General features: G+C 36.4%; 3 protein-coding genes, 1 long non-coding RNA gene and 1 pseudogene across 6 annotated transcripts; 3 read left to right on the forward strand and 2 right to left on the reverse strand.

The window, feature by feature from the left end:
* Window positions 1-24,421: 24,421 nt before the first annotated feature.
* On the reverse strand, window positions 24,422-30,155 carry LOC113290186. Its single transcript, XR_003331452.1, has 5 exons — window positions 30,113-30,155; window positions 25,370-25,647; window positions 25,134-25,271; window positions 24,987-25,035; window positions 24,422-24,872 (listed from the first exon to the last, which is right to left on the reverse strand). It is a non-coding gene; the product is annotated as an uncharacterized LOC113290186 (long non-coding RNA).
* Window positions 30,156-43,607: 13,452 nt separating this feature from the next.
* LOC113291855 lies at window positions 43,608-44,729 on the forward strand. Its single transcript, XM_026541342.1, has one exon. It carries the CDS (start codon window positions 43,608-43,610, stop codon window positions 44,727-44,729), a length of 1,122 nt encoding a protein of 373 aa, XP_026397127.1.
* Window positions 44,730-44,981: 252 nt separating this feature from the next.
* LOC113290187 (actin-related protein 2/3 complex subunit 3) lies at window positions 44,982-47,670 on the forward strand. Of its 3 annotated transcripts, XR_003331453.1 has the most exons (6): window positions 44,982-45,094; window positions 45,947-46,123; window positions 46,346-46,408; window positions 46,488-46,596; window positions 46,749-47,015; window positions 47,328-47,670. XR_003331453.1 is itself a non-coding variant. In XM_026539740.1 (5 exons), exons 2-5 carry the CDS (start codon window positions 46,121-46,123, stop codon window positions 47,474-47,476), a joined length of 528 nt encoding a protein of 175 aa, XP_026395525.1. In that variant the 5' UTR covers window positions 44,982-45,094; window positions 45,947-46,120; the 3' UTR covers window positions 47,477-47,670. The 3 variants fall into 3 exon arrangements, 2 of the variants coding, with proteins under 2 accessions (XP_026395525.1, XP_026395526.1); XM_026539740.1 differs by lacking the exon at window positions 46,346-46,408; XM_026539741.1 differs by lacking the exon at window positions 46,346-46,408 and having other exon boundaries at window positions 45,969-46,123.
* Window positions 47,671-48,531: 861 nt separating this feature from the next.
* Window positions 48,532-50,148, forward strand: LOC113291856 (annotated as a pseudogene).
* A 2,913-nt stretch (window positions 50,149-53,061) lies between these two features.
* LOC113291857 lies at window positions 53,062-53,991 on the reverse strand. Its single transcript, XM_026541344.1, has one exon. The coding sequence runs from the start codon at window positions 53,989-53,991 to the stop codon at window positions 53,062-53,064; it is 930 nt and encodes a 309-aa protein (XP_026397129.1).
* Between the last annotated feature and the right edge of the window lie 18,098 nt (window positions 53,992-72,089).

Raw genomic sequence — 72,089 nt, forward strand, 5'->3', positions numbered from 1 at the left:
CGGTCGTGTGTCCGTGCTCCCAGCATCCTGGTCAATATTTTTAATTATTTATTATTTTCTTCCCTATTTTGCATAGGTTCATCGTTTCGTTGTATTTTGAAATACTCGTTCGTGCGGTGACTTTTAGTGTATCGTCGTTGAATACACCTTCACCATTTGAATCGGGGCTTTCTTAGAGGTAGCTCAGACGCCCGGTTGTTGATTATTTATTACTAATTGTGGAATTCAGTGGAGAATAATTCACAAAACTGAGTAATAAGATGTTTATTATTAATTCATAGGATCAGCTGAGGATTCGACTACGAATTCAGAATAATAAAGTGAGCATTACCATTCCATGGGATCGTAGATTCGACCATAGAATCGGAGTAATTAAGATTTATCTATTACCATTTATGAGACCAGTTGTGGATTCGATCATGAAATCGGAGTAATGAGATAATATAGTTATTGCTATTTTATGGGATCAAGCCGTGGATTCGATCATAGAGTCAGAACAATTGTTATTGCCATTCCGTGGGATCAGTCGTGGATTCAACCATGGAATAGTTGCAATTGTTATTGCCATTCCGTGGGACCAGTCGTGGATTCGGCCATGGAATATGATCAATTGTTATTGCCATTTCATGGGACCAGTCGTGGATTCGACCACGGAATAGGATCAATTGTTATTTCCATTCCATGGGACCAGTCGTGGACTCGACCATGAAATAGGAGCAATTGTTATTGCCATTCCATGGGACCAGTCGTGGATTCAACCATGGAATAGGAGAAATTGTAATTAAGAATATTTAACTTTGTGGCTCTATACTAGCAGAGCAAGCTATCTAGGAGCATTAATTATCCCGATATGAGCTTGTCGGTAAGTCATATCCTTTATATAGTCAGGGTAAACTCGTTGTTTGTTCCTGAAGACGTTATCGCTCTATACTAGCAGAGCAAGCTGTCTAGGAGCCGTTCATCTCGTGATACTATATAGAAATAATCACTGAAAGTATTCAGTATTCATGAGATATGTCGTTGTCCAGTCGTGAGACTACATATCTACATGTACTCTGAGAGAAAGTACTCTTCGTTGAGAATTTGATGAGAGACCCATGTATCAATACTCACGTCTGATTGCTGGATCAGAGCTTCGTATAATTATGAGTTTACGATTTTATCCCTTGTCGAAAATCCACCATCTACATGAATTCCCCTGCTTACTGAGGAAAGATGTGTTCCTCAGTCAGCATTAAATGGTGATTTTCCGGCCATAAATAATAATACCAGTATTTGAAATTAATCGTAAGTTGAGACGTTACCGTATTTAGAGAGCATGATCAAACCACGACTTGATGAAGGCTTCAATGTCATGATAGAGCATCATCGTCTGATGAGCATAGATTGGCGTTGAACCGCTGATTTGGACCACAGGACCTTGGTCGTTTTAGGATTCGTGGGATGGGCCCATGAAAACAAATCCTTGTTTTATGAATAGACGTTCGTTCATTTGTTAGTTTAAGGAACAAACAAAATAGACCTGAGTCTAATAATATAAAATTCGTCTATGAGCTTTCACGAAAACCGGAATTTTATATTTTAAATATGTGAGATTTCACAAAGTAGAATAAACTCCCGTTCCAAAGGTGAATGCTCGCACGAGAGAAAAGTTTTTTTTTTTTTTTTTTTGAAAAGACGTGCGCCTGTTAATAAAAATTTTGTCTATGAGCTTTCATGAAAAATTTTATTTTCGATATGTGAGCATTCACAAATTTTTGAAAATATACTCTCGCTTCAAAGACAGATGCTCGCGCGAAGGAGAAAAATTATGTAGATATATTTTTCAAATTTACATGGGTTTCACGTTAAATATTTACATATTTTGTAAAATCATGTTTTGATTTTGAACAACTGTTGAAAGTAGACAATTATACATGGTGAAATAATGTCTGTGAGTCTTCACAACTGTAGAATGGACGTCTGTCCAATTTTCGAAAAACCAGTGGATGTTCACTCAGTAAAAACTTTACGTGGGTTGTCCACGGTTTCATGAAAATCAATTTATGATTTTTGAGCAATTGCTGGAAGCAAGCAATTGTATACATGATGAAATAATGTATGTATGAGTTTGGCGATATTATAGTGTATGGACACACGTAGAAAACCAGCGAATGTTCATATGAAAGGTTATGTGAATTATTCATAGTTTCATGAAAAATCAGGTGCTGGTTTTAAATAATGAATTTTGCTCATCTTGGCAAGTTTGAAGAGGCGAGCAAGTTTTTCGAGGGTTTTACGTTATTATCACTAAGTTCGTGAAACGTAAATAGGTAAGAGTGGAGGATTACCATTTTTGTAGACGCTGTTGTGAGCACCTTTAATCCATGATTCATTGTTCTGTCGAATCCTGCGCTTTGTATGAACGATGTTCTCTGAGTGGTGAGAGATCCTTCATACTGAGTTGTATTCCCGGTTATTCCGTTAGCTTTACCATAGGATGATCGTGTAGTGAGATCCCGGATCAATGTAGACTCCATGGAAATGGAGGAAAATCTACGGGAGCGGAGAGCCCAGAAGTAAGGACTATAGGGTGTTAGCAAATGACGTGCAGTCCCCAGCCGCTCCTTGTGTCATGATTTTACCCGTGTAATTAGGATCATGAGATCAAGTTTTGTTACTTCTTTTCAGACTTTTGCTCCATCGATTGAAGGTCTTCAACTTGTTCCCAGGTAAACAATTCATGAATCCAGCACTGATGAAGAAGTCGATGTAAGTACCCTTTTTCGTGCACGTGATCGTGGCATCTCCTTGAATGACATAATAATAATTGTTGTTGACGAAACCAGGAATAAATCATGGTATATAAGCATTATGTTGATGAAGCGTGCTCTTCTTTGGGATATGAGAATATGGAGAGTTCCCAAAATCCCGAACTGAATGAAGATAATGGAGTTGCCAACATTCCAACATTGTCGAACCCTCAAATGGTTTAGAGACTACCATAGTAAGTATATCTCCTGTGACCTCTTCATAGAAGTATGAAATTTCTGATTTGTGATTGAATGAATGAGAACCCATGTGAATACACGATTAATTTTGCCGAAATACGTCACCAAGAAATTTCAGACTTCAGCCTTTAGTAAAAACGCTGTAGAATCTTCGTTTGGGGTCGTATTTTCGACATATGCATATGTATCCTCAAGCCCAGGAAATTTCCAAGCTTTGGCGCAGAAGATTTTTGATTTTAGATCTTGTTTAGGATCCGAAATCGACGAAACACTAAACTTCCAGGAAACCTTCAGAAAATTTACAGCTGGCATGGGGTCCAATGTTTTGGCCACAACTCTTCGCTCGTTTCTCCAATTATTGTGAATTTTGGATATGTTGTAGAGGACATCCATACTAAGAAAATGGTTTATGACCCATACCTAGATTCTTCACCAATTGTTCCAAGCTCGTCGGTTTGTACAGGACAGCATAGAATTATCTCAGACGGGCTTGTTGTAAAACACTCATGTTGCATCTTTAGACCATTCGCTTGTGTCTTGAACGGTTGGTGAAGGATTGATGCCATTGATTCAATTGATATCAGGACTACTTTATTGGCACATGAGAATGGTGCTTGATTACCACCTTGTTTCTGTCAGTCGTAGAAACATTACTTCTGAAACCCTGGTCATGGGACCATAACTGAGGTTGCTCTCAAGAGGGGATGATGTAATGACCATGGTTTCATGTCCCGGTGGTATCATTCCCTTTATGATGAATGATTAGCACTGGAGAGCTCGGCACCACGAGTGTTGGGCTGTGAAATTGATCGTCATGATCGGTGGACCGACAGTCCCCAGTTTATTGTTGAATCTCCCTCTTTCGTTTTCCCTTCTTCTGTCAAGACCTAGATAGAGGACCCGGGTAGAAAAATCGATGTAAATACCTAGGTGGTCAAAGTTGGAGGTAACTTGATGAAGGACTTAGCGAAAAGACCTGGTGGACACCGATCGACTGTGGAAGTTATGAATCCCGTCCACGAATCTCTGGTTGCGCGTTGTATGCTCTGGAAGTTGTAGAAACCTCATACTACGTCGGAATTCGATGCTTGACCCCAACTTTTGAATCTAAGATATTGAGTTATCACATGAGAAAAGAATCCTTCAATTTGGAGTTGTAGAAGTCAGTCAACGAGGCGTGCACATTTGTAATTTGTAATCCCGTACAGATTTTTCAGATCTCGTAGACCTGACAGTAAAGGCCATATCTTTTAGCTCGTATGTCCGATTGATGCACCCTTTTGGTATCTTGTAGAAGAGACATAGACGAACATCTTTTGTTGAGGAAGTATTATCCTATTCCTCACTCATTGGTACGTTTTTGTAAACCCATGGGCTGAAGTATGTTGTACTTTATCTGTAGAACATCTTGGAAAAGACTTTGGCTTGTGACCGTCCACCATGCAAGCTTTAGGAATATGCTCATGCTAACATGTTTTCACGTCTAGATACCTTGATATGAATCATTAGTGCTTGGAGAAGCCCGCTTCATGTGTTACACTTCAGAGAACGGTTAGTTGATGAAGCCATGTCATGAGGATGTTTCTCCCGTTGTTGATGCTGAGATCACGATTGAGTTTTCTCCATATATTCTTATTGATGCTGAGACCATGGAAGGATTTCCACTAGATATCCTTGCTGATGTCGATGCTATGGTTAGAGCTGATCCATAGAACGAAAAAGGCTGGAACCATGATTATTCGTTGCTCCTCCATTCAGTGAGCATTTATATTGACAAACTAGTTAGTGAGTTGAGAATCCGGTATACTGGGAGTTCAACCTGAGTGCTCTTGAAAGCATGACTGTATCATGAAGCGTCTTTGTAAGTGAATCTACATTGTTGTGGAAGATAGCAGCATAAATCTCCATTCTGGATCAGTGAAGGGAAGAAGTTCCTCAATCATGCAGGGTTTTGTGATGTATAGAAGTCCCCGTTGATGAAGTTTCACGGAATCACCTCAGGTTGTCCAGTGTATGTTGAAGGAGTTAATGCCATCCATGTATGAATGATGTTGCATCTGCTTCTTAAGTATTATCATGGGATAATGAAGACTTATCGATTGTAGTTTAGTAATACTTTGATCGTGTTGGTGTTGAATCGGTGTAGAGAATTTGTGTTGAAGCCAGAGGCGCCATTATCGAAGGTGTACTCTTTGATTGGGAGTACAATTTGAAGGCTCCTTAGATGCTTGATTGTTGAAGCATCATATCCCTTAAGCATCAAATGTCGCATCTTTGATCATCTCGGCCCTGAGTATCTTATGTTGATGCAGCATTCTTCTCGTTGCGGTAGTCAGATTCAACACTTGTGCAGCCATCAGAGTTTTCTGATTTTGTGGCACACATGGACGTTCCTGCAAAGCTATGGAGAAACGGCCAAAGTATTCTTTGCCATGCTTGGACATCATCTCGGTAATGAATGTTCGGTGCTCGATTTGGAGAGGATACCATTCACAACGTCTTGCAGAGTTTCTAGCAGAATTGAGTCCCCATGCTAGGATAGCATGTGAAGAAATAAATGACGTAGACACGGGAGGAATGAGACTTTCCTGAGTGTGGAATCCCTTGATGAATGTCTATGCATCTTTTGCGGGTTCTTGCTTCAATCTCGTCAAAGTTAGAAATTCCTTCAAGTGCTCTGATGATGGTATGTCCGTAAAATCTTCTGGATCAGAAATTTCTTCGTTGGAGAGATGTGTAACCAGAGGCGCTTTGTAGGTACCCATCTTTTCAGCGTGGATCCACGTTCTTCTAAAGGACATGTCATGTCCTGGATCTTCCTGGTTATGTGAAACATGGTTTCTGCCCGGTTTGGATTTATGTTCATTTTGAGACTGATGTAGCCAGAAGTATTTCCGAGCGCTCCTTCAAGGTCTCTGAGACGGGAGCATGAGCGGATTCTTGTAGAGTGATTCCTGCGGATCTGATGGTTTTCAGTGGAATGTTGTTGATGGCGGTGCCAGCATCGATCAACGTTCTTGCAAATTCGTTTCTTCTGAGATTGACTGTGGTAAGCAGTCCCCGGTCGTGCATCTCCTTGTCTGTGGATGAAGGTTTCAAGGAGTTTTCCAGGATGGAAAGACGTCTGACACAATATGATTCGGTATTGTGAACATGTATTTCCTTTGTGCCTTTGATGAATAGAGCAATTCACAGATATGCTCGATCAACGATTGAACTGCTTCTTCGACTGGTTGTTCGGAGAGTGTAAAGGTTCCGATTGAGAGAGGATTCTTGTGTACTCCTTCAGTCCCCAGTTGAATCCATGGTGGATCCACCTTATATGTTGCAGTTACTTGTTAGATGATTGATGAGTCTATGAAGACGGCGGTACCTGGGATTCTCCATTTTTCCTCCATTTGGCCCTCTATGATGAACAGTAGAGTGCATCATCTTAAACCCAGAATTCCAGTAACTCGATCACTTCTTCAGTTGGAAGATGGCAGTTTGAGTCCCCGATCATTTCCCCGTTCTTTGATGTCGGGTCGAGGTTTGTGCATTTCAAGGTTGTTTATCTTTTGCGCCTTTAGAGGAGTCTGGGATGTTGGAGAAGCGATCTGATGTCGTGTCTAGGATTTCCTTTCACTTCTTTCAGCAACAATGTTTGTCGAAGACTGGAGATTGCACTGATTGCTGACTAGGCGTCGGCTGATTCGAGGTTCTTCAATCTTGCAGACTTTGCTTTTCAGGAAAGCAGGTGCAGTAGTCGCGGATCGTTTGGCTGCTTCATAAAACTCTGAGAAAGCATGGAACCGGAGGTTTTCCAGTAAGGCTATGTATACCGGGATCGTTATGTTGATGCACAAGTCTACTAGTTTCTGCGATGTGACGTTGGGTCGTGGAAGTCCAAGGCTTGAACTCTGAACCTTTTCACATAATCATCAAGATGTTCGTTGCTCCTCTGAAACATCCTTCCTAGATCAGAGAGAGTGACTTGCTCTGACACGAAGAAGTATTTTCTGTAGAAACCATTAATCATCTCTCCTAAATTGGTGATACTTCTTGGTGCGATGTTGTTGTACCAGGTGTATGCTCTGTCTGTCAGAGACTTTGAAAATTCCTTCAGACGGACGACATGGTTGTGCTCGTTTTCGCCCAATAATTCCAGAAATCGAGAAATATGTTTTTGAGTATTGCCGGTTCCGTCGTACAAAGTAAAGGTTGGAGAGATATAACCTTTTGGAAGAGGAATCCTCTGCGTAGCAGCATGGTATGGAGACTGGTGATGATGGACATGGGGGTCTTGTCCTTTCCACGGTTCTCCATAAGGCGTTGCAAATCCTCCGAGTGATGAAGTTTGATGACTCCTTCGCTGATGGATCGTCTGAAGCTTTGCGGACTTCATCATCATCTACTGTATGAATCGAAATTACCTCATGATCAGCGTATGAGGATTTTTCCTTCTCTTTTCCTTTTCCTTGGGTATTCCATGACATTGTATCAGTGAGATCTTTCAGTTGATTAAATAGCTCCTTCTGTGTTGTAGCCATATCGGTTTGATTCTTTGCAAGAGTCTCTTGCACTTTGATGAGATCAGCAATGGTAGGTGGGTTTTCTCTGATTTCCTCAGGGGAACGACCAAACAGGGGATGTGCTCCAGTCTGATGAGGAGTGACGCCACCGCCATTGTTGGAAGCAGGAATGGTTTCTGTAATATCATCATTAGTGTCGTTACTAGTGTTAGCATCATTTATGTTAGGATCTGCGATCGTGCGTGACCTAAGATCAACCATCTTGTGAAAGCTTGAGATTGCAACCGAGAGATTAATCTCCCAATGTGGTCGCTAATCTGTAGATGGGGAAAAACGATTTGCTGGTTTTTAAGGAATTGAGGAGACGACTGTACGGAGGAGACTCCTCGAACCGAGCGAAATGTTAAACCTCACACAGATGCACCGCTGCAAAGGGGGTGCTATAGATTCGAGAGATCAATCTGTAGTACTCCGGCCTAAATCAAGACAATGACCGTTCCAGAGTAAATTCGGTCACAAGAGAGGATGGGTTGATTTGTAGGAGGGAAGCTGAGAAATGCGTGGAATCAATGGTAATCAAAGATTTTGGGTGTGTAAATTCTTAATATGATAAGCTCTGAATGATTTAAATTGCTCAATTGAGAGTAGTTGCTCAATAGATGAGTTGATGATCTCGTGTTGTTAGTTTGACTTGAGATTGATGATAATGTTGATGCCGATGATGCTGATGATTCAATCATGATTCAGAGACTAATTTATATTGCTGGAATTTTAGACACCATGATCCCATGAAGTGTGACAGTTGATGGAATCAAGGAGTGGGGAAGTGGAGATCGTGTTTGAAACCAGTTGCTCAACGTGTGGAGACTTGGTCGATTTTCCACCCACTACCTCGTTAATTCCTTCAACTTATTGCATGAATTGCTCACATTCCATCGTTTTTTTGAACACACGTGCCGTAGACCGCCGACCAAAACCCTAAGTGATATCCCCCAAAGTGACATGATTGACGTCTCGTGGTATGTTAGTCAATTGATGACTTCGTGGTTTGATGGGACGATGATTCCATGTAGTTGCTGAGTTGAACATGATGTTCTTAAACTCATGAGTTGAACATGTCATGAGACAGAGGTATAGTTCTTACGATGAAGTGAGCAAGTATTGCTCATTCGATGGATCGTTAAATATTGATTGTTGAACCAATATCCCTTGGTTTGAGCAAATATTTATCATCTGAGAAAGTGTTGCTCATGTGATGAATTGTTGAATATTTGATCGTCTGAGCATATGTTGCTCATCTGATGGATTATTGGCAGCGTACCAAAAATATTAATTAGAATACTGGTCGTTGAACCGAGCATAATTAATAAAATTAATGACCATGAGGTTGTCGTAAAATTATTAAGGTTGGAATCTGGAATGATGATCCTTGGATTCAGAAATCCTAATTTGATCAATTGATGATCAATTCATGGTTCGTCAGAATTTCGACCATGGGACGAAGGAGGGAGCGACTACATGGGACCGTGGATCAACCATGTAGTGTCCATATGCTCACGTGAGAAAATACGAAGAACTCCTGAAGAGTTAACGATTTGTTGGTGAAAGAATGATTAAATGTTGGTTTAACATTTATTTCAACAAGGGAAAAAGATTGCAGAAAACTCAGTAAAACAACTTTTTCAACATTTATTTCAATCTAATTCTCAAATGAAAAACATCCATACTTAAGTACTTTCAAATGTCAGTAAAGGAACTTCTAATAAAGTAAAAATATGCTCAAGTCTCCAACATCTATCTCAGGTGAAACATCCAAGCAAGTACATAGGGAAATAAGTCAAGGATAATGCACTCTTTAAAATATGAAACTTCTACTTGCTTCGTCCCTCGATGAAATCTGCAAAACGTCAATTGGGGTGAGATGACGGCTCAATAGGTTACGCTCCCATCCTCAAAGAGATATGGAAAATCTCAGAAAGCACTAGAAAACATATGGATTAAATACAAATAAGCGACGATCGAACTTCAAATCATAAACGGTGCATTCAACAAATAAGTTCACAAAACCAATGAAGTTTTCGACAAATCAAGTCATTTAGATTTCGACACATTGAGTCCACGGCACGAAAACCTTGGTTCGTACACCACCTATCGTTTTTCGGCACGGACTGCCGCCATTGATGGTCGGGAATCTACGTTCCCATGGGGGTCATTACCCATTTCTCTATATCGGGGATCATTACCCGGCGCAAGATGGAACTATGTTCCAACTAACGGAAGACATGAACTCAAGCAGTTTTCTTTTTAAAATCTCATTTGCATTCACATCGAGTATCGTTCATTCACAAAGAGACTCAACTGATTTATTTATCAAAAGACACGGACAAGAAAAGAATTTGTCGACAAGAGCAATGTTTACGCATATGGAGTTCATTTCCATTTTCATAATCATCAAACTTTAATAATTGAAATCAATATTCACAGGCATAAAATAAGTAATCTATTCATCATTATAAACTGAAATATAAAAGGGTTAAGTTAATAAGGAACTCTACAAACTCAAGATAAGGAATTGAAGTCCTCATAAACATTTTTACAAACACCTTAAGTTCCAAAACAAACGATAAGAACAATCATTTAAAATTAGGCATTTCTTTCTCAAAACAAATCATACCCATGCCATAATTCAGGATAACAAAACAACTAATTCAAATTGTAAGGAGCAATTCAATAACAACACAAAGTAAATCAGTGAGTTCAAACCTTAATTGGGTATGAATAAAGAGTAAGGAAAATCCCAAAGAAGATGAGTAGTAAACCTACCTCAAATTGGCATGCACTATATATCTTTCTCCTTAGAATTCTTCTCATGCCCTAGCTTCAACTCTTAAGAAATCTCTGATATATAGTTCCTATGTTTTAAGTTCAATTCTCATCTTTTCATTTTCCAAAAGTAATAAAACTCATTTTTCTCCCATTAATGAAATCCTAAATTACTTTCATGTTCTAGAATTCTCTTCTAAGAGTATATGCAAGTGATGGATATTTACACCCCATCTTATTAACACCAGGTGGTGGATCTCAATTAGTCACATTTATAAGTTTTACCTATGTATTATGGGCTTGCAGAAACTTTACTGGGCTAGTATCGCAACACTAAACAGAGGAAATTCCAAGCATATGGTAAGAACAAACTTCCATTTGGTCTAAACGAAAAACATGTTATCGAATACGGATGATACCCGGCCCAAAACACATAAAAAATGGGTAACGAAAATGGAGGGTATCACAATAAATATTAAAATTGCAAAAATCATCTTCCAAAAAACTTAGAATTTAAATAAATAAATCTAAAAACATTGAAGATGAAAACGTGGGAAATAGATGTGTACTCACAATAATGGATATTCCAAACCCTAGTAATCCTTCTAAAAACACAAGAAATAAATTCTCATAAGAAGTTTCCTAGACATTGTAGAGATTTCTCGGGGTATCTACAGAGAATTCCTTCTCATTATTGAGGAATCCATTGATAATCGGATCATTCAATTCCTCCAAATCTTCAGAAATACCAGTTAATTCACTAAGTTCTCTTTTCAGTTCACGCAGAGTGTTCTTTGTTAAAGAAAACATTTGTTCATAGTGAGAAATATCTTCTAAAGATGAAACGATTCGAGATTTTAAATCATTTATTTTCCCGATGAATTCCTTCGCCATAATCTTAAAGTTATTATCAGAATAACAAACAGATAATAGGTAGTTGGAGGAAGAACCTGGATCACTAGTCGTATCCTTTACCTTTTTTTTCCTTGAGGACTGAATTCCTTCACACAGATATATACACATTGACTGCTTCTAAAGCATATCTTTTTGTGGTACCTCTTGTTATGAAGCCATGAGACTGTATCTTTTGAAGAGAGAGAAGGTAAAGGACAATGATGTTCAAAAATGAACATAAATAGACTTCTAGGATAATGAAACTCTAAAGGACTTTGAAAAAACTCCACGGTTCATGATCCATTATCTATTTCAACAATAAAATATTTACTTGATCAAAATAGAACAAAAAATCAACAAAAGATTTACAAGACTTGAACAATCTTGAAGTAATCCTTATTTTTCAAGTACAAAATAAGGATACAGTTTGCTAGAGCATAGCTCGGTTGAACCTACCAAGCGTTGGTATGTCAAGTTTGGTTGTCACATTTTAGTGAATAAAAACTCATTTAAAGAGTCGCTTGATTATTACTAGAGTCATCTTCGTATAGGTTAGCTAGAAAGTTACTAGGATATGAGACTTACAAGTATTACGTGAAGACTTGAAGAATGTGAAGAAGTAAAGAGCTACATTGACGACATCATCCTTCCTCTTGAGGTTAGTAATATTTGACTTCAACTGTTCATTCCTAACGTATCTTTCAAGTCGTGCATATTGAAAACATAACTGCGAAGCTGTGAACGATTATACTCTAGTTAGACATAGTATTAAGGAATTACAATACGAAGTATAACGTATATCTTTTGAACTTCGTGTATAAGACATCGACATAATCTTATGAATTCTATTGTGATTATGTATGGGTATGGGTGACGATTTCGTCCTAGGAAACAATGTTTTACATTCGTTTAAAAGAAGTAGAATTCATAAACTTGTTTTGTGAATCGAAATGGAAATCGCTAGGCTTATTGGTATTGTTATTCATAGCAAATATTTGGATTACCAATATGTGTGTTTAGTATAACCTCTCATAAATTGTTTATGTATCTTGGTAAAACTATTCACAATGCCTGACTTTTGTATTGGTATGACTTTTATTAGTGAAACCGATCTTAAGTAATCACCTGAGATGGTATGATCGATATATTGTAATTGGTATGACCAACTCTAGACATTGGGGAACCGATCCTAGTAATAGGTGCAACCGATCACAAGTATATGGTAACCGATCCTAGTGAGAGGTGTACTCGGTTATAACACAAAAAACTTAACCAAAATTAACTTTTCGGGTTTCCTAGAGTTCTTAGAGATACCGAAAAATATATTTGGTTAAAGGGGATTTTGCGTTTCCCCCTCAAAATAAATGGCTATTTTACATTTCCCCCTTTTTAAATTATTAATTGGTGAAACCCCCTTTAACGTGGATGCACCGTAACTGGCCAGTTAAATCCAACACGTGCAGTTCACCCGTGTGATACTAAATGATGACAATGCAAGTAGAGATAGTTACCTTATACTTGGCGTCTTCTGAGCCTAGCTTTCACATTAAAAAAAAAAGAAAAACAAAGAACACACCATCGTCGTTGTACCTCACTCCTATAATTTTACTTGGTCATCGGATTCCACATTGCTGGAACCTTAAAAAATCACTCCTAATTTTTCACAATACTCAAACGCCCTTCACGCAACCACCAAATCTTTATCCAAATCAAAGCATATCCAAAGAAGGTTTTCCTATTGGATTATATAGTGACGTCATTAATGGAGAGTTCAAAAGGTTGTTGTAGTTAAGTAACCATGGTGAAAATCTTAATTCAAGAACTTATATATCATGTGATAACTCATCATATGCACTATCCCATCAATAAACTCATGATCAATTAGTAAATCCTATAAGCAAATGTTGTTGTTTCCCATATCAATTTTATTGTTGATCCCTTGAGAACATGAATTATAATATATCAAAATACATGCCTGCATCAATTTTATTGTTGCTTCTGTTATGGGTGGTGATGTTGGATTGAATTTATCTCTCAAATCCAATTAGGGCTTAGTTTTGGGTATTTTTCATCTTGGTTTTGTTCATCTGATTTAGGAATTAAACGATGACAGGGAAGAGAAACTGAGGGAGATTAATTTGTGTTTTTTTGTTTTCCCTGGAGAATTAGTTGCAGAGAAATATTGGCGAAGACGAAGGAGATGACGAAGAAGAAAGAGATCTGATATCTGTCCGTTCATCCATTTCAGTTGATTGCAACCGCAAGATATCAAATCGTTGTTCTTCAAACATGTGTAACTAATTTTGGATTTTCCATTATGTTATTTTATTATAGTCACACATGCACTACACGTGCAGAATTTAACTGCCAGTTACGGCACATCCACATTAAAGGAGTTTCACCAATTAGTAATTAAAAAAGGGGGAAATGCAAAATAGCCATTTTTTTTTTGGGTGGGGGGACGCAAAATCCCCCTTTGGTTAATATGAAAATATAAATATGTCACATACTTTGAACATGTGCAGTAATTCTTATCTTTTATTGTTCAAAGATATTCCTTTATAGCTAAAGGAGAATCCCGGATCGAAATAAATTGAGAATCTTTTAATTAAAGTTTTTGGTTTTTATATGCTTTTAATTTCCAGCAATTAAATGCATATCTTTAGAAAATTAAAATTAGTAATGTGCATTTACTGATTGGAGATTTTCTACTGAGATTTCGATCAATATTTGGACAGAGTATTTCCAAGAATTATGAAAACCGGTTTTTCCTATATTGCATATCTTTGAGAATATTCGGTTTTGGAAATTCCTTAGTGTCCAAATTTCATTGGTCTATAAATATTGAAGTTCACATTTCAAGCAAACTAATCCTCAGAGCCAGCAAAACTACCTAGTCGTGTTGTTACTGGTGGAGCCATCTATTCGGAGAGGAAAGTACCCCCATTAGGCGAAATCTCTTACGACCGCTCGTTTTAAAGACTTCTTTGGGATTGGGAAGCTCTACGAGTACCGTTGGTGGGAAACTAGATAATTACAGTTTATTATTAGTTTTTGATTGATTTGATTGACTAATGGTTGTTGAACTTTGGTTGCACCTAGTTTGTTTATGCTTGAGAATCTTCTCTTCTGATACAAGATTCACTCAAACTAGATCGAAGTATCGACGGGGATCTTTAGAAATGTTAGATCTAAAGACGTCTTGTGATAATCCATTGTTAACATACTCCATTCTGTGTGTGATTGATCACAAGAGATTCAAGTTGTTTGTGTGCAGGTATTTATTGAAGATCTAAGAATATTTTAAGACAAAAAAAGATTTCTTACTTGAGTTCATAATCTTTGGTGTGCACAAAACTTGATCGGTTGGGGATCCAACTATAATCGGTTTATCTTTGTGATAACCTTGATTGATTAGTTGAGTAGATCGGTATCAATACAATTCTTTGTGATTCAAAGTATTGATTGCATAGTCTAGACAATTACTTTGGTAGTTGTTAAAGAGATTGATCTAAGAACCTGACAAAGGAGTTTATTGGGATAAACGGAAGAGCCTTTTGTAAAACTCATATCACGTTGTTTGAAAAGAGTTGTTACCGAACAGATTTGTTGTTCCTTTACTGTTTGGAATACGAACCAAAGGAATTGTTCCAAGTGCGGGACTTATTACAAGTTGGAGGCGCAGGGATACTGGGGGAACTAGGTGAACTATAGGTTTAGTTGCTTGGTCTCAACTATACGAAGTTGGTTCAGATTTTGTATAGCGGATTAATCCTGAGATCATTCAATTCGGGACAAGGTCCCGGGGTTTTTCTGCATTTGTGGTTTCCTCGTTAAAAAATCTTGTTGTGTCTTTTACTTTTCTATTTCCGTAATTATAATTGTTTATTATTATAATTAGAAGTAAAATACACAAACGTTAATTCTTATTTACTTGATAGCAATGCTATTGTGTTTGGTTAAGTCCGAACCTATTATCAAGTAATCATACTTCGTTGTTGTATTGTCTCGATCTTGTATCCATAGTCAATTACGCAAGTTATCTCGTTGTCGTATTGTCTCGATCTCGTATCCATATACGATCACATGAAGTGTGTACCGATTAGTTGTATTCTCTCGACTCAGTCCATAGACAATCACTTTCGGAGAAAGGACTTATAGGTGGAAAAGTTTTAGATTGAGGTATATTTGGGTACCCTCGTCTTTTCACAGTTCATTACTATGATTTAGATAGTAATGGAGTGAACAAAATGTTCACTTCTTGTGTCACAAGGTGACATTTCAAGGTTTGTTGAATAAACAGACTTACCTTGTCTGACTCTGAATCTTTTGGAATTCTTCTTGTAACCAGACGTCACTGACTGCTTCTCCAGAGTCAGATTCATCTTTTGCATGTCATTTTGAAGTTTGGTAATTCTTTTGTTGTTCCTCTTGAATCTCCAACACTTACTTCGGACATGACTTGTATTTCCACAAAAAGAGCAAAGCAAGGAAGGTTTGCTTTGTAGAGATGGCTCATGTTTATCACAACACACATGATCGATTGATCTAAAGACGGATGGAACAAAAGAGTTCTTTGTGCTCACTGTCTTATTTTTGAACCCTAAACCTTTTGTGTTTCCAAAAGCCTTTTGACCAAATAACATTGTTGAAATTTTGTTTGAGCTTCCTGACAACCTTTGCAGGTCGCACTTGAGAGAATTGATCTCTTTTTCTTTTAGAAATAGGGTTCTGGTGAGTTTATCATTAAGACAGTCAATCTCAAGAGTTTTCACCTGTAGTGATGATTCAAGTTTATTCAACAACTCTTTCAGTTGAATATTTTCCTGGTGAACTTCTTCATACTTATCCAGAAATTCTAAGATCTCAGACTCACACTCGTATTCAGAACTGGAATTTGAGTTACATGGAACTTTTGTCGAGAAGGCTGAAACTTCCGTACACACTTCAGCAGTATGTAAGATGTTGGGACACTGAGATATTTTTTCTTGAATTGAAACATCAAAAGCAATAGAGAGAGAAGATGATCTCTCGGATCTTTTGCTTTTCTTTATCATATCCTTGATCTTTTGTGTAATCAATGATCTATTAGGATCGAGATGATTAGAAAAATATTCATCAGGCCATGACAAGCTAGAAGCTTCGCTTGCAATGGTCACAACATTGAACGCAGAAGTTCTGACTGTATTCTGATCAAGATCAAGTAATTTAATCTTTCCCATAAGAGTACTTCTGGAAAGAGTATCAAGGTTATTTCCCTCAACGATGACATGCTTCTTAGAGTCGTACCTAGATGGCAATGATCTGAGAATTTTCATCACAATGTCCTTTTCAGTCTTACCCAATGCAAAGGATGCATTAACAATTTCAGACACTTTGTGATTAAGGCTTAGTTTGGTATTGCTGCGACTTTTATAAAAGCACTTTTCTGTTGTGCGTTGTTGTGCTGTGCTGTGAGAAAAAAACAGTTAGACGTTTGGTAAAATATCAATTAAAGCTAAAGCTGATTAAAAAAGCAATCAAAGTGCGTTTGGTAAGATATCAAATTAAACCATTGTTATTATGGAAAATGACAAAAACAGACGTATCTCTTAAAATAGATTTATTCAATTTTATTGAGTTTAAAAATAATTAAATTTTTTTACTTTAATTATGAATATATTAAATATTAAATTTACTAATTGCTACTATTATTATAAGAAGCAAATCCCATGCATTCCCTGGCAGTGACTTATTTTGATGCAGTTAAGAAGAAAACTCCAGACCAATTATCTATGTCTGCAAGAGATTCCATTTTGTGGCAGTGTAACCAAGTTAAGCATGCACAAGACTATTTATTGGGTATACCTATCAGCGGGCTTAATCAATGCATCGGGCCTAGACAGTTCAGGGCTGTTCTTTGCTATCGCCTGGGTATCCCATTGTTTGTTGAGAATGGTTTATGCTCAAGTTGTAACAAATCTATGGATATTTTTGGAGATCACACACTTCATTGTGCAAAGGATGTTGGGATTAAGTTTCGACACGACTTTGTATGTGATATAGTCTTTGACATTTGTTACAAAGTTGATGTGCCTGCGCGTAAGGAAGTATCACTTGGGTTTCTGTCAGATGATGGTAAGGATTTACGACCTGCTGATATCCTCGTTTTTAACTGGGATAATGGGAAAGATGTTTGTATGGATGTTACAGGGGTCTCTCATTTCACAGGTGAAGGCGTTCGCTCTTTCATTCCAGGAAAAGCTATTTCTAGTGTTGTTTCACGGAAACGTACTAAATACTTGGACAAGTGTGTTTCACATGGCTATGGTCTGGGTGTTTCAGCTTTCTCTGCCTTAGGGGAACTTGGTGAGGGTACTTTATGTTTTTTCAAACGTCTGAAGAATTGTTTAGTTAGTAATGACGCTAGTAGTGGTTTTGGTAGTTTTATTTTTCATAGATTAGGCATTGCTATTCAAAAAGGAGTTGCAGCCCAACTTGTTGCTAGGTTGCCAACCACAAGTCTGTAATTTTTATTTTTATCAGAGTTATTATAATTGTTAAAAACAAATTTTTTACTTAACCACTTTTTAATGTATATATAATTTTCAAACAAAAAATCAAACTAAAATTAACTAATTATTTTATTTATTTTAATGACGCTAGTAGTGGTTTTGGTACCTTTATTTTTCATAGATTAGGCGTTGCTATTCAAAAAGGTGTTGGAGCCCAGCTTGTTGCTAGGTTACCAACCAAAAGCTTTGTATAATGATTAATTTATAAAAATTGTATGCCTCCTTATTTCTGGTATATTATTATATATATTTTATTTTTGAAAAATTAAATGAAATGGGTATCATAAAATAGTTTTGAAAATAAAATATAATAATATTTAAAGAATAAAATATAAGAAATAAAAAATTAATTGTATATATATTTAAAGGTAATTTTTGTCATTTACAAAATAAAATAGGGAAAAAAAGAATAAATCAAGCATTAAATTTTGGTGGGACCAAAGCTTATGCTTTTGTAGCTTTTAAAAGCTCCTCCTCCCCTACTTTTGAAAATTGAGGAATTTGGGAAGTGCTTTGGGTGAAAAGCACTTTGATTTTTTTAACCAAACACCAATTTCAAAAATTATTGACATATATAGGTTTTGAAAGTGCTTTTGAAAAAATAAAAGCATTACCAAACTCAGCCTAAACTCATCAAATGAATCTTCATCTTCCATACGAAGGTTTTCCCAATCGGAATTTAGGTTTTGAAGCCTAGCTTCCTTCTCACTGGTATTCCCTTCGAATAGGTTTCTAAGATATCCCAAGCATCTTTAGACCGAGTGCACGTAGTCACATGGTGCTGAAGATCTGGGGTAATGGCATGTATGGTGGCATTCAAATCATCGGAGTTTTGCTTTAAAACAAGTATCTTAGCAGCGTCATATGCACCAATATCCTTTGGAACGGTCGCATTTCCTACTACCACAACGGGAGCATCGTAGCCATTAACTACATAAACCCATAATTGAAAATCACGCGCTTGAAGAAAGGTACGCATAACAATTTTCCATCACAAGTAATTTGAGCCATCGAAGACTGGTGGTACGTTTATTGAGATATCACTTATGTCCATATCTGATCGCTGCAAACACAGATTTATGAGGTCTTTAATGTGTTTACCTGCTCTGATACCAATTGAAAATGTGGGGGTCTAACAACCACACCCAACAATTCGTTTGACAATCTGAGAGGACTTACTCCAATATACTTTCTAGAGAATCAACTAGACAGTCAGACTCAATCTAGAGGAAAGTATATCAAAATTTTTATATCTCTAACTCTTAATTCAATCTGCAATCAGCAAATAGAAATCTGCGAGCCCGATTGAATATAAGAGGAGTAACTTGAACGGTACCAAAGACCAATATTCAAGTGTCAATCAATTTAAGTCAAAAACCAAAGGTTGGATTATCTAATTAATTGATCTTAACACAAAACCTGTGATATTTCAATTATATAAAAAAATATAATGCGGAAAAGAAATAACACAAACACCAGAATTTTGTTAACGAGGAAAACCGCAAATGCAGAAAAACACCGACACCTAGTCCAGTTTGAACACCACACTGTATTATGCCGCTACAGATACTATCCTACTACCAATGAACTTCGAACTGGACTGTAGTTGAACCCTAATCAATCTCACACTGATTCAAGGTACAGTTGCGTTCCTTACGTCTCTGATCCCAGTAGGATACTACGCACTTGATTCCCTTAGCTGATCTCACCCACAACTAAGAGTTGCTATGACCCAAAGTCGAAGACTTGATAAACAAATCTGTCTCACACAGAAAAGTCTTTAGATTGAATAAATCTGCGTCCCATAGAAATACTCAAAATTTTTTGTTCCGTCCTTTGATAAATCAAGGTGAACAGGAACCAATTGATAACCCCGACTTATATTCCCGAAGAACAACCTAGTATTATCAATCACCTCACAATAATCTAAATCGTATGATGGCGAAACTAGATATTGTGGAATCACAAACGATGAGACGAAGGTGTTTGTGATTACTTTTTATCTTGCCTATCGGAGATTAAATCTTGAGCAAATCTTAGAGAAGATAGTACTCAAACGATAGAATCGGGCAAGATCAGAACACGCAACTACAAAGAAAATAGTTGGGCCTGGCTTTACATTCCCAATGAAGTCTTTGAAGTCGTTAACCTATAGGGTCTCGATAAAAACTGTAGCGCCCCCAAAGCTAGCAGCTAACAAATCCAAGAGATTAACTAAATAAAGAGGCACTAAGAATCTAATCATTTACTTAAACATTCAATTAATAAAATATGCTACAGAACTTAACCCAAAAATTAGCCCCGCTCAGAATTATATATACAAGAACTCCTCTCAAATGATACATATTCAATAGTCATTTGGTTTACAAATAGAATCCACAACATAATAAACGACAGAAGTTAACTAATTAACGGAGTCAACTACTCGAAGATTTCGCTGCGCAACTCTGATCTGTGTCTAAAACTGAAAGTGGGAATGGGTGAGCACATCATCCCTAAAAGGGGTACCCCGTAGGAATAACATTTAACTTTAAAGAAATCATGAGCAAAATTCAGAAAACAGTACATATTTTCCAAAACATCAATGTGAGTAAGTCACCGGAATGCACAAATATGTATATGGACAAACTCCTTCGTCAAACAATGTATAATATTGACGCCAATTCCACACCGAATACTAATATTGATGCCAGTTCCACACCGAATAAACTTATAATAGGTACAAATGTGAAGGAGCGCATCCTATATACCACATGTGGAAATTCTCATTTCCCATAACAGTTCTTGATGACAACAAACATACAAGTCCTTTCCAAATCGTGGAAAGATTCAAAGAATCAACAGAAAATCATAATGCAAACTAACAATGCATGGAATGCACAAACGGACAATGCATGAGTTTGTTAAATATAAAATTTAATAAAATGAACACCAGTGGTTTCAAAAGAGTAAAATGTATTCCCACCTCTTTTGATGACAAGCCACGCTTACCTCGAGATCCACGATCCACTGGTTCGTCCTTTGATTCGATCGTTGTTAATACAGACTAACTGTTAATCACAAGAACTCTAAGAATCTATCCAAAATGGCTCACACAAGAATCATACAAGTGTATCTAATGGTTCTAAGCCCATTATGGTATCTCATTCTCTACCTTTAGAAAAACTAAGAGTTTACTAATCCAATTAGGTTGATTTTATAGTCCATTAGCTAAGTCTTATGAATATCTACAACTTTGTAGAAGAAAGCAATGTCTAATTCGGACCACAAGAGGTCCAAAACATCTAATTAATAAAACTTCCCTAAGCCCAAGTCCACTAAACAAATCCATTACTCTAAATCCCAGTCCACCAGAGTCTAACTAACGGTCAATAACTGTCAATCTAACAGTCAACAGGTCTCTAAAAGTCAACATCTAAGGTCAGGTCAATAGTCAAGGTCAGAGTCAAATAGGAATCGGTCAACTGAGTCAATCCGGGTCAAGCTAGGGAAAACTCAGTGAGTTAAAATGATTCAACTCAGTCAGATAGGTCAAGGGTTCTCCTCACACAATTGTACTCTCTAACTCTACAAGCTAAACCCAAGTGGAACTTGAATCTAATAAAGCATTAATTCAATCATTCAAATACTTCAAATTTCAATTACAATTATAAACTCTAATTACCTGTAACTGCAGCTTTAAGCTTTTCATAGCAACACTAATTGCAATTCTGTAATCACTATCAATTCAGATTACTTGCAACTCAAAACATTTAACTACAACTGCAAATCCTTAACAACTATCCATTGCAGACATCCATTCATATAACTCTCACAGCTGCAATACTAACTCAACCTTCGATTGCAACTATTCAAATCCATATCATGCACATGCTGCCTTCATTCCTGTAACAATCTTAGCTTCCGACTTGCATTCTAGTTCAATGCTTCAACATTCAACAACTACAGAACCAACACCATTACTAACTCAATCTCCACAGCTTGCGACATCATTAGTTCCAAACCTTAACCATTTCATCTTTAACAACAATTCCACTTCAAACAGATTTTATATGCCATTCAACACATCTTCTCCATGTCAGTAACTCCCATTACTATCTGAGACTTTCAAATTCACCACCACCAACATTACAGCATCGCCAACATCTCCAATTAATTATACCTAGTTATCCAATCTCATGACCTGCAATCACTCATTCATCTAGATTATGTTCTTCACCAAATCAGTACCATATACAATATATCATCCACTTATATTAACTCATAATACCTACAACTCGTATACACACAACCATACTAACTTAAATTCCATTTGCAGTTCCATCAAACACAAATCATCTCAGATAATAATCCAAACTCAACAACTCCAATACCCTGAAATCAACAAAACAACAACCACATCTCTATACTATACTCGATTCAACCTCAGCTTCATCCACAAACACAGAAGTTCAATAAACTAAATAATTAAAAGTAAAATACCAAACTTAAATGAAATCGAAGTCTTACCCAAGCATCAACATCCTCTATTTCAAATTCGAGTTCAAAACACAACTCTAGCTTCTCATATCAACCAAACCCATCTCTATTCCTTTCTTTAAAACCTCAATTTCATCTTCCATATCATTAACTGAAATCTTCCATTGAATTCCAAATCTCAGAAACCCTCACTACACCATTTTTTCCGATTCGAAACGGTTTTTGAGCGTTGCGAATCGGGGTGGTAACGGTTCCTGACCGTTACGAAAAAGGGTGCTACAATTTTTTCGCAACGGCCCACTAGCCGTTACGAATTTTTTTCGTAGCGGCCCTGTAACAGCTTAGAGCCTTTACTACGTGGCACCGTCGTAACATGCTCAAGCCGTTACGAATTTATTTAGTAACAGGACGTTGTAACAAGTTAAAGCCGTTACGAATTTTTTTGTAACTGTAAAAATATTACTGTCGGTCAACCTTGATCTGGTCAAATCAGTCAGCAATGACCAATTTTGACCGGATCAAGGTTGACCGGCAGCTCATTCTCGACCGGGATATGCCGGAATTCCAAATAAATACACATTTCATTCTACTGATCATCCATATCTAACAATAGTTTCAATCAATTCATACTATAATCAATCAATTCATATCTACACATTCATATAAAAAACACAAGTTTTTCTAAGTACCAATTTTTTTTTGTTAAGTATCAAATTCCGAGGGAATACATAGATAGAAATTTACTAACTTCCAAAGTTCAGTTCATAGAAACTTAAAAAAACTTTCTAAGTTCATAACTTATATCTAAGTTTTCCCATGTCACATGGTAACAGGAACAGAAACACGACTCACATAAAAGCCTTCTCATGCCGCAGACTGCTGCATCTGAAGTAGGATTCACAAAGCTGATGGAATCCAACGCCACAACAGCTATGCATCTTCAATCCAATGTCCATTTCTCTTACAGGATCTCTTTAACAAGAAAGAAGCAGCTACGCAGTACTTCACCTGCAGACACAAAACACTGTTAACAACGGTTTAACAGCAACGTTGTTAGACAAGAAAATTAGGCAAATGCAAGAGTGTAAACCAAATTTAGTTGGTTAGAGATAACACATAAAATCACACATAGGACAATACAAAAACGATAACATAATCAAAAAGCAAAGATTGGTGGAATAGGAAATCATGAAAACATGTATAAAGAGCTCGAGGGATTACCAAGCTTACAAAGAGGGGAACTAAAGCTATCCAGAAATATGTATGCCAACCTGCATATTGAAAGAAAAAAAAGAGGCTTTTAAGACAGTTTGTAAGATCAACATGCCAGGAAAATAATTAGCAGGTTGAATTTTAAAATCAAAGACTTTGAGTTGTTTGTAACTTACTAATACAGATTTATCTTCTTGGCGATTTCGTACTAGATTGCTTTGTTCTTATTGTTGTTTGATCACATATCCTTGCTGATACAAAACACAGTAGAAATTTAGTAAAGAAACTCGTAGCCAAGACTTCATCATGTCGTACGCCTTGAATACAATAGTTAGTGAAGGAAAAATATGCACAGAAAAAAGACCAAAGAAAGCAAGTTTAAGTTGAGTAATAAATAAAGCAAGTTTAAACTGAATGCCTTTACGAATACTTAAGATAGAATATGCGGACACAAAAAACCAAGAGGTACCTGCATCTGCCTCCTAACAACATCTAGCCGGTATGTAAATGTCTGACCAAACAACCCAGCTACAGCCCCACAAGATAGACGCAAGATATACTGAGAATGTAAACTACACAAACCATGACATATACTCTTTTTAGGACTTGTAACCTACAAATCTACACAAACATGACTCACATAACATCGCGAGATCCAATTTCAATTCTTAAAGGAACACCCTGATGACAGTAAAATTCATTTCTAAATATTATGAGAAGAAAATACTAGGAATATGAAGGAGAAACAACTGGCATGTTCAGCCAAACTACGCAAAGAAAGCAAACATTTGAAGACTGAAACTCAGACACAACAAACATTGGAAGATTACAATACCTTTAATTTTTTTTGCACAAAAGCATTTTGTAATTACAAAAGTAAGAATAAAAAAAAACTACTATGAAAAAGCATTCAACATATAAGTTATCTTTGATTGATCATCTGAAATGTATATGGAACTGCATTCATATACTTTGGCAATGTGCGACTTGAGAGATCGAGTACCTTTTTAATATTTATCAGCACCTTCATCAAACACACCAGAACTTCCAACTCTGAAATCCAGTTGCTTTTGATGCTTTAATCTACGATGCTCATCAAAAATTTCCCACCCTTCAAACCGCTTGTGTGACATAATACTTGGATACATAAGACTATCACCTCTTGCACAAGTTTTAGATAAAAAAAAGAATCAAAAGTCAATACCTGACTGAGAATATCAATTGTGATTTCTGTATTATGAAGATCAAGAGTCGAGAGCTGGGTGCACAGTTTGAATAGCATTGAATGAAGGGATTTGAGGCCATTATTACTCAGATGCAGAGCCCACACAAACATGGAGTACCTCAAGATTCCGTAAACTCCCAACTGTGTCAGGCAAGTCTACCAAGAGATTTGATGCAAGATCAACCTGCACCAAGAAATTTTTTCAGATCAAAAATCCAAGTTATATATGTATATATATATATATATTACTTGTAACAAATACGAATTTTTGGAAAATAAAGTAAGATCAGAATACCACCTCGACAAGGGAGACACAATTCCCTATATTCGACGGAACTGAGCTTATCCTGCCACCAAAGAAATAACATGAATAATTTAGAGAGAGAAATTACTTTAACTACGGTAAAATTCACAAAGTGAAAATGGTTATAAACGTGAGTATTACCTGTTGTTATTTACTTTCAAGATTTCCAGACGAGTTAGAAGTCCAATTTGAACTGGAAAATTAGTCAGCTTGTTGTTTGCAACATGAAGTTGCATTAGAGAGACCAAACCACCCAATCAAGACGGCAATGAAGTTAAACTGCACAAGATACATATATCACAACAAATTACAAACATAATAAAATTACAATCCCCTTCAAATCGAATAAAACCAATAGTATATACTAAAGCGTATACCTGGATTGAGTTTAAAGAACCAATCTGAGAAGGAATTTCATGAATAGAATTTCTACTTATATCCAACACTCTTAAGGAAGACCCACAACCCCATACTTTTTCAGGTATGACCTTCAATTTAAGAGATCTCCTCAGCAGCAAACTGCTGCTCCTCACCCTTGTATGAGACCTCAATCATGGGTTGTCAGCTGGACCGGATAGAACCTTGAATGGCCAGTGCTTCATATCACCCTAGACAGTGGTGTTACTGAATCTCCTACCAATCAAAAGCTTGACATCTGTAAATCCAAACAATGACATTAGCAACAACTCTTTGACAGCACGCATATTTGCAAACTACCATCAAAACAAATATAACTAAACTCCTATACTATCATATCAGTGCAACTGACTGGATTTATGAATACATGTGCAAAAAAGATTGATACTTGATTCATACACTTAAAGATGAGTTACATGAAAAAATTTGAACTTATTTAAGCAATGAACCCTACCTATCATGTATAATTATTAAAGAGACATAAACTTAACACTAAACCCTATTTATGCAATGAACAGTACATACCACAACTAAAATCGTAAATCAGAATCATAAATCTAATATGCTCTCAGTTCAGATTGACTAATCATAAATAATAACTATGTACATAATATTGAGAAGGTTTATACTCTGTTTACAACGATTCAAATCAAACCCTAATTAAATATGGCTTCGTCTGCAGAGAATCAAACCCAACCCTAAATACCAAATCAAACGAGTAATAAGAAACCCTAAAATCGATTGAAATACTAAAACCTTAAAATCTAATTTACAAACTGAAATCCTACAAATGATAAATATTTACAGAGATCTATGAAATCAAAAACCTAAACTCGCGTAACAGATGATTGAAGATCAATTCTTCAAATATCAGATGATTTGATAAAAGAATAGATAAAACCCTAAAACTGATGATGAGAAACTGAAATAGAAACCCTAAACTGATGATGATGACGATGATGATGATTAACAGATGATTGAAGAACTGAAATCTTCAGTTGAGAAGACTTAAAATCAGATGTGGAGCACATCTGAATATCCAGGGGGAAGATAAGAGATGGGTTTACTCGATGAGAAGGGGGAGAAAAAAAGAGAGAGAATGGGAAAAGAGAAATGGGGTTTACTCGATGGGAATGGGAGAAAAATCATTTCTTCAAGGGTAAAATTATCCTCTAGCGTAATCCATGTTGGGTGGAAAAAAATGGCACACGACTGAATGGCACACGCGCAAATACACCTGCTACCCGACTCTAGTGTGACCAAGCGTGTGAGAAGCACGCGTAAATAATTAGCCTGTTACGATTCGTAACAGCTGACACTTGTTACGAATCACAAAAAAAAAATTTGTAACGGCTTCAAGCTGTTACAATTAGGTGGTAACGACATTTTGTAACTGTCAATTTTGTAACGGTTGCTGGGCCGTTACGAATTTTAGTTACTGTTCGGGAAAAATGGTGTAGTGCCTAACTCTTCAATTCTTCATGAACAGATCCATAAACATCCAGTTAACTTCACCATGTTCATCAATCAACAAATTCATTCCTTAATTCATGTTATTCATCTCCAATCGAAATTCCAGTTCATCTTGAATAACCCTAGATCATAGATTCATCATCGAATCAACTTCAGAACTTCGATTAAACACCAACCCATTTCGTTCTGCATCACCAATTACTCAAATCCCCCTTTTAATTAATCAATTCCATCATCTCTTAAACTCAAATAGAGCCCTAACTGAGTTCATCTTTTCTTTCTCTTTCAGTACGTATCAATTCAACTCTCAAACTGTCACCTCATCTTCTGTTCACCAAGTTAACAGGCGTACTATGAAACAATCACGAAAATAAACTCAATTCTTCGGAATTGAATCGACAGAATGAAAAAGAAGGACATGAGAGAAGAAACGGAAGAAAGAAGAAGATAAAAAGAAAATAAGAGAAATAAGAGAGTTATCTTCACGATATGGAGATAAGGCCGACCCAATTTGCTGAGACACCCACTCGCTTTGACACGTGCAACCACAGGGGTAAAATCCAAAATTACTATTTTACCCTCTGAAAACAACTTGATAAATCTTCTTCACCCAGTGTCTGAATAACGCGTGCGAGCAGTCCATCTCGTATAACTTTTCGAGATAAATCCAATGGTACTAGTTTCGTATCCAAATCGTTGTTAGATTAATTTCTATTAATTAACGTTCGCGTTAAACTAATCGAGTTATTATCGGCTAATTCGTCACTTGACTAGTCTAATAGCGTTGACGAGATCGAGGGTCTTTACATTCTCCCCACCTTATATATTTTCGTCCTCGAAAATCAAACCATCCTTCTGGTCTTCCAAAAACTCCCCACCTTATAGAATAAACTTATCTCTTGTCTAAGTGCAAATAACAGAAACAAAGCACAAACCTACATGGCTCTACAACTTAAAATCTAAAATTTGAAACTCTAAGTTTAATTACGTTGAGTCAAGTTATATCAAATAGGGAAGTCCAAGTTCTTAACCTAATTTATACAATGGAAAACTATAAGTTTTAGTCTCTAAGATCCTTACACTAATTTCTATTTTATAAAAATACCAGTGTCTAATTATAAGGGAGATTCCTACGAATCTTTCTAAGTGAATCTATAGTTATTGGTTTCCTAAATGATTTTACTAAACTTCTGTGATCGGTCATCTCTGAATGCAGTTGCCCTGTCAAGGTTGGCCAAGCCCAATAATGCCTTCATACGAACAGAGAAAACACAACCTTTACTATTCCCCAGTGCTGGATTAACTAAGTATAATTTTGTTAAGATTAATTAGTCTTTAACTTTTATATCAACGGGTGTAAGTCTGATAAATTTAATTCGTAAAATATATAAATAGTTCACATCATTTTAAGTAATTTAATCATCAAAAAATTTATTTCATTTTTTATTCATCATTATTACTATTTTTTTATTTTATCAATATAAATAATTCAAATCCGATTTCACGTCAATTTATAATATCTGATATTTTTAACTTTACTGTGATACCATATATAAATTTTCCATATATTATCTATTATAAATTTACTACCAATTTAATTACTCAAATATTATTATCAACTGTGTTATTATTCTCATTATTCTCAAGTTGATAGTCTGGTTGGTACGTTAAGTCTTAATCTTCTAAATATAATTCTACATTCACATAAAAATTCTTATAATATATCTTATTTATTCGTATTGAATCTATATATTATATCTTGTTAAATATTGACGTTGGTAATTTAATATGCTTTAAAAGTATGCATAAAATTATAATATATCCTAACAGTCTTTAGATTTTGCTATTAGTGTGAAGTATCCTATTAATATAAAAATTTATTTTCTTTTAATTATAATATTACACTAAATATCCGAATATTATTATTACTTTTATTATCATCTATAATTACTATTTTAATGTTCTTATTATTAACATTGATGGTTGAACTATTATTATAACTACACTTACAAATATTATTAAGTCCAAAAAATATTATTAAGATTTATGTAATTATAATTTGTTTACCTTTCATGTAAGTCAATGTATTCAGTAAGTTTGTATGTGATTTACAAGATTTATCAATAATTTTGATCTCACTATTTTTATAGTATTAGATTGTCTATGTGTTCACACTTTTTAGATTAATTATTCTCAAATCCTTATTAGCTAAAGCTATTGGTGTACCCTACAATTTTTTTTACTTCATTACAAGTACAAACAATCAAACAAACAAATCAATCAATCAAATAAATCTTTTAATTATTGATAGATTTTAGTTATTAAGATTTATCTCACAACCCAACCCAGTTCTAAACTAATCTAGTTCACTAACTGGCACTGGCTATTCCTATCATTTCCCATGTAAGATAGTGAGCTCTGATACCGACACTGTAGCGCCCCCAAAGCTAGCATCTAACTAATCCAAGAGATTAACTAAATAAAGAGGCACTAAGAATCTAATCATTTACTTAAACATTCAATTAATAAAATCTTCTACAAAACTTAACCCAAAAACTAGCCCCTCTCAGAAATATATATACAAGAACTCCTCTCAAATGATACATATACAATAGTCATTTGGTTTACAAATAGAATACACAACATAATAAACGTAACAAAAGTTAACTAATTAACAGAGTCAACTACTCGAAGCTTTCGCTGCACAACTCTGATCTATCTCTGAAACTGAAAGTGGGAATGGGTGAGCACATCATCCCTAAAAGGGGTTCCCCGTAGGAATAACATTTAACTTTAAAGAAATCATGAGAAAAATTCGGAAAACAATACATGTTTTCCCAAACATCAAAGTGACTAAGTCACCGGAATGCACAAATATGTATATGGACAAACTCCTTCGTCAAACAATGTATAATATTGATGCCACTTCCACACCGAATACTAATATTGATGCCAATTCCACATCGAATAAACTTATAATAGGTATAAATGTGAAGGAGCACATCCTATATACCACATGTGGAAATTCTCATTTCCCATAACAGTTCTTGATGACAACAAACATACAAGTCCTTTCCAAATCGTGGAAAGATTCAAAGAATCCAACAGAACAATCATAATGCAAACTAACAATGCATGGAATGCACAAACGGACAATGCATGAGTTTGTTAAATATAAACTTTTATAAAAGGAACAACAATGGTTTCAAAAGAGTAAAATGTATTCCCACCTCTTTTGATGAGAAGCCACGCCTACCTCGAGATCCACGATCCACTGGTTCGTCATTTGATTCGATCATTGTTAATACAGACTAACTGTTAATCACACAAGAACTATAAGAATCTAGCAAAAATGGCTCACACAAGAATCATACAAGTTTATCTAATGGTTCTAAGCCCATTATGGTATCTCATTCTCTACCTTTAATAAAACTAAGAGTTTACTAATCCAATTACGTTGATTTTACAGTCCATTAGCTAAGTCTTATGAATATCTACAACTTTGTATAAGAAACCAATGTCTAATTCGGACCACAAGAGGTCCAAAACATCTAATTAAGAAAATTGCCCAAAGCCCAAGTCCACTAAACAAATCCATTACTCTAAAGCCCAGTCCACCAGAGTCTAACTAACGGTCAATAACTGTCAATCTAACAGCCAACAGGTCTCTAACAGTCAACGTCTAAGGTCAGGTCAACAGTCAAGGTCAGAGTCAAAAAGGAATCGGTCAACTGAGTCAATTCGGGTCAAGCTAGGGAAAACTCAGTGAGTTAAGACGATTCAACTCAGTCAGACAGGTCAATGGTTCTCCTTACACAATTGTACTCTCTAACTCTACAAGCTAACCCCAAGAGGAACTTCAATCTAATAAAGCATCAATTCAATCATTCAAATACTTCAAATTTCAATTACAATTATAAACTCTAATTACCTGCAACTGCAGCTTTAAGCTTTTCACAACAACACTAATTGCAATTCTATAATCACTATCAATTCAGATTACTTGCAACTCAAAACATTTAACTACAACTGCAAATCCTTAACAACTATCGATTGCAGAAATCCATTCATATAACTCCCACAGCTGCAAGACTAACTCAACGTTCGATTGCAACTATTCAAATCCATATCCTGCACATGCTGCCTTCATTCCTGTAACAATATTTGCTTCCGACTTGCATTCTAGTTCAATGCTTCAACATTCAACAACTACAGAACCAACACCATTGCTAACTCAATCTACACAGCCCGCGACATCATTAGTTCCAAACCTTAACTATTTCATCTTCAACAACAATTCCATTTCAAACAGATTTTATATGCCATTCAACACATCTTCTCCATGCCAGTAACTCCCATTACTATTTGAGACTTTCAAATCCACCACCACCAACATTACAGCATCGCCAACAACTCTAATTCATTATCCTTAGTTATCCAATCTCATGACCTGCAATCACTCATTCATCTAGATTATGTTCTTCACCAAATCAGTACCATATAAAATATCATCCTCCACTTAGATTAATTCATAATACCTACAACTCATATACATACAACCATACTAACTTAAATTCCATGTAGTTCCATCAAACACAAATCATCTCAGATAATAATCCAAACTCAACAACTCCAATACCTTTAAATCAACAAAACAACATCCACAACTCTATACTATACTTGATTCAACCTCAGCTTCATCCACAAACACAGAAGTTCAATAAACTAAACAATTAAAACTAAATACCAAACTTAAATGAAATCGAAGTCTTACCCAAGCATCAGCATCCTCTATTTCAAATTCGAGTTCAAAACACAACTCTAGTTTCTCATATCAACCAAACCCATCTCTAATCCTTTCTTTAAAACCTCAATTTCATCTTCCCTATCATAAATTCAAATCTTCCATTGAATTCCAAATCTCAGAAACCCTAACTCTTCAATTCTTCATGAACAGCTCCATAAACATCCAGTTAACTTCACCATGTTTATCAATCAACAAATCCATCCTTAATTCATGTTATTCATCTCCAATCGAAATTCAAGTTCATCTTGAAAAACCCTAGCTCATCGATTCATCACCGAATCAACTTCAAAACTTCGATTAAACACCAACCCATTTTGTTCTGCATCACCAATTACTCAAATCCCCCTTTTAATTAATCAATTTCATCATCTCTTAAACTCAAATAGAACCCTAAATCAGTTCATCTTTTCTTTCTCTTTCAGTACGTATCAATTCAATTCTCAAACTGTCACCTCCTCTTATATTCACCAAGTTAACAGGCGTACTATGAAACAATCATGAAAATAAACTCAATTCTTCGGAATTGAATCGACAGAAAGAAAAAAAAAGGACATGAGAGAAGAAATAAAAGAAAGAAGAAGATAAGAAGAAAAGAAGAGAAATAAGATAGTAATCTTCACGATATGGAGATAAGGCCGACCCAATTTGCTGAGACACCCACTCGCTTCAACACATGCAGCCACAGGGGTAAAAATCCAAAATTACTATTTTACCTTCTGAATACAACTTGATAAATCTTCTTCACCCAGTGTCCGAATGACGCGTGCGAGCAGTCCATCTCGTATAACTTTTCGAGATAAATCCAATGGTACTGGTTTCGTATCTAAATGGTTGTTAGATTAATTTCTATTAATTAACGTTCGCGTTAAATTAATCGAGTTATTATCGGCTAATTCGTCACTTGACTAGTCTAATAGCGTTGACGAGCTCGAGGGTCTTTACAGAAACCTAAGGTTAAAGGAGAATCTACTCTAGTTGATGCAACTAGTAACACACAGGAGGTGTGGGGATTAGGTTTCCCAGTTGCTAGAGTTCTCCTTTATTAGTTTTCAAATCAGGGTTTGGAATCCAAGTTACCTTGGTAACAAAGCATTCAATATTCACCGTTAGATGAAAAACCTTATTCAACCAAGCTAATATATTTCGACTGTTAGATCAAACTTAGCTTGTTACACACAAATGAAATGTACCCTCATTTAGGTTTATGTAACCACACCCAAACATGTACACCATGTTAGCTCAACAATAGTTAACCGAAGTTAACCATATGATTACTCTCATATCAACCTTATTCATCTTAACCATAAATAGTTCAAATGACTCAAATGAAACTAGTTAAAGAGCCGTTCAATTGCTTTATTCTCATAGAAGTATACAAGAACATAATTGAAGCAAAATCGGTTTGATTCACTCGAATCAATATATGAACATTATAGCCACGATTGGCAAAGATTGCATTCCTTATTTTATAAATGTATAAGTTCATGTACACAACCGATTTTAGAAAGTAACCAACTCAAGTATGCAAACGAGTACGCATACTTAAGTAGTCGAACCGAGTTTGGTTATGCCAGTATGCGTACGGGTACACATACCAATTTACATTCCAAAATCCAGCAGAAATTCACGTACGTGAGACTTCCGCCAATATGCATACGTGTACGCATACTTTCACAGACATCCAACAACCACCAGTACGCGTACGAGTACGCATACTCCAGGTTCCTTGTTGTGGACTTACACACAAATGTGATAACACACTATGTTTATATCCAAACACGGTTACATTATTCTGCACTCTTTATTTCAATCATTGAAACTTTCTTAGAGGATGACAATAGCCGTTTTCACACACTATTAGCATCAAAGCAATTTTCAAGATATTGAAATAATCATAACGAAACATTCCAAGTCTACACCAAATGATTGTATCACACAAACCATGTAAGGTGTTACTCGAAAATTTTCACATGATAAAAGATGAACTTGGTCGAAGCGAAAGCTTGCCAACACATATTTCGAGAAATATGTAAGCGAGATAAACTCAGCTCGAAATCTCAAATGTGTATATAGAAAACTATATCGTAATACGACTTATGTCTCAATATAGGAGATAAAGTAGAAATAAACTTTCCAAGTGATAGATGAGTTTCAGTCTCCACATACCTTTTGTTCATGAAGTTCCACAAGTTCCCCTTAGTATTTCTTCGTCTTCAAATGATAAACGTCGTGAAGTCTAAGCTCAACTACACAATCTGTGTTCTAGTCCGAGACATCTATACATAGGCTAGAAATCAAGACTTATAGTTTTGATCACTAACATTGACAAACATGCTTGAGATAGCAACGCATGCGAGTTCGACCGAGCAGTGCTCTAACAAACTCAAAATTTTAGGGTGCACAAACTGGGCACGTACCTACCAATTTTCGGAACTCAGATCACTAGGGTACGCGTACTGGGTATGCGTACCTACCTTATGTCCAGAATTTCAGTATTAATGAAAACTCTCTTTAAACAATTTATAACGTTCCCAATTACCATAGATAATGAATATCATTGCTTGGGGAATTTCCAAATGATCAACTTGAAACAAAAATAGTTCATGAATAATAAATTATTTTTAACCAAGATTATTAAGGATATATGAATATCCATTGCTTGGATCATATTTCGAGAGATTTATCAAGACAAGCTTGACTCAAAATTTCTTATTTATAATATAAAATTTAATAAAATTACACGACATAGTCTCTTAAAGATAAAATGGTAAATGTCGTGAGCAAATAGGATGGTCTAGTCTTCACATACCTTTTTGTTGAAATTCTTCAAATGTCTTTGTTTGATCATCAATCTTTAATCTTTAAGGGTTATTTAATGATGTCTGATACTCAACTACCATAACCTAATCCTAGTATAAGACTTGACTTTAATATACTAGAAATCAAGATATAGTTTTGTGCATCTAACATTGACAACAAGCTTGAGATAACAAAACTTGCGAGTTGGACCGAGCAATGCTCTAACGCCAAGAATAAATTAAATCATATATACATATATATATATGTGTGTGTTAAAACAAGTTTAAACGGCTCTATCCTTCTGGTACATGACATATCTTCCTCACTTCAATGTGTAGAATGTTTAGGCTTTAGATTGTCGTAATAAACAGATTTCTCATTCCTTACTGTAGTATAAAAATATCTACAGGACGGAGAGCCTGTATATCCTATTAAAATAGAACCATCTATAAAATATTTAAACTATCATTTGTTTTTTTCCATACTAGTCAACCCTAAAGGCATAAAAGTAACTCAATGTACATCACATTCTCTATAATAGAGAAGGTGTAACAGGTTAGAAGAGATCTTCTTATCTTCTCCTCTAGAATAAACTAGTCATAAATCTCACTTTTGTATTTATTAATGGAGTCACTTGTAACCCTAGAGGATAAAAAGATCATATTAACAACCCATGGATGTAGGTATTCATACTAAACTACGTAAATCATGGTGTTATGAATAGTTACTTTCCTTAGAATGATTACTTTCATACTCTTTGAAAGACGGGGGTACCCAAATATACCACAATCTTTTAATTTCAACCTATAAGTCTTATATCTTAAGTGATTGTCTATGGACAAAGTCGAGATAATACAACTTCAAGATATTCGCTTGATAATAGTTACGGTCCAAAACCAATTTACTATAGGATCAATACCAAGTGAAGGATTAACTTACAAGTGTAATTTACTTTATTATATAACACAATTATAAAGAAAAAGTAAAGTAAATGGCACATGAACATTTTGTTAGCGAGGAAACCGCAAATGCCGGGATCTAGTCCAGTTTCGAATACTTTCATAATTAAGTCGTTATACAAAGAACAAAAGCCGAATTCGTATAGTTGAGACCAAGTAAACTGCCCCTAGTTACTTAGTTAACTCAGTATCCTACGTCTTTGACCTTTTGGTAACGCACGTGAATCTCAAGACTATCTCAAGTTGCTTTACCAAGTAAAGTATGTACTCAACTCCTTAAGATCGTATTCCAAATTGTAAAGGAACAAATCTGTTTGGTAACCACTTCAATAATCTTTATAATAAATATTTGTTGAGTTGTTGACGATAGCTCTTATGTTTAACATAATAAACTCCTTGGTCGGGTAAGATCAATCCAAATCAATAACCTAGATTCGGATTCAGATATTGAGAAATACTACCAAATGATAGTTGTCGATCTAAATTAATTTAGGATTAAATATATCAAGAGATAAACCGTATCCAAGTCGGATCCCAGCAGATCAAGATGTGTGCACAAATCACGAGATATGAAAACTAATAAGAAAATCTTCTTCGTCTTCAAATCTTCAACTGCCTTCTTAAATAACCTGCACAACACAAACTTGAATCCTCTTGTGATCAATCACACACAGAACAAAGTCTGTTAACATTGGATTATCACAAGATGTCTTTAGATCTACATAAAGTTCTAAAGATCCCGTCGATACTTTGATTTAGTTTCAGTGACCCTTGTGTCAGAAGAGAAGGCTCTCAAGAATAATCATACTAGGTGCAATCAAAGTTTCAACTACCGTTAGTCAAATCAATAATCAAAAACTAAAATAAAAATGCAATTATCTACTTTCCCACCAACGGTACTTGTAGAGATTCTTAATCCCATAGAAGTCTTTAAACGCGGTTGTAAGAGATTTCGCCTAATATGTTTACTTTCCTCTCCGGATAGACAGCTCCACCAGAAACAATACGAATGAAGTTTTCCTGACTCTTAGGATAATTTGCAAGAAATGCAAACTCAAGTATTTATAGACAAAGTTTGTTTGGACAACAAGGAAATTCCAAAACCGAAAATATTCTCAAGATATGCAATAAACTACCTAATTTTGGTTTTCCTATTTTCAATAAATGTCAAACAATATTTCCGAAATTTCTATTAGAGGATTTTTATTATTAGTTTAGCACATTAACTAATAATCCTTTTCTAGAGTATATTCTTTAATAGCTGGTAATTAAAACATATAAAATTGAAAATCATAATTAAATGTTTTTCAACATTTCGGTTTGGGATCACCTTGTGCATCAAAGAATATCTTTGGACAATTAATGATAAGAGTTCTGCACATGTTCAAATAATGTCGACATCTAGAAGTTCCCTATCTTAGCAAATCCTAATTCCAAATTCATACACAACATAAAGAAATATGTGAATATTGGAAACTCGATTTTGCTTTTAGGACCGGTAATACCGTGACTCCCAAACTAACTTAAGACCGGTTACACCGTGACTCCAATATAGGTTACGACCGGTTATACATTGCTTCCCAATACTAGTGAGGATCAGTTATACCATGTCACTAGATATAGGTTATGATCGGTTATACCATGGTTCCCAAAAAAACTAGTTAGGATCGGTTATACCTTGTCACACTATATAGGCTATGACCGGTTCTACCTTGATGCTCAACATAAGTTAAGATTGGTTCTACCTTGTCATCTTGCATTGGTCATCCAAATATTATTCAATGAAGAACCGGACCAAGACACTTATGATTTCCCTTTGATTATGAAACAAGTTCATACATATACTTCCTTCAACCAATGTAATAATGCATAGTTTCCTAGGATGAAATCATACTTATATCCCACACATGATCAAATAACTATATACATAGATTATGTTTCAAAAGATAAGCGTTATACTTCGTGATTCAATATAATTCCTTGACACTTTGATCATAATAATATGACCAAGTCTAATTTCTAGAGTGTTATAAATATAGCTTCGCATGTTATGTTTTCAATATAAAGCGACTTGAAAGATAGGTTAGGAATGGAAACAAGTCAATTCAGTATTACTAACCTCAAGTGGAAGGATGATGTCATCGTTGCAGTCGTTACTTCTTCACATTTTTCAGGTCTTCAGAGTAATACTTGTAAGTCTCAATATTCCTAGACTTTCTAGTCTAACCTAAACGAAGTTGACTATAATAATTAATCAAGCGACTCTATATGGGTTTTGATACTAAAATATGACAACCAAACTTGACATACCAACGCTTGGTGGGTTAAACCGAGCTATGATCTAACACTCTTCATATGTTTTCCAGATGGTGTTAGATGTTTGGGATGTTACACTCACCTTCACAATTTAAGAAGTTTGATAAGTGGACATGAAATTAAGCCGTGGCAAGCTCAAAGTGAGATAGCAGAACCTATAGCCACGCCTTTGAATCTTTGATGGAAATTCATTTTTTTCACCAATATAAGAATAATTTTATTGCTAGTGGAAATCAGTAAAGTGATACGATGTGAATGAATTAAGAAGCACAACTAACACTCTAAGATTAACTGAACCAGCAGCACAAAACAAGACCAACCCATAAAATTGATGATTTTTTTTAGTATTAGATTAAAAAATATATTTGAATCTATGAGATAGCAAAACTTATAGCTACACGTTTGAATAAGATTCCCCTTGTATTCGCCAACATAAGAATAACTTTATTGCTAATGCAAATCAGTGAAGTTATTCTTTGTCAATGGGTTAAGAATGACAATTAAGAATCTGAGATTCGCTGAACCAACAACACAAAACAAGACCAACCCATAAATTCATGAAAGAAAAATTTAGCATCAAAATAAAAAAATATAAGAATAACTTTATTGCTGATGGAAATTAGTAAGGTGATATACTGTCAATTAATTAAGAAGCATAATTAAGAATCTAAAATTCACTGAACCAGCTGTACAAAATAAGACCAACCTATAAAATTCATGAACAAAAAATTTAACATCAGAATAAAAAAAATATTTTTAGCTTCGCCTTTTCGCCTAAGTTTGAGTTGGAGACCTTCAGTGTGTTATATTGACGTAATAACCAACTAAACCACAAAACCATTTGATACCCAACTCGCATAAACAAGAATTTTTCCAATTTCTTCCATGTTCAATTCACCCCTGACGCTCGATAACCAACTATATCACAAAACCATGTGATGCCTAATTCGCAAAAACAACATAATTATTCCTACATTTCTTGCATGTTCTACTCATTTTCTATGTACCAATTTTTCACCATGTACAAATGAACTTCTCACCATGTATAAATGAACTAACCGCTTAGCAATCCCATGTCTTCCAAAGTCTTCACGTTTGTGCTACATCAGAGACATAAAGTATGCACCCCATGAATTAAGGATGAGTACTGATGGTGAAGAAGTTGCTAGAAAAGACAAAACGAATCAACAAGTGCGAAGATGTTTGGAAACAATCCTGCTAGACTGACTGTAGGTTTCCCCACGAATTTGCAGGGGCTAGGTTTTTGGGAATCGAGTCCAACTCTGGTTTTATTCAGGACAAATTGTCGGATCCAACCAGAAATGAGTGACCTCTCTTTGGAAAATTATCCGCACATCCGTTAGCATATATCCTTGACCCCCTACATATGTGTGCACAGTGTGCAAAAAATCGGACTCATTAGAGAGACTAAATTCAAAAATTTCAACTTTCCGTGATTACAGCCTCAGGTGGAAACAATATGTTTATTACCTTATATTTATCCTCTGGTTAATATACTCTTTCGCTAATTTCATGCCACAAAATCTCAACAATATATTTGATCCTTATTATTTTGGTCAAAAAACTTTATTGGTATTCTTAGCAAACCCTAATATTGATAACTCTTTATATCACTATACTCCATTCTCCGTTCTTCAACACAAAAACAAAAACCTTAGAAATTTTACATTCTCTAAAATGGAGACAGAAGGTACATCTCAAATGGTAGATTTTGTGAACAAGTTCAAAAAGGCTGCTCTTGATTTGGGTGATACTAATGAAGTTGCAGTCATCTCTTCGGAAACTCGGGAAGAAGAATAAGGAGATCAATGGGAGGCCAGTGCTATTGGTAGAGTGATAATATAAGGGAGAATGAGCTATGAAGCTGTGGAGAAGTTTATCAAGTTTACTTGGCCTTTCTTAAATGAAAACGATGTTCAAATCATTGAAGTTGAACCAAACACAATTCTCTTCAAATTCAATAAGTGGGATTCTTTTAACATGGTCATCAATGAAAGACCTTGGAACATCAATAGGCAGCTGCTTGTTGTTCATGATTACATTCCAGAGATGGTATACACTGAGAAACATTGGGGGTTTCAACAATTCTCGCTGCAACTCAAGTGGATACTTCCAAAGCATATGAATTCTGCTGCAGTGACTAAGATATGAAGTATTATGGGTGAAGTGGTGGCTATTGAACCGAAAGATGCAGTTCCTGTAGGAGGAGTTCCAGTTAAAGTTTGTGTGAATGTAGATCTTTCATTCCCTGTGAGACGAGGTGTCAAAGCTATTACAAATGCAGGAGTAACCAAATGGATCAAGTTTTATTATGAGAGACAACCTCCAGGTCTTTGCCCTAAGTGTTTTACTATCAAGCATTGCAAAGTTGCCTGCAAAGATGCAGATTTATTTCTCGAAAAATCTCATGAAAAGTCGTACTACTTTGGCAATCCAAAATCTATAAGAAAGAATATAAACTACTTCAGCCTCTAGCTCGGCTCATGTATCCAAGAATATCCAAAAGAAATTTGTGAAGAACATTATCTTCATCCCTCCAAAGGATGGAGAAATCATCAATATGAATTTTCTGGTGAAGAGTGGAGTAGGAGAAGAAGACAATGAATATGGCATACTTGGAAAAAGATCTAGAATTGACACTGATGCTGCTGTTACTGCCTCTGCTGAGACTTCTTCCAGTACCAACAAACTTCACAATCAATCACTGCAAAGGATAATCCAGCACATCCACCACATGGGGAGATTCAGGTAATCCATATTTTTGATTTACCCTCAAAAAACTTTACTATTTCCATTATTTTTTCTACAGTCTTTCAATTTCACCACCTTCAGTTTTATCTAGGTCATATTTTTACTATCAGGTTTAATTTAGTTATACGTCTTTAATCATCTGCATATAGTTAAATCTCTAATCATTAAATCCTGTTGGCATACCTAAATAATTCATATACGTTAACATATCATTATATTCATTGTTTTCCTTTTACTTGCTGGTAAAGAAATGAAAATAATTTCTTAGAACGTTCAAAGGTTTAAAAACTCAGATACTCGGAATCATTTAAGTGATTTGGTCAGAACCCAAAATCCAGATATCATTTTCCTGTGTGAGACCAATATCAGTAGCATCAAATGTGCATCACTCTTAAAACAATTTCAATACCCAAATAGTGCTCATATTGAACCTCAAGGTCTCTCTGGGGGTTTAGTCTTGCTTTGGAAAGATGGTTTCTCATGCAATATCATTGATATGTCTCATAATATGTTTAATGTTCTAGTTCAAGCAGATCTTAGCAAGCCTGAGTTTCAATTAACTTGTATGTATGGTTTTTCCAACTACTCTAGGAAAAAATATCAATGAAATTACATACAAAACATCAGTAGTCACATTAACACACCTTGGGTTATACTTGGTGATTTAAACTTTCATCTGACAGACAGTGTCACTAATGCTTGCTCTTCAGCTGATGGTATGGTTAACAACATTATTTCCTCATGTGGTTTAGAAGACTTAGGTTTTGTTGGTAAGAGTCATACTTGATCTAACAATAATAGGAGTACTGGTGCTAAGAAATCTAGAATAGATATGGCACTTGGTAATGTTGATTGGTGTTTACACTTTCCTAATAATAAACTTTATCATCTAAATCAAATAGGAAGTGACCATAGACCTATCGTGTCAATGTCAGATGCTTCTATTCCTAATTGTTGGAAACCTTTTAAGTTCTTCTTAACATGGTTGAATGATGATTCTTGTAAAACTGTTATTGCTGATGCTTGGAATTCTTGTATAAGTGGTTCTCCTGCTTATCAACTGGTAAGTAAACAACACATCACTAGAAGAATGCTATCTCAATGGAATAAGGAACACTTTGGGGACATCAATCAAACTTTGGACAAACTACAAAAAGAGTTAAGTGAGCTTCAGGAACAACCTTCCATCTTCAGTAATGAAGAAGAGATTGTGAACATCACTAATGAATTAAATAAGTGGCATAAGATCAAAAGTGAATTTGCTCAGCAAAAGTCAAGGGATCATTTTATCAAAGACATGGACTCTAACAACAAATATTTTCACACTAAGATCAATAGAAGGAAATACAGAAACAATATAGATTCTATTCAAGATCATGATAACAAGTGGTTAAATACAAGAGAAGAAATATCTAGTCATCTGACTATGCACTTTAAGAGCATAAGTACTTATGTTAATCCTGTTCTTGATGAAAGTTTATACAATATTCTTCCTTCTATCATCTCAGTTGAAGACAATGCTGCCCTTATCAAAATTCCTTCAAATGATGAAATTCATAACACTCTTAAAAGTATGGAAAACTGGAGTGCTCCTGGTCCTGAAGGTTTTCAAGCTGGTTTCTATAAAAGTTAGTGGGATATTATTGGAGAAAATGTTTGTTTGATGGTAAAAAGATTTTTTGAAAGCAAGCACATACTGAAGAAAATTAACAAGACTTATATGACTTTGATTCCAAAAAAGAAGAAAGCATCTTGTGCTAGTGATTACAAACCTATAGGTCCATGTAATACTTCTTACAAAGTCATATCTAAAATCATTGTTAACAGGATGAAGCCACTCATGGACAAAATTATCTCACCTTTTCAGGCTGCATATGTCTCTGGAAGGTTAATAAGTGACAATACAGTGATTGTACAAGAAATCATCCATTCTATGAAGAAAAAGAGAGGTGCAGGCTGGATGGCACTAAAACTAGACATGTCTAAGGCATTTGATAGGATGGAATGGACCTTCTTGATCAAAGTTCTTAAATACTTTGGTTTCTCAGCTGATTTATGTGATTTTATTTTTGAATACATAAGTACTACTTCATTATCTGTCTTGCTGAATGGATCTCCATGTGAAGAATTCCACCTCACAATAGGTATAATACAAGGTGATCCTCTTTCACCTTATCTTTTCATTCTAGCAATGTAATACTTATCTAGACATCTCACTAATGCTCAACAGGATAAGTCAATTATTGGTATTAAAGTGGCTGCTATTTCACCGACCATTAATCATCTACTTTTTGCAGATGATTGCTTGATCTTTACTCAAGCAAATGACATTTAAGCTAATAATTTATTGAAGTTACTTCATGATTTTAGCTCGCAGTCTGGACAGGTAATCAATTTTGAGAAGTCTGCAGTGCATTTTAGCAAGAAAACCAATCCAGAAGTTGCTTCAGCATTAACACAGTTACTTGGTGTTAAAGTTATGAGTTCTAAGGAAAAATATTTGGGTTCACCTCTAATTCATGGCCATTCAAAGCAAGAGTCTTTCAAATCAATTAAAGAAAGTTTTGAGAACAGATTCTCTTCTTGGTCTAGTTCTTCTCTTTCTCAAGCAGGTAGAGGGACTATGGTAAAACATGTACTTAATTCAGTTCCAGTTTATCAAATGGGAACTTACTGCCTAATACTCTCATACAACAATTAATTTCAATTGAAAGGAAATTCTTCTGGGGCTACAACAACAACAGAGGTTCTAATCCAATTGCTTGGATAAGCATTTGTAAACCTAAGGAGTTTGGTGGTCTGGCATTTAGATATTTGGAGAAACTTAATCTGGCACTTCTTACTAAGCTTGCATGGAGAATTTGCACTGATTCAAATAACTTAATGTCTCAAGTCCTGGGTAGTAAATACTTCAAAGGTGGTGACTTACTTCATCAAAATATTTCCACAGCAAACTGCTCTTATGCTTGGAATGGCATTACAAAAGGATTAATGATAATAAAAGATAACTACTTCATGGAGATAAATAATGGGTAGAAAACAAAAATATGGCAAGACAGATGGGTACCTGGTATGTCTCAACCTCCTACTCCTATCAGTGATCTATACAGGTTTTATGATGTTGTAGAAGAACTATACTTACCAAATTCAAGTCTTTGGAATATTGATCTCCTTAATAAGTTATTTGATGCTGCCACCTCAATGAAGATTCAAGCTCTTTTTATTGATATCAGCAAAGAAGATGTAATGATTTGGTCTCCTTTTAAAGATGGTAAATTCTCAGTTAAAAGCACTTATAAACTTTTAACTCTCAATAACAGTGATATTCAGGTAAATGGTATTAGTATTAATCCAAAAGCCTGGAAGAATCTGTGGAACTGCTCAGCTGCTCAGAGGATTAAATTGTTCTCTTGGAAATGCATAAGGGGTCTTAACATAATAAAAATAAAGAGAGCTCAATGTAATTCTTCTTTGGACACTCAATGTGATATTTGTGGATACACTGTGGAAAACATAGAGCATATTATTTTTCATTGCAAGCACGCTAAAGAAGTATGGAAGGGTGTGAACATTAATATTGATACTATCTCTGAAAGTTTCAATTCAATCTCTGAATGGGTTTTAAGTTGGTTTGATCCTGACAACAATGCTCCAGAAGATAGTAAGCTTTTCTTGCTAATGATAAGCATATGGGTTTTATGGAAGGATAAATGTGATGTGGTATTCCAGGGAGTAAAACTCAACTCTATCTCTTCTGTGCATAAAATTTCTTATCATTTAGCTTCTCATTTGCGCACTTATAAGATATCTAATGCATCCACTCGGATCATTTCTAGTTTTAACTCTAGCTGGAAGCCACCCCCTAATGGTATTTTCAAACTTGATGTAGATGGATTCTTTGATTATAATACTAATCAATATGTTATTGGTGTTGTAATACGTGATCATACAGGTACTTTCCTTGGAATCAAATGGAACTATGGAGATGGAGCACTGAATCCAGAAGAAGCAGAGTGTATGGCAGTTCTAGAAGCTTTATTTTGCGCACTGGAGAGGAACTTCTCAAGCATTCAAATTGAAGCGGATGCCAAGCTAGTAATAGAATCTATTAAGAGTAGTAATTTGCTTACTCAATGGGAGAATAGAAACTTAATAAATGAGATACAATATCTCATCTCCAAGTTTTTGTTTTGAGATTTTATTTCAGTTGGTAGAAAAGATAATCAAATTGCAGACATTATTGCTAAAGATGCAAGAGAAAATTCTGCACGTTTTGAAAGTTATGTAAATTTTGAACCTCATATCTGTGATCTCTTGGCAACAGATCACAGCAATATTTAAGCAATAAAATTCTTTTTTATCAAAAAAGAAGAAGAGAGACTATACATCCCTTAACGTATAAACAGAGTGTGTATAGCAAAGCCTTTGAATCAGTAATATGGGTATCACGTCAGATTTAACACAGAGCCTGGCCTGCTCATTAAAATTCCCGAAAAGAATCTGTTGCACTTACCGTATGAAGAAGTTATCTCCTGGATCATCATCATCTCCTCTTTAAGGTATTCTCATTTTTACTTAGTTTTCCTGTAAATTGTTAAATTTCCTTAGTTTTATATGTATACAATTTACCGTCAGATCTATCCATATTTTAGGTCTGCAAATTGATTCATTTGAATTTCTAAGTGTTGATCCACTGAAAACGATCTAGCTTGCACATAACTTGAATTTTTAAGACATGGAATTCATTGAATTACAAAGAAATTGAGGCAAATTTGAATTCATCTCTAGCAATTTGGGAGAAGTATTGGGTGTTAAAAGGGAACTTTTTAGGGCATGATGGAGGTGAAATATAAAGTGAAATTCACCTCACCAAATAGATGTATTGGTTCTCTTTGGAACAATCATAGAGGATGAATACTGATTTTCAACATAACCCAAAACTGTTTCTAAATCTTAGATGTAATGAATAGGAATGTAGAAAAGGTACCTTAGTTGATGGTTAAAGGATTTGGCAAAATACTTTAGACCGCCAAAACATCGAAAGTCCTAAACCATATAGGTAGTATGTAAAACCATTTACAGATATGATGAAGGAGGGGTGAATCAAAGTATACAGTTTATGTACAGTTGAATGTACCATCAACCAAGGAAGTTATTTCTTTGTAAAACCCACTTGTGAAAAGATAAAGGCTTTTAAGTTATCTGTGAAAAGCGGATCGAAGAAGCAAAAACTGTCTAGAATGATTGATTATACGATTTTGTATATCCTAGAAGAGAACTGAACTATATACTGTGCATGCTTCAACTGTTGCATGTATTGCTATCTTGAGTTTCTTAGATGTACATTGAGTGGTCATCATTAAAATGTTTCAGAATGTCATGTAATAATCTATCATTTGCTTCTTTCGCAGCTAATAAGAAAACCTTTGTCAGATTGAAATACACAGAACGGGCGAGGATATTACATTGCTGAAACGAGGACTGCTCTTGAAAAGGTCACAAAGGAGAACACCATTGGTCACCATCTTGCTGACTGTGTGTGCTTGATAGATTGCTCACCCGTTATCTCATAGCAAACACTCAGAATGGTATGCTAAAAGTTCAATTGTTACTGTTGAGTCGGTATAGCAGTTCAATTTTTATTTCATTTTGTTCTTGAAAGTTTAGCTTTAAAATGCAACCAGATGAAGTAAGCAATCACATTATATTCAGCATTTCCTTCGCAAAATAATATTGTAATGTGTGTGTATATATGTGGATTCACCTTTTTTCTATTTCTATGCCTTGCTGATTGTTTTTTTCTGGAATAGTTCAAGGACACATAATAATTTGGTTAAAACTAAGTTCAAGAAAATAAAGACTCTTATACTAAGGTAGCTTCATAAGTTCCTATCTTTCATAATAAATGTAGTTATCACAAAATTAGCTCATAAATTGTAAATTCCGAGGCAGGTATACCATTCGAGTTTTGTTGATGATGAAGGTATCACTAAAGCTTGTGGATGTCCTCTACTTCCATTAAAAAGCCATATCAAGGGTCCTGCTCCCGTCTCAGATCAAGGTTGTTGCTATTCATGTATCTATATTTACGGGTTTCTGCAAATAATGAGAGGAACCATTCATATTTTGCAACTAAACCTCGGCACCACTGTATCTTCCCCCAGTTCATTTATCATTGACGGCTTTCTTGTTGTTGCGGTTGTTATTGTGCAGAAACTGACATTGTCGACGAAGCAATCACATTCTTTCGTGCCAATGTATTCTTCAGAAACTTTGATGTAAAGAGCTCAGCGGACAAACTGCTTATATATTTGACATTTTACATAAATGTGGCTCTGAAAAGACTCGAGGGGTGCAGAACCTTGGCAGGAGGAACGAAGGCCATCATAAACTTGGGTCTCGAGGATGTCCCTGTGCCTGGGGAGGCAGGTTTTCCCTTTGCAGGCCTTTTTCCCCTTCCTCAATCTGACGAAGAAGCAGGTAAAAATGGCTTACCCGCCTTGTACTTTAACAAAATTTATCTGTCTTATCCCACAATTTGTTTTTTCTGAAAGTTGCCTCCAAGTTTAGAACAAAAGATTCCGACCCTTTATAGCAATCACTTGGTTAGTTGCAACCACGCCTGTCTGAGGACTTCGTTAATGAGCGTCTTATAGCTGTTCTGTCGTTGCAGTAAAGGGTCAGGATCATTTTAGTTGAGGGAGTCTAAAACCTAGGTTCCAAAGATTTGATGTCTTTGTACATTTGTATGAAACAATACTGATTGTCAGTTGTTGCATGGAATGAATGCAGAGCTATTCAGGAACTATCTAAAGCAGATAAGAGAAGAAACCAGTGGAAGACTGTTGGGTGTTGCATACAGACCTAATGGGACCCCAAATAAATGGTGGATAGCATTCGCCAAGAGGAAATTCATGAACATTATTGTTCCCCAACATTAGTTTTTTAATTTATTTTTTTAAAAACAAAATAAAATGGGTTCCTCTTTGTAAGAAGTCCCAATCTTTATGCACAGTACTTACAAATTTTGTGATCGACTTGAATTTTGTTCCTGTAATTGTTGTTGTGTATTCCAAACACTGTAAAGAAAAATAGTAATGTATGTTGAAATTCAAATATTTTCGCATACGCAGAAGCAGGACAGCTTAAATTGTCTCCATATTCTGTGTGTACTAGTAGCAGTTTGCACTTTGCAGTTTGCATCTCTAGTAAATTAGAAGTAGGTCATGGACTCGCATTTGTTGGGTTGAAATATCCTAAGCTACTCCTATGACCTTGATGGTAACCAAGAAACTTTAGCGAGGATAGTTTTGACAATCGACACTCTAAACCCTACAATTTCTGCTCCTTTTTAAGCACTAGTATGGTCCCCTTTTCACTCACTCTGTTCCTCCCTTGTTTGTCCAGAGGAAAAAACCAAAACCCTACTGAAACAACAACGCCTCCTTCTGTCTCATCCATGGTTATTATCATCAATGGCAACAGCAAAATGGCGGCCGCAAATGGTTCCATAGCAGCAGTATCAACCACAAAATATAATCACACTATGATTTTTCCTCTCAAATATGTAAAATATCTTCGCATTTTGCAGCAGCTAGGAGAGAAAGAAGGCCGAGAAGCTGATGACTTGAAACTACTATTTGCAGCAGGTCTGAAATTTTTGATTCATTAAAATTCTTTTTAGTGTTGATCCATTGAAAAAACGATCCACTAAAATTCCTGATGTATTGCGTGCCCTTTTTTAAGACATGGAATTGAGGAAATTTGAATATATCTTTAGCAATTTGTGTCATAGTTCCTAGGAGCACCCATTGTATAATTCAGAATGTAGTTGTCACAAAAATAGCTAATAAATTTTAAATTAGAGGCAGGTATATATATCATTCAAGTCTCGTTGATGATGAAGGTGTTACTAAACCCTGCGTGTGTGTCGTCCCGTCTCTCTGATTAAGGTTGTTGTTATTTATGTATCTATAGTTATGATATTCTACAAATTATGAGAGGAATCATTCATATCTTGCAACTAAACCTCGGCATCACTGTATCTTCTTCCCCTAATTCATTCATATATCATTGACGGCTTACTTGTTTTTCCGGTTGTTGTTGCGCAGAGACTGACAATGTCGACGGAGCAATCGCATTCTTTCGTGCCAATGTATTCTTCAAAAACTTTGATATAAAGAGCTCGGCAAACGAACTACTATTATGTACGACATTGTACACAATTTGGCTCTGAAAAGACTTGAGGGGTGCAGAACCTTGGCAGGTGGAACGAAGTCCATATAAACTTGGGTTTCGGGGGTGTCCCCGTGCCTGGGGAGGCAGGTTTTCCCTTTGCAGGCCTTTTTCCTTTTCCTCAATCTGATGAAGAAGCAGGTAAGAATGGCTTACCTACCTTGTTCCTTAACAAAATTTATCCCTCTGATCCATAATAAGTTCTTAGAATAGTTTTCTTCTGATAGTCGCCTTCAAGTTGAGAATTCTTTTTTTTTTTTCTGATGGTTTATTGCAATCACTTGGTCGGTTACGACCACCATATCTGGAAGGACTGCGTTCATGCATGTCTTATAGGTGTTCTGTCGTTGCAGTAAAGGGTCGGGATCATTTTTGTTGAGGGGGTATAAAACCTAGCTTCCAAAGATTTGATGTCTTTGTACATTTGTATGAAACAACATTCATTGTGAGTTGTTGCATGAAATGAATGCAGAGCTATTCAGGAACTATCTAAAGCAAATAAGAGAAGAAACCAGTGGAAGACTGTTGGGTGCTGCATACAGACCCAATGGGACACCAAATAAATGGTGGATAGCATTCGCCAAGAGGAAATTCTTGAACATTATTGTTCCCCAACATTAATATTTTAGTTTAATTTTCGAAAAACGAAATAAAATGGGTTCGTCATTGTAAGACTTAGTCTAATGGTACTCCAAGATCCAGGATTTGGAGGAAAAAGCGTGGTCTAATGTGTCACTGTTACGGAGATTCCCAATTGATCCAAGCGATTGCTTGGATCTAATCTGGGTGCAATCCAGGCACGCCATTAGAAATGGCGCACCCAAAAGTGCTATACGCCATTATAAAAGGCGTGTTGTAGCATATTCGAAAATTTTGTTCCCTCATACGTCGTTAGAAAAGGCGCGGCACGGTATTTCAAAAGGCGTCCACTGGTAACGCCATTACAAATGGCGCGTCGTATTTATACTTATTTGACCTTTTTTCTCTAACACCCTGTTTACACCCGCAGATTATACGACAAACTATGTGCGTATACTTTCTACCAGGTTCCTACACCGGTTTACACTGTAATGTTAAACGACGAGTTATTTACGTATACTTTCTCATATCCCAATTTAGTAGTTGAAAGCACTCAGACCAATCAATTTAAGCCGTTATCATTAAGTCATCTACACACTGTTTTTTACCACAACTTCGGATAAAAATCTCGTTATCCTTATCAACACACTGTAACAGCAAGATTCTGTAAAAGGGGATTTCATTTATAAATAATAACAATTATTTCATATAAATACACTCCAACCACTCAAAGAAATACACCATAAAATTAGTGGCGATCCTTCTTGTCTACCGGATTAAAAATGGGTTCTAATCGCAAGGGAAAACAAATTGTGTGTGTAGAAGCAAACCAAATTTGTCCGCTCTGTTTCCTTGATGACCATTCAGCCATGCAATGCCCTTTGATGTATTCCAAGTGCCCGCAAAAGGGTTGTGCTGGCATCAAATTGTTACTAGAATCGGGACCTGGACAGAGTAGGTACCTTCGTTGCCAATTCGACAATTTTCGTGAAGAAACTCAGTGGTTGGAGGATGCAATCAAGTCCAGAGATGATAAAAAGATTAACGAACTTTGCAAAAACTTCAAACAAAAAGGGATGATTAAGGTTGAACATGAAAAGGGGGCGTCATGCCCAGTCACTGGATGTAGGTTTTTTATAAAACTGCATCGTTCTAAAGATAAGAACACCTATGGTGCACATTTCTGGGAATGTCCTAGCTGTCATTTGGTGGAATGGGCCGAGTAAGTACATTTGAGTTTGCTCCTCAGGCGGGTATGGCGTTTTGGTGTCGAGTGAGGGAAGACTTTTTGATTCAAATTGGGAATGGAAGCGTTTGGTATTCTGCTATACGTATCAAACACCGCGTTAGCATGCTAAAAAGGATTTGTGGTCGTTTTAGGCAGTATCGGGTTCTTGCAAATAGTAATCGTGCCCAGGCGATGGCCATGTATGAGGCGGAATTAGGGAAACCTTTCAAACATTTCGTGGCCAATTATTTTTTTGGTACTCACATATAAATTAAAATCTTGTTCTCTTGAGATGTTTATGCGTGGTTAATATTGTTTGTTCGAAATCGTAAAATTTTTGTGATGTTATGTGTTTTCTTACTTATTGCAACAAGTAACGCACAACTTTTGAAATAACTACTTTTATTTTAAACCTCATAGTACATTAGAACAACATAATTAATTAGTCTCGTGAGGGTTAAAATACAGATTTGACCCACAATAACTTTTGATGATGTTGTAATGTCTCAAGCCTCTTCTCCATTTAGATTTCCCAGAAACGGAGGAGGAATCTCCGCAGTATCATATTCATCAGCAAATGTATTCTTAAATATTTCATACACCGTTCCATGTGTCCACAATCTACCCTCCGCCTCATATGCAGTTTTTCCCAGTTGGTACTACGTAAAATTCATTTTTGGTGTTAGTATACGGTTAATGTGTGAAAAAATAACGTAAATACAAATAGTTGTAATAAAACTTACAGCCGCGGCAACGTCATATCCCCCATCATCCATTCCCCGGATACTCTGTTTCACAAAGCCGACATATCTCTGAACATGTTTTTTCAACATGGTCACTCTACACGGTATTGACTTTATGTTTCTTGCATTCTCGTTGTTAATCTCACTTCTAAAATGTCCAAGTATTCGCTGCCAAAAACTAGTCGCATTAATGTTTATGTCGATAATAGATTCTCTAGCAACGCCACAATAAGAACGAATTAACGCGACATCCTCTTCGTTTGAAAATCCAGCCATATTGTTGTATGAAAACTAAGAAGAACTTGGTATGATAGAATAAAAAAGGAGATGAGGAAAGTAAGACTATTGGAGGGTGTTTATGTTAGACATAAAACACACAGTACTTATAGATTTTATGAGATGTGTTAGGTGGCTTCCCTTGCCTCATGCAAATGCCTCAAAAAAACCCTTCAATAATTTTAAAGACAATCACTGCTCTAAAATAGAGCACCACATTTCTGAAGGGGTGGTAACTGTTTTGCATACAAGATATCTAGGGACGATACTCTATTTAGGTGGTTGATTGAATCACGTGGGTGGGGATACCAAGTAAAGAAAAAAGATATCTCCAAAAGTATGGAGATTCGTATCAAGATGTGTCGATTGTTGTATACCTCACTTTTATTTGCTTATCTAAACCAACACTGGTCGACATAATGTCATTCACAATACCTTCACACAACCTTTCCGGAACTAAAATAGTATCTTTTTCCCAAACGTATCAATCATCCTGAAATGGCCGGCGAAGATCCCTGGGAAGGTTTTGATGAAGACGAGCTTGCAGCGGTGTTAGATAGTTACTCAGATGCCACACAACAAAGTTCCATGGACTACTCAACAAACACACCAGTTGTGCCAAACATATCAAACCCATATGATAACCGCAATAAATCGGTTGTCGTTGATCTCACCCCATGTCCAATAGTGAAACATTCAGAGCGTTTAATCCATAACTCACGTGGTGCCTGTAGCAGTAGAAAAATCATCCCCGGACCTGCGAGAGAGCTTCAAAAGTTACAAGAACACAGACATCGTAGGATTGTAACGGGAGAGGCGGATGTATCTACACAAGTCCTCCAACGATTAGTTAGGGATGAAATTGAAGGTGTTAACGATCATCATTTCCAGACTAAACCTTGGTTCTTTGCACAACAATATTTCTCAGAGGGGAGAACCGCGTTGGGATCTATTAAACCAATAAACCAAAGAATCGAAAGGTTGGTTGTTCTGGTGGAGGAGCAACGGAAAAATTTAGATGATTATTCTTTGAAAGTGAAGGTGCTTTGTCCATTTGGTTAATCAATTTAAATTTCGTGATCAATTGTGGGAATCGATTACTCATCGTTGGGTTTCTATTAAAACTGCAGGATCCAAGTGGTAAAATGGGGGCAAACGTCTATCGCAAGGTGGTGGAACATCCAGACTATGGGAAGCATATTAGGGTTGGAGCGGTATTAGTTTTGAAGAAAGTGGTTATATTTTCTCCAACGAACAAAAACCATTGGATTAACATAACCGTACCCAATATCGAAGAGGTATGTTCAAAAAAGGCTCCTATAAGATGTTATTTCATGAACCTTTTTGAAATAAAATTATTAACTTCAGTTATGTTATACAGGTCATCCCATCGGAATCCACTGTTGGTGAGATGCGTCGTCGGCAAGTTTGAGATAACTATGATAGAAACCAAATCCGTTTAAATTTAAAGTTTGGTGTTAATGCGTCGTCGCAGTCCTTGAATGTGACGCTGCCTGATGTGCTCCGTTATATCTGCTTGCAAGTGTCTCCAGCGGGCATGGCTTCTATAATAAGCACGCGCTTCAGTCACGTTACCTTGTACCAGAGGTGTTTCTTCTTTTCCATCATACCTCGCCCATACCCTATCACGATATTCATACTCCACACACATGTTATGCATTATTAAACAAGCTCTTATAATTGTGTTTAAGTCACGAGGAAACCAGTAACGACAAGGATTCCTAATTATAACCCATTTGGCTTTTAGACCCTCAAAATCACGCTCCACATCCTTCCGCATCGCAGAGTGGTATTCATTAAATTTCTTATGGATTGCCGGCATAGTCTGACGTCTCTTATAACCATGAACAACCCCAGGCATTTCATTATAGATTCCGTCAACCAAATAGTATCCATGTCTGTACACGTGACCGTTGATGCGAAATTCACAAGGAGGATCCAACGCGTTCTTCTCTCTATCAAACAAACCCGACTGGTCCAAAACATTTAAGTCATTGTTAGCACCGGGCGCACCAAAGTAACAGTGCCAGAACCATCTGTCGTATGATGCAACAACCTGTAAAACAAGATTTGATTTCTTATATTGTCCAACGTGTCGGCCTTCTTCGTCAGTAGGACAACACCTCCACTCCCAATGGGTACAATCGAGGCTTCCAAACATTCCAGGAAATCCACGAGCCTCATTCTCAGCTAATAGCCTCTTTGTATCTTCGGTTGTTGCGCGCCTCATGTAACGATCGTTAAAAAGCCAAAGTAATGCATCCATAAACTTTTTTACGTACATGTATATTGTAGACGCAGCCATTCCAGTGTAATCGTCAAGGCTATCGACCCGGAATGTTACAAGCATCCCTCCGTTGCCGAAAGTCCTCATCTTGGGCGCAAATTTCTGGTAATAATCTAAGAAATAGTTCTCGGGGCAAACCTTGGCGAGCCTTAAAACGCTTAGGTCCGAATCTGCAACCCGGGTTGAAGTAGTCCTGCATCATCCTAGTATCCGCTTCTACACGGCATCCGTTTATGCTTCTTCTAGTCAAAACAACCGTTGGTTCTGGTTGGTGCAAATCGTGCGCCTCCTGCAACACTTCCTGATACATGATTGTGTAATCTCCATGACTATCATCAAGGTACCGTTCGGTGTATGATGACAGTTGGGGGTATGCAAACTCTCTCCGTTGTCGCATATATCTAGCGATAATTGACTCCATAATACAGCTAAAATAAAGTCAACTTTTTAATTTTTATGTATCAAGGCATGGCATACAAATTTAACTGTGTGGTTTGTTCTAAAATATACTATGAAAGACACTTAAATTTAATAAGACGAAAAAAACATAATATGTATAAGACGATGTGCAACTAAGATTAAGATAAACAAACTACATATTAAACAAGAACACACATTTACAAACATGTACTAAACCGTAGCTAATTAACACCTTTTAAACTAGTTTCACTACATAGGAGGAAAAAACTGAGTGTTTGGCACAACATCCATATCATCACTATCTTCACCTATCTGGCCACTACCATGAACACTACCCTGCCAACTCCCACTAAGCTTAGGCCTAACAAATCAAAAGAGTTTAGTGAATCACTGTTATTTGGCGAGCTCTGCTCCATTGGCGTGGGGGGATGAACATGAACGTTACTTTCAAGACCGTAAGGGACATAACACGCATTAGATGTACCAGGATCTCCTGTTTGTCGCTTACGACGGCGTTGGGTTTCCTCCAATGATACACCCGCGTCATAAGTGCGGGCATTAGTTTGTTCTTCCTGACTATGATGTGTAGTGGTGGTGTTATACAAGTCTCGTCGACGAGACTCATCGAACACTGCCTGTCTAGTAGAGAGGAGGCACCAGTAAGTGTCCGCCGCAAACTGGGCCATTTCTTCCTAAAAAATTAAGATTAAGTTTGTTAACATACTAATGTAATAAGGTATACTTCTCAAATGAAAATGATAATGGAAAATAACTGGTGCGAACCTTTGAGACATTCATATTAGAAAAATTGTATGGGTTTGGTTGCCTCGAGACTGGAACTAGATCTTCAACCGAGTCTTTGTAGAATGGCACATCCCATTGTACGCTTGGCAGTTGTGTCATGGACAGTCCGGCTTGGTGGTATTTGTATGACTGGGAAGACATGGTAGGTGGTGGGTACTGGGGCATCAAACTCCGGGGTATACCAATGTGCCCCACTCCAATATCATCACGTGTGTTTAGGTGAGTTGTTTCTGTCAAAAGAGCTCCCACGCTATGACTTGTCCAAAACTGAGAATATAAGTCTGCAGAGACATAATGAAAGTGGTCACCATTGACAAGCTCCATCTGATTAGACACCGTATCTAGACTAGGGGGATTACATGGGATAACTATTACCCCTGCAACCTGCCTCATACATCTCTCAGCCAAATAAGCAGTAACTCTTGTTCCGTCCTTAACATCCTTGAAAACAAATCTCCTCTTAGACATCTCAAGTGCTATCTGAAAGTGTTCAGTTTGTTGGTGTGAGCTATCCCCGAACCAAGGATCCAAAATTACCGCGTCTCCCATCCTCATGTCTATCTGAGCGCGTGATTCAGACACAGAGTGTTTGTGAAGATCTACCTGTCCCCCCCACTTAAGGTTCGTGCCACAAAATAAAGAAATAGCTGGGTGTGCATCAAGTTTATCATCTTCTAGGTCGTCTTTTAGAACAGGCTGACAATTACGAAAATAAAAATAATACCAGAATTCTAAGATCATCCACATCCCACCCATATCTGATCGTACGCACGAACTCCATTCATCCATATGTTTATACAAATTACCCAAAATTGGAGTACCCAAATCATAAGAACCTACCTCTTCCAAATCATCCAACACTGAACACCACCGTTTATTTACTGTATCGGTACAGTTGGGAATCAAAAAAGACCCAATACACCAAAGCAAGAACATCCTAGTCAAATCATCGGAAATATCGGTGTTATCAGCAAGAGGTTTCCTACTTACAATGTAATTAGCCAAGTGAGAAAGACGGATGGTAAGTGCCTTTGACTCATAGTCGCCACTTTTCTTCTCAAAATGTTTTCTAACTGCCAAATGATCTAACACACCCCGGAAATATTTATCATCCATAGCTATAATTTCTTCAGACGTGGGTGTTTCGATTGGTAATTGTGGGATTGGTTTACCTCCTCCAATTGGAATACCGGTCAACCGATAGAAATATAGAGGGGTCAAACCTATCTCAAACTCAGGGAAATGAAAGGTTCTAGTCTTCTTCCACCACCTCTCAAGTAAAGCTTCAATTAATCCATTATCCGCATACTTAAATTTAAATTGAAACACGGAAGAAAAGCCACACATATGAAGCAAGAGCAGTGCACGAGGGTTATTAGCAACCACAATCTGGTAAAAATCTTTTACCGTGGTCCAGCTACCCCTAAATTTAAAACGTCTATGCTTCAAGTTCTCACATTTATGCTGTAAACAGACATTATTCTGAGATATTTCAGATAACTTCTCAAACCTAGACAAATCGATATGCTCCATAATTGCCTAAAACAAACAATAACCACAATCAAAATTTTAATAACAAACAAACATCCACCGGTATTATCTATGCACAATCAAATTCACATTACGTATGAACAACCCCATATGAAAACATCAAACAAAATCATATTGTCAACATCATATTCACCCATGTAATCTTCCACACATTATATATGCCCAATTCAACTACAATCAATCAAATAACGCCATTGGAGGATTCAACTTCAATCAATCAAATAATTTGTGTTTCACCTAAATTAACCCAAATATCCAAAATCCTAATTTCAAAGGAATAATTTTCAAATCAATTAAAACTTTGTGCTACTATTCCATGACAATATAAGCAATTCAATGATCCGATTATGAGTAACTATCATGAACAACAAATAAAGAAAATCAATCAAAATTAAAATTTGTTACCTAGTTTTGATTTGTTGATGAAAATCAACAAAAATACCACCCAAAGCTTCCCCTTACCGGCTGGAACAAACCCTATTGAGATTATACCTAAACACCCACCAATTTGTTACGACACACCATTGAATCTTCTTAACCCGTTTCTTATTTTTTTGTTGAAAGAACTAAACATACAGAAGAGAAGAAGAGGAGAGGAGAAGAGAAGAAGAGTCGCTGCGTGTTTCAGGATTTAACCCTGACACGCCATTATAAATGGCGTGTGGACCGGTCAACGAAGTAAATACGCCATTCCTAATGGAGCATGCTCTTATTTCAATGATACGCCATTTCTAATGGCGTGCAGCGCCAATTCTAAAGGCGTTCCAATGCCGGATCCTGGATTACCACTGCGGCTAGGTAAAGCGTTTCAGCTTGAATCCTGGAGGACCATTAGACCCGGTCTAATAAGTCCCAATCTTTATGCACACTACTTGTGAATTGTGTAATTGAGTTGGATTGTATTCCTGATTTTTTTTTTTTGTCTTCTGGAATTGTAAAGAAAAAAAGTAATGTATGTTGAGATTCAAGTCCTTTTGCATCCCCAGCAGCAGGACTGCTTAAATTGTCCGTATATTCTGTGTGTAATTCTTTGGTATTAGCTGCAAGACGGGAAGTCCTGGATAATGTTCCCTTATAAACGTTATATTTTGTATCCAACTTGTGTTTGGATGATGAAAGGTTATGTTCTGATCTCCTGTTTGGATATTATCAACATGTTTTAGGTTGAAGAAGCATAAATTCCACCTAACCTGAGTATCAACCTGAGTATTCTCATTGATCGGGGGTCATAAACCGGCTGGAATCTGGAATTTGCCCGAATATGTTTAGCGATATGGCCAAGAACTGTCATTGATGGGATGTTCACGTTTCAATACCAGAAGCTGAAATGCTTTTACTTTTCCAAAAACGGAAGTCAAATATAAAATCAATTTGCTTTATAAAAAATTAGAAAAATAACTCCTAGAATGCTAGTTCAGCCAAACGGCTACAAAGAGAAAGAAAAAAAGAAAACAAAAAAAAAGAAAGGAAAACCATCTATCTATCCTGGGATTTTTAGGGGCGACTCCGAAAGAATTAGGGGCGATTTTTTTATTCCCAACCCGTAGAAAAAGTTAAGGGATGTCCAAAAGGATAGTAGAATACGTTAATGCCCTTCCGTAATCCGAAGTTATTTTTGAACCGATTGTTGAGAGTAAACCGGTAGTTAAGAAACGCACAAAGACTACCGATTGATATAATTTTGTGCTAAGTGCGTATTTGGGGCTACTGTTAATCGGAAGTTAATGATAAATTTATTTACTACCGATCATAGGCTCAACCCAAAAAAAAAAAGGATTTTTATAAAATCTCATTTTGGGGCTACTATGTATTCGGTAATTATATGAACTATTTTGACTGCCGAATATGGTTGAATATTTGCAAAGAGAGCCACTGGATAATCAGAAGCCATGATTTTACCTCATTTACTACCGATTATAGGCTCAACCAAAATTCAAAAAATAGATAATTTTGGAAAAATCTCATTTTGGGGCTACTCTATATTCGGTAGTTATATGAACTATCTTGACTACCGATTATGGTAGGATATTTGCAAAGAGAGCCACTACATAATCGGAAGTCGGGATAACTTCATTTACTACCGATTATAGGCTCAACCAAAATTCAAAAAATAGAGGATTTTTGCAAAATCTCATTTTGGAGCAACTCTATATTCGGGAGTTATATGAACTATCTTGACTACCTATTATGATAGGATTTCGGTAAAGACGTATACTTTATAATCGGAAGTCAAGATACCTTTATTTACTACCGATTATAGAATAACCGAAATTCAAAAGATAGAGAATTTTTGCAAAATCTCATTTTGAGGCTACTATATATTCGGAAGTTAAATAACCTAAATTCACTACCGATTATGGTAGCATTTTAGCCAAAGGTCTACTTTAATCGAGAGTCAAGATAACTTTATTTACTACTGATTATAGGATAATCAAAATTCAAAAGATAGAGGATTTTATTTTGGGGATACTTTATAATCGGAAATTATATAAACTAAATTGACTCCCGATTGTAAAGTTATCTACCGATTGTAAAGGGTAGTTTGGCCATTAAAAAAACGGGAGATAAGAGATGGCTACATTTTACGTTTGGGTGACCTTTTTGTCTTTTTGTGTCACCTCTAATTCTTTTCGAGTCGCCCCTAAAAATGCTAGGCTATCTATCGACTTCATTTATTTTGGGAAATCTAAAGCTAGGGGGATTTAGTGTTCCTCCCGTATAAAGATCATTGATTTGCGTTTCCTCCTTAAATAAATTTAAATTAACGAAAGTTCTCATCATTGGTCATTCCACCTGACTTCCAGTTAGCTTTTCTTTTTCTTTTTTCTTTTTCTAAAAAAAGGCATGCCTCAGATATATTGATAATCATTTTCCGATTTAAAATCGAGAACGATTACATCGATTACCATACAAACCAGAGAGTTTCCAGTAAACATAGAAATACCAAACAAAAAACTCAGATCATCAAGCCACTTAACCATAAAATTACAAAAGATAATTTCTTGAAGAAACCTAACCATTTCATACTGATTCTTAACTAACATGGCAGGTTTGAATGACCTGGTTTGGACTAACCGTAACACATCCAAATCATTTCATACTGATTCTCCCCTTTCCCTCCAATGTACAGGAAGGGGATTTGGGTGGTAAACTACCAGAGTATGCTTGTCATTTGCTTGGCATTGGAGAAAGTTATGAGAGAATTTCTGATAAGATGTATCCATAAGACTTTTCTGCTTGTACCCAAGTTGGCGCATTACACGGCGAAGATTGTGCATAACAAATCCTTTTGAATGAAATAACGGTCCGTTGTAAAATGAAACATTGTCACGCCTTGCAAAGTGAACTCCTCTGGCATTCCTATATGGGTCAAACACAACATCTTGGGCAGAGACACAGTCCAAAGCCAATCTCATGGCGAATAACCGACGTTTGTTATTGAGCTTCGGATTATTTTCGAAAAAGTATTTCTGAGCTATAGGCTATCGCGGTTTCCATTCACGTATTAAATTCGTCGATTTATTGTTCGTGAACAATGTTGGGAAGTGTGCATAAGCCCACACCTATGCCAATGAAAGACCATTCCAATGAAATGTATAAGAAAATAAATAATTAGAAAGTAACAAAATTAATGACAATGATCACAAAATAACTATTTCACAATACCTGAATTACACTGAAATTCCCATTAAATTGACAGGCGTTCGCCTTAGAAGCTCTACGCATCTCTGCCAAAAAATGTGCCAAGAAAGAAGTGTCCCATGAATACTCATGAACCTTATCCAAGGGATTCAAGTATTGTAGGTTGTTCATATGCACCCTGTTACCACTAGCGTCAGCGAATATTACAGTGCCCAAGATGAACAACAGATAAGCAGTGGCAGTTTGCTGAATTTGTTCGAGATTAATTCCTTGTCCTTCGTATGCCCAAACAATTGTGTGAGATTGACGAGTTTGATAGTCTTTGTCCGGGAATTCTTTGCCACATACATATTTGCTTTAGTCGTTTCCTCGTCCCACCCAAACAACTTTTTAGTTAGCCCATATATCTTGGTCCAAGATATGTCTCTATAGTTATCTCCTTCCTTAACGGCTTTCCCAAGAACCTCTAGACCTATTATTCTTTCTACATCTTCATGGATAATGGTCATCTCGCCAAAAGGAAAATGCATGGTATCCGTTTCACCAAAAAACCTCTCCAAGAAGCAATGTGACGTGACTTGATCAGTAGAAACATAATTTTCTACCGCGGGATACAACCCATATGCTCTGACTAATACTTGAACAACATCACACTCAAACTCCAAAGGCCATATATCCATTGATTTATGGCGGCCAACACGGAAGTCTTTCTTGTGGTCATATAAAAACACTCCAAACTAACTTAAATTCACCTGATCATATATAAATAATATAATAACAAGATGCAAATGTCTTACATAAGTTGAATAGATTCAACGAGCCCAAGAGTCCTTGTAGTCAAATAAGAGTTACGGATCTCTCACCTCACCCCACTGTTTTTCGTCTGTGCGTTCTGGAAGCATGTCATATTTTTTAGGAAGGTGGGATGGGGGTTTCTTTTCCTTTTTCTCACCGGATTCAACTTCAACTTCAGCTTGTCCTAATCCTTGTGAGGATGAGCCACCTGCTCGGGCTGGTTCAGGTGGTACAAATTTCCCCACTGTTCATCATCACTGCTACTTGTGTCCCCGTACGATCACGAATCATGACCTTACCACGGTCAGTATCAGATCGACTACGTCGAGGCCGAGAAGACTTAGGTTTTCCTTCTTCAACAACTTTGCTCTTTCTTTTCTTGATTTGTGGTGCTTTAGACCTACATGCCAAGACAGGAAATTAAAATACAATATGTTGGCTGAGTTATATACAGTAAGCCAGCATGGACTATAAACATAAAACCACTGCCGGCATCTTGTTCCGGTGTGGTAGTTTAGTGACCAACAATGCCGAAATTATGCGAATTTTATATAGAGATTTAACAAAAGAAAGAATTCAAAATCGGCATGGAATTTATTAAATATACAACGCCTGCATCTTGTTCCGACATGGTAGTTTAATGACCAACAAAACCGGAGTTATGCGAATTTTGTACAGAGATTTAGCAAAAGAAGGAAACCAAAATCGGCATGGAATTTATTAAATATACAAAGCCGACATCTTGTTCCGATGTTGATTGAAAGTTACATTAAAGAACGACATCTGGTTTCGACATTGGATGCAATTCGATTTCTATGCGGTATTTCCATGCAATAAAAGGGGGATACAAGACATATAATCCGGCATGGTATTCAAATTGAATTCTACGGCAAAACTAAATTGTAACTGAACTTCAATTGACTAAATTGTAATTTCGAATTTTTCTTTTAGTGTAGTAGAAAGACTAAACATGCAACTATCAATTTGTGTTTTCTAGTATGAGATAAACCCTAAAAATTCTTCAATTCAATATAGAAATCACTTACCGCATCAAATTTGTTATTTCCTCATCATCTTGTTCAAGAACTGCTTGATTTATCCTTGCTTCGTGCACTTGTTCCGCTTTTGATTTCGATTTACCACCATCATCAACAGACCCTTCATGATTAGGTATAGGTTTTTCAGGAGGTTTGCGACGACCATTCTTCTTTGGGTTTGAAGAATTGAATGAAGTTGGTATAAAAGATGAAACAAAATAAGGGAGTTCAGTGGTTTTGGAAGTTCTTTTGGAAGAGACAAGAAGCAAATACAAAGAGAGATGGAAGGATGGAACATTTTCCATTCGGTAACCGTCACTTAAATAGAACAATATGGAGTTTGTAACCGTCAATTAAATGGAATAAAGGAGTTTGTAACCGTCACTTAGATAGAATAAAGGGGTTTGTAACCATGAAAATGCCGGCATGGATAGATGGTACAATTCAATGCCGTAATTCTGTCGATAAGTTTAATTTCAATCCAAAATTCCGGCATTGTTTGTTAATAATACTACAATGCCGAGACCTGTGCCGGTATTATTTCTGGTTAACATTTTATGCCAGCACGCACACCACCAAAAGAACTATCTGAAAGGGTTAAATCAAACTGATCCAAAATGACCTTCATATTAATCGCATAAGAAAATAAACTTTAACACATTAAACACATAAAATCAAAGCTCGATCTTAAGCAAATTGCAACTAACATCATTTCTTGGAACGAGATTCAATAAACAAAGCAGCTTCGAAATGCCTAAAAGGCTCCCCTCTCCACTTGACATATGCATCCTGGGCTTGATACCTATTCCCTCTGTATTTTGCGAGAAACTCGTTGTATTTGTGATATAATTTTCCGAGGAAAGTTGTCCGATTTTTTACAAACTCATCCTCGTAATCCGTTTTGCATCTTGCACTTACCGTCCGCAAACTTCGGCATATAAGGAACACTACTAACAAGATTCCAGAAAAAGATTGAAGGTCGGTGTTGTTCCGGTAGATCCAACACTATGTGGAAAATTTTAATCCATTCGGTTTCTTCCTCAACATCCGCTTCTATCTTCGCTTGTATTACACGTTCGTATACTTCTTTAGTTTCTTTGTGATATTTTGCTTCTTTTGCTGCCTCTTCTTCTTCTCTTTTCCTTTTAAGTATCTCTTCTTCCATTGCGGCAATTGACTTGGTGGTTTCTTCTTTCCTTCTAAGTTTTTCTTGTATAAGGGAAATTGAGTTGGTGGCGGATGATAATTGATTTCCTATTAGAGTGGATAATTTGTTCATCCTAAGTTTTTCTTTTTCCAATGCAACGATGAACTTGGTAGTTGGTGATGGATTTTCCATTGAAGATATGTAGTGGAGCATTGAATTTATTTATTTTTATTTGTTTGAGAGGTAACAAGTTCAATGGGTGACTCTATTTCTTTAAATGGATGAAGAGTTAACGACTCTTTTTCATCTTTATCAAGCCGGCATTCTCAGAAAACTAACATCCACGCCGGAATTGAAATAGCCATTGGGCATTGAAATTCGGATAAAAGTTGTTTAGTTTTCAAAATGTTAAATGCCGGAATTGAACTAAATATAACGGGCATGCCGGCATTGAATACCTGTTTGGATAAGTATAGAAATTCAATGTCGGAATCTGGTTTATTGTATACAAAAACCATTACTTTTGACATTCTATCCCGGCATAGATTTATATATACTCTCTACACCGGCATAGTAACAACATTGAATTATGTTAACATAGTATGCCGAAATTATTAATTTATTTCAAATGTAATCATTTTCGCAGGAAGCACGGATGCACTTAAAACGTGCATCAAGCCTTTAAACCACTTGGTGACCCAAGTGGACGAGTTATAGTCTTGTGAGGGTTTACATAGAGATCTACCCACAAAACCTTACCAAAACCTAACCAAAAACCACTAAACCTATCAATCTTCTTACGAAGAATCCGTCTCTGATTCACCCAGCTGGTGGTACTCCGTGACTTTGTTTACCATGTATTTCATGTTTTCATCAAACGTGAAAGCTTCCCCCTTTTCCTATAAGTAACGTGCTTTCACGGCTTCATGCTACAAAAACAACACACAAACGTATTTGGTTACGTGAAAATTAAAAAGAGTGAATTGTTTCGAATAAATCACAAAGATACTTACGAGTTGTTGAGGGGACAATCTATTGTGGCTAGCGTGCGCGACCCAATGTTTGATTTTTAAATACTCAACCACCGCATCTAGGATGATGTCGTGCCGTTGCTCGATTTGTTGAGCACTTCTTCCTTTCGGGTTCCCATAATCGTGCCTAAATTTGTCAAAAAACTTCACTCACATGTTCTCCCCCGGAGTGCTATCTATAACTCCACTCGAGTTGCGGCGTACCATGATTGGGTGATTGCTAAATCTTCCTCGGAGTCAAACGACACCATTTGTTATACGTGGAAGTAGGTTCTATACTAAGCTATTTATTGATGATTCTTCTATGGTTTAGGGTTTCATAAGTTAAGAGTCTTAAGGATATATATAACACACGAGTTTGGGGAAACTGAGTTCAAGTATTAGCTCTCTTTGTATAGAGAAAAACCTTAACGACTAGTTTTTTTTTGAAACCACCAATGTTGACATTAATGTTAATAAGCATATGAAAGCCGACACCAGGTCCCGGTATGGATTACTATTCAATATCCATGGAAATACTTATTTTTTTTATACAAAGACTGGGCCCAATCTGAAGTAAATGTCGGTATAGTGTCAACACTAACATACAACGCCGACAGCTACTACCGACAGTGATTATATTTATGGGTCCATGCCGGCATAGTGGAATTTCAAAATGTAACGGATGGTTTTGTTGAAAAATATGACTGTTGGAGCTTCATTCTATATAATACACCCCCATTCCCTTGAAAAAATTTACTGAAAGCACCCACCAAATAAAAAAAATCATTCTCTCAAGAACGCAAGCGTCAAAAAATATATCAAGCAAGCACGGTTCAAATTTCACAAGAAATTGGAGATTTATCAACAAGCTTTATTTGCAAACCACCATCAAGCTCTACTTGCAAAGTAAGTAGATTCACCATTACTAATACTATATGGACTGTTAATTAAAATCTTCTCTACTAGAACGTATCACTAATATAATCTTCTCTTACAGAGTCATCATTGCAGCTGTCAAATTTGCAAGTCACCTTCTCACTTAGCCATGGACTGTCCATATATTTACTCGAAGTGTAGAAATTGTGATGGGACACGCCTGTTTTGGATTGCAAAAACTGATGATGCTGAAAATAGAAGAATATTTCTAAGGTGTTTGAATCACCTAAAATGCGATGAGTTTCAGTGGTTAGACAGAGTTGTTGCACTATCAGAATCAAGATAACAACACAAGGGCCAATGCAAGCCTATTGATGGGTGTGATGGGTGTTATATGAAGGGAAAGGAATATGTTGAAAGAGAAGATGAACCAATGAAGATGGTCCTTGACACCGAGCATCCAGACGATGTCTTCGAAGATATTCGCGAAAGGCTCAAAGGTACCGTAATTGTTGAAAAGGGATGGTAATGGATCAAGAGATCATCATAAATCAAAAGTACTCCATTCACATGTTTTTTAGTATGTTTTAATTTAAAGTTTCATGTTTTTTAGTATGTTTTAATTGAAAGATTCAAATCTAACGAATAGATTATCTAGGAATGAAATAAAAAGAGCATTCGTAACTTATCTATAATCAATCCCGGCATTGTATTTTTATCGAAGTCAATGCCTGAATTCTAAAAACCTAAATTTCTGAAGGGTGTACAGAATGCCGGCATGGACAGATATCTTATTTACCATGCCGATTTTCTGGAAAAATTTCCAAGTTCAAAAAAAAATCAGAATTCCGGTATGGATTCAATGAATATTTCCATTCCGGCAGTGTCCAAATTCTATACATGAACTTGAACCATTTCATCCCTATCTACCGGCATAGTTTTGGAAAAAACTTTAATGCTATAACTAGTTCCGGCATGGAATTATAATTAATCATCTACGCCGGAAACTTTGTCGGCATTGGCGTAACTAAAATTTTGAATGTCGGCGCCATTGGTGTAAAGTAAAAGTTTGAATGTTTAAGGACTATCCAAACAACTATATTCTAGAAATCTAAACATTTTCAACATAACCAAACAACTGAATTGTGCTTAAATGTTCTTGATCCGGCTATCATAAACCAAAAGTAAACCAAACAAATAAATAATTCATCATGACTTACAAACAAAAACAAGTTCCAAATTGTTCAAAACGTAACAACCACCATCCAAATAAAGAAACACAACTAAAGAGTTCATCACTTGATCTTTTGCTTCTTGGCCACGACCACCCTCCTCGTTTTCCCGAACATAGCTTTTGCATTAGGGTCTTCCATTTTATCAAGATTTTCCCCAACTTCCTTAATTTCTTCACGGGATAGCACCTCTCCTTTCTCGTTCTTGCAACCAAACATCCTCCTCAACTTTCCAAGCCGACGCCACTAGTTTTATACATCCAACACATAATTAGTATATATATACTAATATATGATTATGTGTACATTAAACGACTAAGCAATTAAAAATACTTACTAGCAATCCAACGGTCTTCTCAAGTCCGGCATTGTAGGTGGTTCCTCTGTAGGAGTTAGAACAGGAGGGTTTTTCTGGGGTGGAACTTTGACGTCATCCGGGCGCACGACAAAAGGGTGTGACTCTTCTAGGTAATAAAACATGTAGTCGGGGTGGGATTCATCACCGTTTTCCGCAAGCTCCTAGTTACTAATATCTACCAAACGACCTGGTTCCATATCCTTGCAATGTGTTGGTTCTGGAATTGGCGTATACTCTACCCTCAACCTTAAGGAAGTTTAAATGCTCAGAGAATGGTCAACAACGTACCTTTCAAGAGAGCCTGTCTCGGAATAAGGTAATTGATTATATCCAAGTTGTCGCATGACACGTCGGGGATCAGCCATAATGTATCCTTTTGGGTGGAACAATAGTCCATTGTAAAATGCAACGTTAGGATACCTCAAAATTTGGTGGGTTTCTATAGATTTCTTGTAAGGGTCGAACACAACCTCTTTGGTAGTCATCGCGTCTAGAACCAATCTCATATCTATCAGTCGATGATTGTTATCGGGCTTCAGAGTATTGTTGATCACGTATCTCTGAGATCGAGGCACCTCGAGATCGGATATGTTTTTTATCGTCAAGGATTTGTAGTTCGTGAACAATGTTGGGAAGTGTTCATAAGCCCACACCTATGCTAATGTGTATTAACACATATAAGAAGCAGTAAAATTTTTTTCTAATAATAAGGGTACATGTGAACAATATACATAAGAACGTAAGTTTAAAAACAAAATTACCCGGAGTAGAGTGAAATTCCTGGAAAATTGGTTGGTAACAGCCTTAGAGGCCCTTCTCATCTCTGCCATCAAATGTGCCATTACCACGGTGCCCCAAGAATAGCTACAGACCTCTTTCAATGGATCCAAGTATTGCAGGTGGTTTGCACTCACGCTGTTCCCACTAGCGTCAGGGAATACCTTAGTTCCCATGATGAATAACAGGTACGCAACGGCTGTATAACGAATTTGTGCTTGGTCCCAACCATCTTTCTTTCGTCTTTCCTCCATTTTTTTTCAAAGGTCTCCTTAAGCATCTTCATCTTGATGGTCTTTGTCCTACTTTTCTTAGATACATAGAAGATTTCCAAAGAAGTTTTGTAGTCCCACTCATACAGCTTGTTAATCAGAGCGTGTAACTTCGACCATTCTAGATCCGGACACTTATCTCTTTCTGCAACTGATTTGCCGGTCCATAAGCCTAGAATTTTCTGAGCATCATCAGGGATCAAGGTCATCTCCCCAAAGGGGAAGTGTATGGTATCAGTTTCACCGTGATACCTCTAGACGAAGCAATTGACTGTCACAGAATCACACTTCACATAATTTTCAACCAAAGGATATTGAAAAAGCGGGGGTACAACAACCACACCTAATATTTCGATTAGCAATCTGTATGGACTAACTCCAATATACTTTCAAGAGAATCAACTAGACTCAATCTTAATAAAGTATATCAAAGAGTTATAATATCTTTATTTCACAATGTAATCAGCAAATCGAACAGATAGAAATCCGTGAGCCTGATTATTATGTGAAATAACTTGAACGGTACCAAAAACCAATGTTCAAGTGTCAATCAATGTAAATCAACAACCAAAGGTTGGATATTCTAATTGATTGATCTTAACGCATAACCTGTGATATTTCAATTATATAACAAAATATAATGCGGAAAAGAAATAACACAGCACCAGAATTTTGTTAATGAGGAAACCGCAAATGCAGAAAAACCCCGGGACCTAGTCCAGATTGAACACACACTGTATTAAGCCTCTACAGACACTAGCCTAATACAAACTAAGTTCGGTCTGGACTGTATTTGAACCCCAATCAATCTCACACTGATCCAAGGTACAGTTTTTCCCCTTACGTCTTTGATCCCAGCAGGATACTACGCACTTGATTCCCTTAGATGATCTCACCCACAACTAAGAGTTGCGACGACCCAAAGTCGAAGACTTTAATAAAAAAATATGTATCACACAAAAAAGTATACGATAAGATTGTTCCATCTTTTGATAAATCAAGGTGAACGGGAACCAATTGATAACCCTGTTAGAGCATTTCTCGGTCGAACTCGCATGCGTTGCTATCTCAAGCATGTTTGTCAATGTTAGTGATCAAAACTATAAGTCTTGATTTCTAGTCTACTATATCTAAGTCTCGGACTAGGATAGAAAGTGTAGTTGATCTCAAGTACTTCATGGCGATTTATCATACAAGAAGAAGAACTACTAAAGAAACCGGCGAAACTTCTCGACAAAAAGGTATGAGAAGACTTGAACTTATCTATCACTCAAAAGTCTATCTATTATATCTCCTACTTCTTGAGACAAAAAGTCGTATGCTATATATAGACTTTGATTATACACAATTGGTATTTCGATCCGAGTATACCTCGCCTATCTATATCTCGAAATATGTGTTGGTAAGCTTTTCGCTTCGACCAAGTTTATCTTTACCTAGTGACGAAAGTCATGATATGTTTCAATCACTTTGAAAATTGCTTTGACGAAGAATGTTTCAATGATTGGAATGAGAGTTTAGATTACATAACCAATGTGGACATAAGCATTATTGTGGAAACACATTTATGTATAAGTCTTATTCCTTGAACTAAAGCTTGCGAACTTTGTTGATCAAGAGAACCGGAAGAATGGCGTGAGCCAAGTCCGCGAACTTCCGAAGTTCTCAAACCCGAGAATTTCTGCCGGAGTTGAAAAACTAGTGCGTGAAGCTAAGTCCGCGAACTCAGTCCGCGAACCCGGTCCGCGAACCGACGAAGTTCTCATCCCGAGAATTTCTGCTGGAGTTTTTAAACTCTGCCCGGTAACTAAAGTCCGCGAACCAAATCTGCGAACTTAAGAAGGTTATATATCTGAAGATGATTTCTGAACTTAAACTTAAAAAGACTAAGGAATGCAGTTTGCAAACCGTGGCTATAAAAGTTCATGAACCGATTCGAGTGAATCAAATCATCTTTGCTTCAATTGTATCTTATGTAGTTACATAAGAATTCGTTACAATTGAAAAACTCTCTAACTAGTTCATTTGAGTCATGTGAACTAGTTATATATGGCTAACCTATTGGTTAACTATTATTGAACCAACAAGTGCATATGTTTGGGTACGGTTAAAAAACCTAGAAGCGTGCATTTCAATTGTGTGTAACAAGCTAAGTTTTCGATCTAACGGTTCAGAAATATTATCTTGAATCTAAATCAGGTTCTAACGGTGGATATCGATTGCTTTGTTACCAAGATAACTTAATGACAAACCCTGATTTCAAAGAATATATAAGAGGACATCTAGCATCAATGCAAAACTAATCCCCACACCTTACATGTGATACTAGTTTGCGTGCTAGAGTCGTTTCTCCTTTAAACTTTGGTTTTCTTCTTCTAAAACCAGGTTAACGACTTAAAGACTTCATTGGGATTGTGAAGCCATACCGATACCACATTATCGTAGTTGTGTGATTTGATCTTGTATCTTTTATCGTACGAGTAAAATCATATTGATTGGCTTAACATTGATATCTCCGATAGACAAGATATAAAAAGTAATCACAAATATCTTCGTCTCATCGTTTGTGATTCCGCAACATCTTGTTTCGCTACCATACGATTAAGATTGTTGTGAGGTGATTGATAACTCTAGACTGTTCTTCGGGAATGTAAGACCGGATTATCAATTGGTTCCTTTTCACCTTGATTATTATCAAAAGACGGAACAAAACCTTTTAGGGTTTATCTGTGGGAGACATATTAATCCTTCAATAGACTTGTCTGTGTGAGACAGATTTGTTTGTCATCAAGTCTTCGACTTTGGGTCGTAGCAACTCTTAGTTGTGGGTGAGCTCAGCTAAGGGAATCAAGTGCGCAGTATCCTGCTGGGATCAGAGGCGTAGGGAGTACAACTGTACCTTGGATCAGTTGGAGACTGATTGGGGTTCAACCACAGTCCTGTCCGAAGTTAGCTTGGAGTAGGCTAGTGTCTGTAGCAGCTTAATACAGTGATTGTTCAATCTGTACTAGGTCCCGGGGTTTTTCTGCATTTGCGGTTTCCTCGTTAACAAAATTTCTGGTGTCTGTGTTATTTCAGTTTCCACATTATATAGTTTTATCTTTATAATTGAAATAATACTGGTTGTGTGTTAGATCATCAATTAGAGTAAGCCAACCTTTGGTTGTTGGTTGTCATTGATTGATCCTCGGATATTGGTCTTTCGTACCATCCGAGTTATTCCTTGTATTTGATTAGAACTCGCAGTTCCTGCTTGAGTAAATCAAATCAAGAGAGAGATATAAACTCGTTGATATACTTTTAATTGATTGAGTCTTATTGATTCTCTTAAAAGTATATTCGAGTTTGTCCATACAAATTGCTAAGTGAAATATTGGGTGGTGTTGTTAGACCCCCACTTTTCAATTGGTATCAGAGCAGGCAAACACATTAAAGACCTTACAAGTCTGTATTTGTAGCGATCTGATTATGGATGAGTCTATCTCTAATAACGTACCAGTTCAGAAATCACCAGATGATTCTAAAAGCTTGGATTCACCTGAGAGAACTGTCACATCCAAGTCAATATCTAAACATTCTCTTGATGTAAGAACTGTTGATTGGGAAACTCTCCTAGAAGAACAATTGAATGAATTTTCTGATGAAGGTGATTCAGATATTGATAGAGATGTTGATGAGGAAGTCTCAGATTATGTTAAGTTTTTGGATTCGTGGAATATGAAGACTATTACAACTTCTCATGTCTCACCTCTTCTGACTCCTCTCTGTCGAGAAAACAAGATATTGAGAAGATGTTACGCAGGTGTTTATTTTTCGAATCGTTCTAACGAATAGATCCTCAAGGATTCTGAGGAAAACCTACGTATGAAGTCACTTGAATGTGATAATATTTATCAAAAGTACTTTTTGTTGGAAGAGAAACTTGAAGAATCTGAAGCAAGGTTTAACTCTCAACAAATTATTTTTGATGACAGAGAAAGTGCTTGTCTCGCTCGAGAAAAACGCCTTGAGGCTGATTTAGCTGCTGCTCTTGATAAAATCAAGATGTTGGAAGATTACTTGAAAAAGTTCAATACTAGTTCAAGCAAATTAACCACTATGCTAGGAGCAAGTAAAAATCATCGTGATACACGAGGATTGGGCTATAAGGTAATATATGCTCCAAGTATTAGCAAAGAGGTAAAATTCGTCAAGGCTAGTGATTCTTCTCAACAAAAGGTTTCCACTGATGGCAAAAGTGAAATACCTTCACCGGCTGTTC

This window comes from Papaver somniferum, chromosome 6 (assembly GCF_003573695.1).
Source record: "Papaver somniferum cultivar HN1 chromosome 6, ASM357369v1, whole genome shotgun sequence".
NCBI lineage: Eukaryota > Viridiplantae > Streptophyta > Magnoliopsida > Ranunculales > Papaveraceae > Papaver > Papaver somniferum.

Coding starts and splice junctions, on each gene's coding strand:
- LOC113291855 (XM_026541342.1), top strand. CDS start 43,608: ATGTCTCAACCTCCTACTCCTATCAGTGATCTATACAGGTTTTATGAT.
- LOC113290187 (XM_026539740.1), top strand. Junction 46,597..46,748: donor TGCTCCCGTCTCAGATCAAG/GTTGTTGCTATT, acceptor GTTATTGTGCAG/AAACTGACATTGTCGACGAA. Junction 47,016..47,327: donor TCAATCTGACGAAGAAGCAG/GTAAAAATGGCT, acceptor GAATGAATGCAG/AGCTATTCAGGAACTATCTA.
- LOC113291857 (XM_026541344.1), bottom strand. CDS start 53,991: ATGAGGACTTTCGGCAACGGAGGGATGCTTGTAACATTCCGGGTCGAT.